This window comes from Nicotiana sylvestris, chromosome 11 (genome assembly GCF_000393655.2).
Source record: "Nicotiana sylvestris chromosome 11, ASM39365v2, whole genome shotgun sequence".
NCBI classification, from domain to species: Eukaryota; Viridiplantae; Streptophyta; class Magnoliopsida; order Solanales; family Solanaceae; genus Nicotiana; species Nicotiana sylvestris.
Genome location: NC_091067.1, coordinates 88997817 through 89069905, shown reverse-complemented (window position 1 = coordinate 89069905; position 72089 = coordinate 88997817). Strand labels below are relative to the sequence as shown.

The following is a 72089-nucleotide window of genomic DNA, read 5'->3' as shown; positions in this document are numbered from 1 at the left end:
TATCATCAACTCAAACACATTGTCCTTTTCTGAAACGTATACCGTCAAGCCACGCCAATTAGTAATATCATTTCTCTAATCATCTGTAACTAACCATGCTACCTAAGAATTTGTGACCTTTCTTTCAAAACTGAACCGTGACCTTACACATGCAAATCTCAATCCTACACAATATACCACATATCCCACACCATCCTAGGATAAACATGAGAACTTCATATCCATTCCGAGCTACAAGCAATTGCGTACTCAACTAGCCAAGAACTTTCCATTGATCCTATCTAGAAGAAAATCAATATACATACCATGCTCCTTATGCTCGTAGAAAATATACATCTCTAACCGTGGTAAAAACTATCAAGAACTCTCCAAATTCCATTTGCACAAAACTAAACCATCAGGACCGAATCCTTCTAACTCCACCAAGCTACACATGCCACTAAAACCCCAAGAGCATTACTACGAACACCTGTAGAAACTCATTACCATGTGAGCATCCAAAGAGCTAACCATAGCCCTTACCATAATTCCGCAATTCCTCAACCCAGACTCACCAAACGAGACCCAAGCATAAAACCACACTGTCTAAGGTTCATAAGCCACTAGATACTACCTTAAATATTCCCAAAAGCACCACATTCCAAAATACCTACCTGAAGAGATTTCCTGTGAATCCAAAGCCATTACCTTTACCTTCCTGATACTGATATATAGAATCCCATAATTGATATAGGCATGCCACAAGTCTTGACTCCCTTCAATGCAAACCTCAGTTTCTAGCTAAAAATACAACATGAAAATATCCAATTATTACATGTAAAATCTTGAACACATTAGAACCATTCTCGAGAGTCATACACTCTACTCAAACTGCAATTAGCCTGATCAAATGAACTAAACAACATGTGCCTCATTAGCACTCCGACACCGTAGAGTGTAACCTCACCTGGATGCAATCAAGCAACTTCCTATCCTATGCACCGAGCATCCTCTACCAATAACAATTCAAGATGTTCCATGATTCTCATACACCTATGAAGCATAATATAACCTTTGTCAAAGTTTTCCTCTACTCGAGCCATCCTTGGTCTCAATCTCCGCAAGCCATAACTGATTCACCAGTACGCCTCAAACTGGAACTAACATAGCACATAACCATGCAATTAACTAATCAATAGTAGACTCCCCCGCTTGGCTCAAAACCATAGATCAAAACACACCATAACTCATAATGCATATATATTCTATTACTGCCATAATACCATGGGAAATTCAACTAAATCCTTTCATAAGCTAATGCAACACACCCATCTTGTACTTTAAATCTCCTACAAATCTCGCATTTATCCTCGTAACAGACAGGCCCACTCTCTTAAGTAACTTAAACTCAATTGTAACACATATCTTTTGCTAGTAACAGAGATCTCCCAATGAATGACGTAAGGATCACACAAACTTTAGAACAACCTGCAGGAGATAATCTACCTACTTAACCTCAGACTAGTATCTCTCTATACTCTTCCATAGTCATAACTATTACACAATCACCTAATCTTCCTGAATCCGAACTCGTATCACAACATGAAATCTACTTCACTTCCCAACTAGACAACATGAAAGGGTCATTCAACACACCCATGACTCGGGGATACATATTAAATCAAGATGGAAATTAAGCACTATATAGTTCTTCTATCCTCAAGCCACTCTCATCTCGTTCAAATCATATGGACACATTTCGCAGTCACATCGCACTCGTCACATAGTCAACCAACCATCATCTCAACTAATAGGGACACTACCGAACATACAAGTTCAAAAACACGTGCTCACACAATCAGCACCTCGGTGTTCAAGCTACAGGAAAAACCCAGCCTCAAGTCCTCCAGACTGGCCTAACATCAATGCACAGAAATCACATATTGCCCCTCAATCAGGGAATCACAAGCCATCGATGCACATCTAACATTGAGCGCTCATGTGTGCATATGGAAGGAATTTTAAGAGTTACATTTCAAGCTGAATCAATAACGCACGATAAGAATTCAAGAATGTGGAAGTTTTCCTAAAGGTTCTACAGCCTCTCGAAGATAAGTGCAAATGTCTCCGTACCGATCCGCAAGACTCTACTAAACCCGCTCATGACTCATGAGACCTATGCAACCTAGGCTCTGATACCAACTTGTCATGATCTTAAACCCGGACCTGGTCGTGATGGCGCCTCTCGTGAAGACAAGGACAGTAGACACTTCCTATATCCAATTATTAACAATTAAACCATAAGAAATAAATCTATAGCATGATAAGATAATCCAAAGTTAACAGATAATAGCATAATTCGCGAAAAATAACCCAACATAGTCCGATACCGGGGTGTCACTTGTCATGAGCATCTAACAAAATAGAATACTCCAATATATATAACTACAAAGTTTATTACAGAAACTGAGAACATGTGGAAGTAAGATAGGGAAGAGCTCTAGGCTACAAACGCCAACAGCGACCTAGAGATTCCTCGTATTCGCCTGAGCCAGAAATGATCAGCACTCAGGAGCGGGACCAGATGCGCCTGAATATGCACACAGGGTGCAAGGAGTAAAGTGAGTACTTCAACTCAGGGAGTAATACTCATAAAAAAGACTGAAAGAAGGAAATCACGTAAGGCACAAAAACATGCTATAATGAAGTAGTAAAACCATTATAATAGTAAGCCAGTGAAAGATAAGTAAAAATCCTTTAACTCAAATTTAACTTCATAAAAAGCCTTTTTCAACAATTAAGCAGGTAATTTGACAGTCAATTATGAATATTAAACATATAAAAGTTTGCCCCTCAGGGACAGTATCAACAAATCTGCCCCTCGGGTAACATCTTAGAACAATACAAGCCCCTCGGGCAATCACATAGAACAATACCAGCCCCTCAGGCTCAATCTCACATCACAATGGGTACCTGCGCTGACTAGGGCTGTACAGACTCCTAGAGGGGCCCCTTACGACCCAAGCGCAATATCAAGCCACCTCGTGGCATCATCACTAGGCCCTTAGACTCATATCAATCAAGCCACCTCATGGCATACATATCTCAGGCCCTCGGCCTCATAATCAGTATCAAACGTTTCCTCACAACATAGGCCCTCGGCCTTACTCAGTTAGAATCCTCACAAGCCACTTTGGCAATAGTAAAACATGATTCTCAGCCCAAAAATATCATTTAAAAGATCATGTAAGTGTTAAAATAGAGTAAACATGGTTGAGTATGAAAACAGTGAAATATAACATGACTGAGTTCAAGTATAAAGTCAAAACAGTGAGGAAATACCAATAAAAATCCGCGAAGGGTTCAAATAGTTGGCACAAGGCCCAAATATGACATTCAACCCAAATCATGATGATAGCAAATAGATTTCAGTCTATACGATAAAATAGTCATTCGGAACAGACTAAGTCACAATCCCCAATAGTGCACGACCCCACGCTCGTCATCAATCGTGTGTGTCACCTCAATATAGCACCACGATGTGCAAGTCTGGGGTTTCATATCCTCAGAACATCATTTACAACCATTACTCACCTCTATCCGATCCGAACTCTATCCTGCGATGCCCTTGCCTCTCGAATCGGCTTCCGGATGCTCCAAATCTAACCAAAATCAGTACAAAACCATCAAAATGTGCTAAGGGAACAAAGCCCATTCGAAAATATCCAATTTACATAAAAAATTCCGAAATTTGTCAAACCCGACCCCGATCCCACGTCCCGGAATTTGACAAAATTTACAAAACTAGAATCCTCATACTCTCACGAGTCTAACTATACCAAAATTATCCAATTTCGATACCATTTGGTCCTTCAAATCTTCATTTTATATTTTTGAAAGGTTTCACAAATTTTCTTCCCAAATTTCATCCCAAATCATGGATCAAATGATGAATTCAATGATAGATTCATGTACTCTAGCCAAATCCGAGTTAGAATCACTTACCCCGATGAATGTCTTGAAAAACCTTTGAAACATCGCCAAAATCCGAGCTCTCTAGGTCAAAATATGAAATAAAATCCTAAACCTCGTATTTATAGAGTACCTCCCGGATTTCCAGCACTGCTAACCGCACAAAATCGAGTACAGACCACTATGGAGCACCGCTGACCAAACAAAATCCTTTTCTAATCGCACTGGTGTCTGCAACCTCTCTGAACCTGCAACAGCTATATTTTTTTTCCTAAAACATCCTGGAACCTACCTGAAAATCACCTGAGCCTCGGGATTTCAGACCAAATGTACCAACACATCCCATGACATCAATTAAACTTGTTCAAATCTTCAAAATGCTCACAACAACATCAAAACACCAATTTAACATAGGATTCAAGCCTAAGAACTCCAAAAACTCTTAAATTATGCTTTCGATCAAAAAGTCTATCAAACCTCATCCGAATGACTTGAAATTTTGCAAGCATGTCACATTCAATGCTACAGAGCCACTCTAACTTTCAGAATTTCATTCCGACCCTTAGATCAAAATCTCACTTTCGGACCAGAAACATCAAAAATTTAACTTTCGACATTTCAAGCCTAAATAAGTTACGGTCCTCCAAAACACAATTTGAACATGCTCCTAAGAACAAAATCACCTAACAGAGCTAACCAAATCATAAGAATTCAGATCTGAGATCATATACAAACAAGTCAAATCTTGGTCAAACCTTTCAAATTTCAAGCTTCAAACTGAGAACTATTCTTCCAAATTCATTCTGATTACCCTAAAAACCAAAACCAACGATTTACATAAGTCATAATACATCACACGGGGCAAGTCATGTCCAAGAACTAGCGAGCAAAGTGCAAAAGCTCAAAACGATCGGTCGGGTCGTTACAAAAATTAGACTAAACATTAGGGATTTGAAAGGCGATTTGAAGTCGAATTTGAGTAATTCTTGTATGGTTGTACTCGTTATCGAATGAGTTTTCATATTTTGTAATTTTGGTCGGGTTCTGAGACGTGAGCCTAAGGTTGACTTTTTGAGTTTACTTTTTCTTTCTCTTTAAAGATAATAACTTTATTGTTCGGAATAGTTTCCTGTAGCTTATATTTATGGTATGAAGTTGTTTTGGTTAGATTCGAGCCATTCAGAGTTGGATAATTGAGGGAAAGTCTTACCAGTGGATTGAGTAGCATTTTTGCGGTAAGTGTCTTGCCTAACTTTGTGTGGGGGAATTACCCCTTAGGATTGGTATTGTTTTGTGTTAATTGTGATATGTGGAAGCCGTGTATGCAAGGTGACAAGTGTGTACATGGGCTAATGTGGTAATTGACATGTTCTAGCTATGTAGATTCTTTTCATGCCTTTAATTGTGTTACCATAATATGTTATATTCATCATATTTCGCCTATCTGTACATGCTTTACTTGTCTTACCTCTTACTTGTTATTTGTCTTTACATGCCTAGTTGAAATTATTGTTTCCTCTATTCCTTATTCATTATTTAGATGTTGAGTTCCTTACTTGAAATTGTTATCTCTTGGAATATCTTGTTGTTGAAATTAGTATTGAGTTATAAAGGCCGTGATTCACATTGAGGCAAAGTTGTGAAATACTATTCTTTTTGAGTTATTCACTTCTGGTTGTTATTGTTGAGACTCTTGTGCATATTGTGGTTGAGCCATGGGCTATTTATTGTGGAAATACCATTATTATTGACTTCTTTGGCTAGTTGTGATATTAGACACTAGATGTGCGATTTGTGATACATTGTGATATTGATACGCATACAGTGGTATAAGGATTAGGGTTGAAAGGCATAAGGTGAAATCAGGTGGGCTTCATATTCTTGTTGCTAGTAGGGGAACTACTTGAAGCCACACAATGTGATAAGATGAGCTAAAATACGGGAAGCTATTTCAGAAAAAATAATTTTCAAAATTAAATGATAGGCTCCTGCAGTGATATAAAGAAAGATGGTGAATTATTTTGTGATTTGAGATTACGAGGCGGTACCTCTATAGTGATTCTTGTTGATAGTTTTCTATTACTTCACTTGTGTTTGGGTTGCTCTGTTTCCTTGGCATATATTCTTTATTTTCTTCCATGATGCATTATTTGCCTTAGTTCAGTGTAGCTAATTTTGGTATATTTATTCATTGTTGCATTTTTCTTATTTTTATTATTACATTGTTATACACCTATTCAATTTCTTATTTACTCCAGTAGGTCCTTGACCTGACTTTGTCATTACTCTACCGATGTTGGGTTTGACACTTACTAGGTACCATTATGGTGTACTAATGCTACGCTCCTACACATCTTATTGTGCAGATCCAGGTACCTCTTTCCAGTCCCGGCACTAGTGAGACGAGCTCAGCTTTGGAGACTTCAAGGTATACTTGCCGGTGTTCGCAGGCTTCAGAGTCACCCTCTATTGAGTCTACTTTATTTTCTTTCCCTTTTATAGACACTATTATATAGGGATGATCAGTACTTTCTTGTAAAGCTTGTGACTTGTTATCACCGGATTTTGGAAAGTTGTGTTCTATTGAGTGACAGAGTCTCTATATGATAGTTGTTGAGTTATTTGAGAGTTTTATATTTATTTCAGTTATATTCTGCATGTATGTTAGGCTTACCTAGGCTTAGAGACTAGGTTCCATCAGAATATCCTGCTAAGGAAAAATTAGGGTTGTGACAGAGAAACTTATATATACAAAAGAGGTAACATTTGATGAGGAAAATGGGTGGCGCTGGCAGCCAAGTCGATGACATTGGTATTGCATTGCTATTAAGTTTAGGCACTGACATATAAAAGGATTTGCACCAGCGATATCTTTTTATTATCATAATTTGACTTGTATAATTATATATTTCAAGCTGTAAAATCTAGACTCTACTTCTTATTGAATATTAAGTGATGGTAGGCTAGGAACCCGTATTTTAGCTACATTTTATACTCTAATTACTATATTTTGATTGTATTTGAGCCTAATTTCTAGTACGTTGTACCTATTATGTGTGGTACGCTATGTAGGATGTGATTTCGAGTTGAGAAGCAAGTTCAAAGCTAAAATGGATGATTTGGAGTTTTGAAGTCTGAGTAGAAGCCCTAGGAATTAAGCCTGGATCGTGTTATGGATTTGAGGACCAAATTCGGATGTTAAAAAATGAGAAAAATTCTTACTCTGAGAAAAATACACCACCGCGTCGCGTTGTGCCATGTCGTGCACCACGGGGCGTGCCGCACTAGTGCAAGTTTTATGCAGAGTGAAAAAATTTAACTCTCTAAAAAAGCCCACATGTGCGGCACATGGCGCTCTTCACTTCGACTTGCAAAGGGTAGTTCCTTCCAGACTCGTTCATACATGGTATAAATACACCAAAAATACGATTTTAGAGAACCTTTGACCTAAAGAGGTTTTGGAGAGCATTGGAGGCTTCAAGAGACAAGATTTCATCATCTTTCCACTAATTCAATACGAGCAATTGGATTGTAACATTGGGTTGATCTTTTATTATTCTTTACTTTTTTTGTGATGATTTCATCTATAATTATGGAGTAGTTTACCTTAGAATTTAACATCATTTGGTGACTTAATTGTTATCTCTGGATTTGATTGGTTGAATTTGTTGGAGGAGCTTTAAATCTAGTTGTGATTTTATTCATTTATCGTGTTTAATCTGAAAAGGAGCATAATTTTGACTATTGTTGCGACGTATGGCTTAATTTATGTTGATACTTCATTAAAATAATCGAAAGAACTTTGTGATCTACCCTTTGAATTAATACTAAGAAATATTTGCTAGAAGTTTCTCTTACACCATTCTTACTAACAGATTCTTGCAAGTTTCGCTGCACTTCATATTAGCTTTTTGAATGGTTTATGTTTAACTGAGAGAGGGATATGAATCAGAATAATAGGATAATAACCTGTTGAATTCATGAGAATCAATAGAACATTAAGAGTGCAATTTAACAATGTCAATTCTAGAATAACAATCTTGCACCTGTCATGTCACCTTACTTCTCATACTGATAACAAGCCAATTCTGCTAATCTCTAGTTCTTTGTGGTCAATTGTAATTTGATTTACTTTTAGTAGTTAATTTAATTCATAATCATTCCAATCAAAGTGTTAAAATTCTTGTATAGCAATTAATTAGATATTATTCGAACATTATCTAAATAATCCTCTTTGGAGACGATAATTAAACTATACTATCTTTGGCTAGCGAGCATTAATTTTTTGGTTGTGTTTTGTGTTCGTCAAATTTTGGCACCATTGCAGGAGATTAGCAATCAATAGTGTCAAAATAGTTGTTGGTGCGAATTCAGGAACCAATTCTATTTTCTTGTATTCATGTTTTTCATTTGTGCAGAACAGTTGATTTTTTTGGTGTATGATTCGATCTTCTTCAAAGGAAGTGATACCAAATGAATTGGAGTTGGAGAAAGACCTGCGACAATTGAGAAAAGAGAGAGAAATTACATGAAATTTCTTGGGGTATATTCGACCCAAAAACACATGGCTAATAACGGTGATGGTGGAGTTGATTTGGCTGTAAGAGAAGTAGCCCAACGACAAGAAATAGCTGCATGGGCAGCTGCTGAAGCATCTCTAGGAGATGATGAAAATGTTAATGGGGACATAGGACGTAGATTCAACCTGAGCCAGCCTCTTGCGGAAGATGAATTTGAGAATTTTTTACCTAGGCCTGGTCAATTATTAGGAGAATATGCTAGGCCAGTATACAATCAGGGATTGTCGGTTGTGAGGCCTCCGACTATTGTTGCGAACAATTTTGAACTGAAGCAAAGTCTTCTGCAAACCATACAAAATAATTGTTTCTTCATAGGCAAGGTGAATGAAGATCCGAACACTCACCTGATAGATTTTGAGAAAAACAAGAACACTTTCCAGTATAATGGAGTGTCAAAAGATGTAGTTTATTTAAGGGCATTCCCATTTTCGCTGAAGGATGACAAAAAGCACTAGCTGCGCCCAATAAGGTCTATCAGGACATGGGAAGACATGACTAAAATATTCCTCGACAAATACTTCTCATCAGCAAAAATGGAAAATTTAGAAGAGAACTCCATAACTTCTGCTAAAAGGACACATAAACAGTTTTTCAGGCATGTGAGAGGTTCAACAGAAAATGTCAAAAATAATAAAATTTAATTGTGGATGCATTTATAAGATTTTTGGGATGGATTGACACCTACCTCAAGGAGAACTCTAAGCAATGCAGCTACAGGCCCCTATATAAAGAAGACCCCTGAGAAGATTATTGTGATTCTTGATAAGCTATCTGAAGACCCAAACCAATGGCCCATTAAAAGAAACAAAAGAAGAAAAGTAGGTGGGATAAATCAAGTGGAATCCACTATCTCAATGCAGGCTCAACTATATTCAATAGCAAAAGAGATTAGAAAGTTGACCTTAGCTAAGGTCCAAAGCCACCATCAATTTGTGATTTTTGTGGGATGGACCATCCAACACATAAGTGTCTGGCCTCATCTGCAGATAAGGTGGTAAACATTGTGGGAAGTTTTGATAGAGGTAACTATCAAGGTAAAAACAATTTCAACCTTATTGGCCAAAGCCACCCCGAATTTTTGTGGAGTTCACCAGGTGGTAGTTTGAATTCATGATAATAAAATAATCCTAGTCCCCATACCTAGAAGCAAGGAGCTCCAAATTTTCTAAATCAATAGAGGCAGCAATACCAGCCTCAGTAGTCTAATCAACCTAGCACAGAAGATCTAATGAAGGCTTTTATTATTAAGACAGAGGAGAGACTTGAAACTCATGGAACAACCATTCAAAACTTCAAGAGGCAAGTGGGACAAATTGCTAATATTTTCTCTGAGAAGGCTAGGAACGCTTCCCCCCGATATTGAGAAGAATCCAAAAAAAATGCAGTGTCTTTGAGGAGTAACCAAGTATTGAACGACCCCATTGAAAAATAAAAGGGTGAGTTGATTAAAAGACAAATGGAGATTGTAGATGGGCAACAAAATAATATAAATCAAGAAGGTGAAGTAAGGGTAGACCTAGAGGATGGTCTAAAGAAGAAAAAGAAGTCTAGATCTTTGAAAAAGAAGAAGAAGAAGGGAAAATTAGTAAATGAGGAGACTGAGGAAAGTAAATATATGCATGCTTTACCTTTTCCTTAGAAGTAGCAAAGAGAGAAGCTGGAAAGACAATTTGGGCATTTTCTAGAAGTAGTCAAGCAAGTGCATATTAATCTACCTTTCATAGAGGTACCCTCACAAATGCCAGCATATGCCAAGTTCCTGAAGAAAATATTGTCAAACAAACGAAAAATGAAAGAGACAAAAGACATGGGTTATCAAGCTCATAAAGCATTGTAGTGTGATTTTGCAAAATAAGTTATCTTATAAATATGGAGATCCAGGAAGTTTTACTATACCATGTTCTTCAGGAAGTACTAAATTTGAAAAATCTTTGTGTGATTCAGGTGCTTCTATTGATCTTATGCCTTCGTCTATTTACACGATATTTGAGAGAGAGATTGGAGATTAGATCTATACATGTGTCTTTGCAGCTGGTGGATCAGACCATATTAATACTCAAAATAATAGTGAAAGATGAGCTAGTTAGAGTGAATAAATTTGCGTTCTCCGTGGATTTCATTACGATGAAGATGGAAGAGAATAAGGAGGTCCATCTGAGTTTAAGGAGACCTTTCTTGGCTAGTGGGATAGATATACTGAATATTCAGAAAAGGCAGCATATGCTAAGAGTGGGGAAAGAAAGAGTAGTGTTTAAGATAAAGGAAGCAATAGAGGCACCAAGAGAGGAGTCGGTTGCATACTCTGATTTTAAGGTGGATGTCATAAAGAAGCTAGCTGAAGAGGAAAAGCATGATACGTGTGGGGTGGTCCTGAAAACGTCATAGAAGAAATCTCGGCTTAGTTGTGTGCACTGGGTCGGGCGTGCAAAGTGGACCCCAACATTGTTTCAGACTCAAACTAACAATTCAAGGAAGTTTTTACCTCTTGATTTACTTATGTGTTATGAAGACATGCCAAAATTTAAAGTGTGGGGTAGAAGATGTAAATATGTATTTGTTTGTTTTTTTATCTTTGTGTTTGTTATCATCATTAATCTTTAAAAGAAAATTTAACTTTTTCTAACGATGAATTTCCTCGACCGTCTTCTTGAGGGTTAAAGTCGAACAAAAATACAAAAAAATAAAGTAAAAATTAAAAATTCTAAAATATTTCTTTTAGTTTATTTCTATTTTATTTTCTTAGAAAGTGTAATAATTTCCCTTTAATTTTTCTATATGCCGCGGTTATTTTCTAAGGGTTTTTACTTGAACTGGGTGCAATTAGTTTTTTAGTGGCACATGAATTATAATTAATAAAGAGAGCGAAATTTTGCTTGAGTTCCAAATTGTTCTCGAACTTCATTGTGTGTGGAACTACTGTCTATTTTTGGTGTGAGGACACATAATTTGCAAAGGAAATATAATATCTTTGGCGTTTATGTTACAGTCGCTAAGAAGGTTTTCAAAAAATACTTGGTGCTTTTGAGTTGACTCTTGAGGCTAGGATGCTATGGTATGCTGCTTAGTCTTATTTAAATATTATTGGCATGATGAGTTAGGAGAGTTGGTTAAAAAAAGACATCTCTATTTGAAGTGTAGTTTGAATACTAGATAACGAGCAATAGTTTAAGTATGGGGTGTTGATGGCAGGCTAAGAACCCGTATTTTAGCTACATTTTGTATCTAAGTACTATAAATTGATTGTATTTGAGCCTAATTTCTAGTACTTTATACTTATTATATGTGTTATGCTGTGTAGGATGAGATTTCGAGTTTAAGCAATTTTGGAGATAAAATGGATGATTTGGAGTTTTGAAATCTGAGTAGAAACCCATGGAATTGTCCGAGATCACGTTCGAATTGGAGGACCAAGTCAGGATGTTAAAAATTGAGAAAAATTCATACTCTGAGAAAAATACACTACGCGTGAGCATGTCAATATCAGGTCAAAACGAACTATTTTTGGTGTTTATAGTGCGTGAGCAGGTTCGTGGCGTGTTTTATGATTGAAATACGTATATGGTTTGTGTCTGCAAGGTTCCGAATGAGTTTTGGGTGCTAAAATGAAGATTTTGTGATTGCTGATTTTGTGGGGCAACAATTTCGAAAATACCGGTTATGTCCTTGAAATTTTCAGGATTCCTTTAAAACTTCAACACATCATATCTTTCTCATTTTAAGTCCACGTAGGGTGATTCAAAAGGCTATCTTGGGTGTAATCTCACATGAACTATATTGAGCATATCAAATATGAGTTTAGGGATCTCTAGCATCGTATTCAGGGTGGGACAACAACTGTATTTTTTACTTATTTCGGGATTCAAGCATTTTTTCTCAAAGAATTTAGGAGCTTGGGAAGAAACAAATTTTGAGGGATTTTTCATCTGCTTTATTGGAGTAAGTTAATGTAACTCGAATTTATGATTATAATATGAATCTATCATTGATTTTGGCTCTAAATAAAGAAATTATACGAAGAAAAGAAGGTTATGTCTTGAAAGATAAGAAAATGTATTTGGGAGGAGGGGAGGGTTGGAAAAACTTTTCTAAAGTGCAAAATGGAGATTCGCACCTCGATTGCAGTTGGTTTTGGATAAAACTTATATATTTGGACTCGTATTGGAATGGGTATTCGGTATTTGTGAGTTTTGTCAGGTTCCGAGGTATAAGTCCGGGTTGGCTTTTTGAGTTGACTTGAGTATTTGAATAAAGATTGACCTTTATCATTTGGATTTGATTCCTATGGCATTATTTGATGTTATTGAGTTATCTTTGGCTAGATTCGAGTCATTCATATGTCGATTCATGCGGGAAGGCCTTTTTAGAGTATTAATATGGCTTATTTGAGGTATGTGTCTTGTCTAACTTTGTTGAGGGAATTTTTTCTAATAAATAATATTGTTTGCTACATGCGGGAGTAATGCATATGCAAGGTGATGAACGTATATGCATGTACCAGGGTTATCCGTGCTCTGGATAAATTATATATTTTTTTATGCCTGTAAAACTTTGGGACCTTTTTAGCTACGCTTTATTTACTTTTCTGACTAAACGAGTTAATTTATCCATGCTAGAAATCCTGTTAAAACATATGACATCTTAAAGGAATTTAATGAGCTATTTTTGAGATTGTCAACGTACTTAACTTGGCCGTAGGAATTCTTGTATCATGAACACACATTTGTACCTGTTACTTTCATGTTACTTGAGCATTTTTATTCGTAATAATAGACTATGATTGGGGCATTCGAGCAATATTTGGTGCGATGGTTATTTCCATATGATTGATATGATGTTCGTATGATGGGAATTTCTGTGTGGTTTGAAATAAGATTGACATGTGGGTTATTTCCATACGGATAAGATGGGAGTTGAACCAAACGTTATGGTTACTCGTTCCTTAGACACATACATGTTCTCTACCTTGGTTTATATTTATGTTTTCTATCTTGTGTGTTACTTTCATGTCTATATTTCTGTGATGACCCGATAGGCCGTTTTGAGTACTAGCTTTTATTTTCATCTTTCGAGACCTATAATAGCTCTATTTGATGTTCCTCAATTTGCGTGCACAGTCTGAGTTTTTCCGAAAAGTTTTGACGTAAAAACTGAAGAAAATATGATTTTGGCTTTAAAAATAACTTGACTTGACCACGGTCAGCAATTTACGTAAACGACTCCAGATCAGTATTTTGACGATCCCGATGGGTATGTATCATCATTTTGGACTTGGGCATTTGTACGGAATTGAATTCGTAGGTCCCTAGATTATTTTACTTATTTTGTCGAAAGCTAGTAACTTGAATGTTTAAAAATTTCCTAAGTTTTACCATAGGTTAACTTTATGGTTATCAGGTTTGGATATTGGTTCCGGAACTTGGTATAGGTCTATTTTACTATTTAATACTTTTCTGCAAAATTTGGTGCAAATCGATGTTGGTTTGATAGGATTCAGACACTCGGTTGTGATTTTAGAATTTTTTGAGTTTTTCTTTAAAATTTCATGCATTTTGATGTCTGATTCGTAGTTTTAGGTGTTATTTTGGTGTTTTGATCGCGAACAAGTTTGTATGATATTATTACACTTGTGTGCATGTTTGCTTTAGATCCCGAGGGGCTCAGGTGAGTTTTGAATAGACTATAGACCATTTTGGACATAAAGAAGTTGTTAGTTTCAGCTGTTTTCTTATGTCTGGTGTTTTGTTCTTCGTGAAAGTGAAGCTACTCTCGCAATCGCGAAACTGGGGTGGAGTTACTCTTCGTGATTGCGAGGAACTGGTCACGAACATAAAGTGGTGGGGGCTTATCCTTCGAGAACACGACTGACTTTCCACGAACACGAAGCTTTGTGCGGACTTGGGGGAGGCTGGGCTGTTACTTCATTGGTTAGTAAATTTTAACTTGTTTTTATTATATTTTCATAAATACCCATTGATTTTAACCTTTAATCTATGATTTTTATGGTAGAAATTAGGGATTTAGGTAGAAATTGGGGATTTTGAGAAATTGGGATTTAGATCTCAAATTGAGGTTGAATTTTGAAACAAATCACATAACTGGGCTCGAGGCTAAATGGATAATTGTGTTTTAGTCCGAATCTCGAATTTTGACCAAGCGGTCCCGGGGTTGACTTTTGTTGACTTTTTCCGAAATCATTAAAGATTGAATCGTTTTCACTTGTGGGTAGTTTTTAAAGCTTAATTTGAATTATTTAAACTATATTCGGCTAGATTTGATTGGTTTGGAGGCTAATTCTACGGGAAAAGGCATGGTTATGCCTTGATTTAGTTGCGGGGTTAGGTAAGTGTCGTGGTTAACCTTGACTTGAGAGATTAGGACTTGTTGGTCTATTTTCTATATGTATTATGTGTGGGGACGGTATATTTGTGAAGGGACGAGTATATATGCATTGTCACTGGGTTAAGACTTACGAGTGAAAAATGTTTCCTTATACTAGATTGTTTCATTGACTATATTTTCCTTGCTTAGGTTAGCTTATTACTTCTTTAATTATTTATCTTATATTTATTGTTTATTTCGAAGATGTTGAGAATTTTGAAAGTTAAGTTTGTTATTATGGCACTGTAATTGAAGTAAAATTTGCTTCCCGCCTTACATTGTTAATTTGGATTTGTATTGTTTCTTGGTGAGTAAGAGAGAAAAGCACGAAGGGTATTGTCGTGCCTTATTTGCATGCATTATCATCTATTTGAGAGACTGTGAGGATTGAAGCACAAATGGTGATGTCATGCATTTGATTGTTTATCATCACTTTTCATATCATGCGAGGTTGAGAGTAAAAGTACGAAGGGTGATGCCATACCATTTTGTTTATGATATTACATGGTGTGGATGAGGGTAAAGGCACGAAGGGTGATGCCGTACCATTTTTACATCATTGCCTTATTTAATTCCCTGATTGGTGATTCACTTGGTTACAATGTTTTTCATTTTGGAAAGATATTATTTGGTGATTTCATACTTGCTGTTCTTATGCTATTTTCCCTTTCGCATGTCCCTCCCAGCTAATATTTTAATTGTTCTACCTATTATTTTGTTGCTCTATGTATATGTCTATACAGGATTTTACGTAGCTTTCTTGTCATAGCCTCGTCACTATCTTGTCGAGGTTAGACTCGACACTTACAGAGTACATTGTGTCGGTTGTACTCATACTACACTTCTGCACTTCTTATTCAGATACTGGTGTTGCTCCTAGCAGCGTCTAGAGGTGTTCTGCCCGGACTCAGCTACATTCGGAGACTTGAGGTATAGCTGCACGTCGTCCGCAACCCTGAAGTCTCCTTCTTTATCTATTATACTGTTTATCCAGTCTCAAAAAATTGTATTTGCTTCAAACCATATATGTAGTACTCTAGTTGCTCATATATTCGTAACTCTGGATTCTAGGAGATGTTTAGATATTGTTATTAGTATTGTACTATTCCATTTCTAGCTATTTGGAGTTATTTTTATTAATGTTTTATTTTGAATGGTTAAAATTGGTTAAGTAATATAGCTAACGTTGGCTACCTAGAAAATGAAATATTAGGCGTCATCACGGTCACGAGGGTGGGATTCTAGGTCGTGACAGTTTCCTTACTTAGTTTACCTCTATATTTCCTGTTTGGTTTATTACTATAGATCTATGTTCATACCCTATTTTTTACTGTTACATCTGCACTTTCTACTTGATTTATACTGTTACATGTACTTACCTATATCATGTCTTTACTTGTTACATGTTTTTACTTGCCTTTACATGTTACCAGACTTTGCTTATCACATGCTTTTACTTGCCACATGCCTTTATTAACTACATGCCTTCACGCTACTTGATACCTGTTTTTACTTGCCATACACATTTACTTGTTTCACGTCCTACTCTTCTATTCTTAGTCAGATTTGGTCACTATTAGATTGGTTGTGTGTTTATGCTTTTGTCACGACCCAAAATCACTCTACTCGTGATGACTGATAACTACGGATTCTAACCTATCTTATGCTCATTTTTGCTTAAGTTTCGGATAAAAAATGTGTATAATTATTCCAAAAACTAACTTATTGTGCTTGTTTGCTGTGTTTGGTCAAAATGAGGCAAGAACGTCCTAACCAGCTTATAAAGGAGTGACTCCTGCATAAGTCCAAAGCTGAGCTAAAAACGCTGACAACAAAAAAATAGAGCGGCTGCAGAAGTTGAACCGCTGAGGCAAACATTATTACGCTCTCAGCGGATTGAGGTTCAGAGAATGCAATTTTGGGATCAACAGACACCGCTGCTCGCAGTGATATTGCATGGCAGCGGAATCACTTGACGCGGCAGCGGTCCATATTCTGCTGAGGGAGAAAGTTAGGATCAGAGGACTGGAGATATAGGCTCAAATGAAAAGCACGGTCCGCGAACATATTTTGCGGCTGTGGTTGAAGACTACGTTGAGGCAGTTGATTTCCGCTCCCAGTGGAATCAAGTCCTGACCAAACTCTGTAGAGAAGAAACGCGGTCTGCACTTGCTTTTGCGCGGCCGCGGAAGTCCCAGCGTTGAGGCGCTCGCTTTTACGCTGTCAGCGGAACCTCCTAGGAGCATTTTTGTCCAGTAATTTCAGCTGTGTATAAATAGATCTTTTTCAGATTTTCAGGACATCTGTTGTTTTGTGGAGCACGTGTACAACAACGTTTTGATTTTTAGAGTAATTTTAGAACATCTTTAGCAATTAATCTTAGATTTTACTCTTGTAATTACTTTTATGGCTTATATTTCATCTCCATCTTTGATTTCTACCTTTATTATGAGTAGCTAAACCCATTAGCTAGGGTTGTGACCCAATCCTAGTGTGGGTATTTAATGAGTCTTATATTTTAAGGCTTAATTATTTATGGGTTAGTGATTTTAGCTTGTTTCATGCTTTAATTGTAGAATTGGTGATTGCAAACACTGATTCATGCCTTTATGACTTAGAGTCTACTTGAGAATGAGGGTCTAAGTCTAGAAAATTCAGACTAACAAAGAATTGGGGTTGTTTACCGTGAAAATGGTTACAACAATTAAATTTGTAAATAGGATTCTAAAAAGACGTGATCTATTTTTATGTTAGTTATTAGAGTAGTTGATACTAACAGTATGAAGTTTAATGGAGAGATACAAGCTAAAACGAGGCAGCATTAAACCCAGGGGTTTGCCGTCCGAGCTAGACCGTGCTGATGCTGGACCCTGCTGATGCTAGACCTTGCCGATGAAGGAGCCTCGGGGTCTATATCTGGCTCAATCTTGAGCTATCGCAGGTAGTCGGGGATGGGATAACAGTTGAGATATGATCAAACAAGTCTCTTTATGACCAATACCAAGCAATAAATGAAGAACAAGTATGAAGGCAATAAACGCTAAGAGTGGCCTCGAGCTAGTAGGAACGAGTAAGTTAGAGAGAAGAAAGAGAGAGAGATATTATTGATCTTGTGGAGAATAGTTGGAGCAACATCAGCTCTTTACAAAGTCGCATGGATTCCCTTTATATAGGAGAGGGAATACAATATAGTACAGAGTGCATTAAATGTTAAGATACAAGGATGGGACGTCTAGGCACGATGCTAGACCCTGCTGATGCTGGCTGCTTGCCCCGGGAATTCCCTACCCTCGGAACCTTTGTTGGGTCACGGGCAAACCTCAAGGGAGGGAGCTCGATCGTAGACCTGCAGCCTCAACAACAACAACAACAACCCCCTAGTATAATCCCACTTAGTGGGGTCTTGGGAGGGTAGTGTGTACACAGACTTTACCCCTACCCTGGGGTAGAGAGGCTGTTTCCAAATAGACCCTCGGCATCCTTCCCTCCAAGAACTTCCCACCTTGCTCTTGGGTAGACTCAAACTCACAACCTCTTGGTTGGAAATGGAGGTTGCTTACCATCAGAACAACCCCTCTTGTCTAGTCCTGCAGCCTCGATATACTGATATTACCCCCCGAATGCACCTTAGTGGTGAGAAATAGACTACTCAGATTTTACTGTATACAGATAGTCTCCGCATTTCCTAGAATGAAGTAATAGGAAAAGATTTGAACCGTCATCTCAAGGTCATCATTGCCGTGATGTCAACCATTTAAGAGCATTAAATGCCATGTTCCAGAGAACTGTGCAAAGCTATCGTCAGATGCGGTAATCGAGAAACCCACGAACTGCCATTGGCTCGTCCCTTCCGCTTCCCTAGCGGTTCCTATAAATGCATCGGTTGCTTGACACTTTCCACTTTCACCCCACTTCCAAGATCACGTGTCAGAATTTTTGTATTTGACTCCCTTTCATCTTTTCATTGAAGGATTTTTACCATTGAAATGGCTAGGACCTCTAGGACGGTTCCCTGACGGAATGACGCTGCATCATTATCCTGATCGCCTAAGGAAGAAACCTTAGCGATTCCCTCATTGGAACAATGTACCCTACCTAATCTCGATGTGTCAGAGGATTTTAATGTCTATGCCACTTCATCTACACTGGGCCAGTGCGAGCATGTGTCTCGATACATTAGAGTCGTGACCGATATTAGAAATGTAAGGAAGGACTGCCGATGGAGCGAGGCAGTGGATGTGGAGATTCCCGGTCCCGACAATAATATAACTGACTTTAAGGATGGCTTCCTTCACGTGCACACCTGCCCATTCACCTTGGGACCTGATAAATCTGTCGAGGCCCCTCCCTTAGAGATAGACCCGATTATCCTTGATTTCTGTGACCGTTATCAAGTGACGCTAGGTCAGATATACCCTTCTTTTTGGAGGATAGTATTGATGCTTCTTTATTTCACCGAAGGGGTTGAGGGTGATATTTTTACCCTCAATCATCTGATCACGATGTACAACCCTCGATTGTATCAAGGTTTAATAAGGCTCCGCCTTTCGGTGTAGAAAATATTTTCTCACGAGCATCGACGAGGGAAAGGATCGAGGATGGATGGGCAGGTTTGTCCGAGTAAGGACCTCAGATATCATCCCGGTCCATAGGATGCCTTTTCCGGAGAGGTGGAATACCCGACATAAGGAATTTTCCCCTAAGCCGCATTTCCACTATTCTTCCTTTTGAAATAATAATCTCTTTATGCTCCCTATAGCCGTCGTTGGCATCTGGAGGTGGTCCCAGATTTGTCGAGATGGATCGGGCAGTTGAACGAGAAGTTCCCATATCACGTTCAGTCTTGGACCGGCCTGGCTAAGAAGTGTTGGGTGGCCAATAATCATGGTGAGGTTCCTTTACCGCCTATGCTTCGTATTTTGTGTTTCTTTTTGAGCCTTTAGAGAAAGCGTATTGCGGTTACTGTGCTTGTGCAAGTCTTGGTGAGAATATGCAAATGAGGCCGCCCCCTGGTGGCAAAGTAGGGCCCTTGGAGCCCGACACGAGCAGGAAGAGGAAAACCAGGGCACTTGTTGTCCGTCCTTCGACAAAGAAAACCAGGTCACTCGAGCATCGATCCGCTGCTATGACTGCTATTTCAACCTCAGAGTGGAATCCTAATACCGAAGGAGAGGATGATGATGGAAGCATGCTAAGGAGGAGAACGAGGTTGAGTGCGAGAGACTTGCAGGCGCCTCGGTCGGAGGCTGCTGAGTCCGGAACGGCTGGCTCCGGTCGGGCTCGTGGGCCGGGAGTCTTTGAAAAGGATGTTGATGTAGCTTTAAATCGTGCAGCCAGATTTAATGCAGCTTCCGCCAGGGGGACCTCTAGCGTTGATCCTTAGGGGTCGGTGCTCAGAGCTTTCCAGGAACGTGGGTTTCCACTTGGAGAAATTGGCGACCTGAACGACTTTATTTTGAGCTTTCCGATATCGTTAGGAGAACTGCGGGATGCTCACGTGATAATCGGCGCCACAGCGGGGACTCCTCTAAAAGGGGGTGATTTATTGCCAACATCTTTGATGGTGTTATTGATAGAGCTGATCTCTGTATTCCTGGTGCCGTCAAAGTGGCGGAGAAGTTCATGCAGCAGTTGACAGCCATTTCTCGTGCATTTCTTTCATCCTCAAACATTATTTTTCGTCTTTCTAACTTTTTCGCTTTGCAGCAGTGTAAGGAGATGTACGATCATGCCATCCTCCAGCTCCGCGGGGAGCTTTCTTATCATGAGAAGGAGCGTAAGAAAGTTAATTTGAAGTTGTAGGATTCGGAGGCTCGCTCTGCCTGGGGAGATAAAGAGCTAGGAGAACTTTGGGCCGCTTTGGAAACGGTGCTCCTAGAGAAGACCAATCTTGTTGTTCAGGTACTTTGCCTTACTCGTGCCCGAATTTTTAACCCATATTCACATATATTCATTGGCTTCATTGGCTTACCCCTCTCATGTAGGTTGAGCAGAGTGGCTCGCAGATTAATCAATTGAATACAGAGATCTCCGGGCTGAGGGAGCGAAATGAAATAGCGGTCGCGGAGTTGGCAACATCCCAGGATCATCTCAACGATGCTCACAGGGAGATTGCTGCTCTGGTCGCGGCTAAGTCCAAGGTCGAACAAGATGCTGTTACTTATCAGGAGGACGCGGCCACAACGCATATAATAGCTCGTGATATATCCATAATAGCTGAGCAGAAACTAATCCGAGCTATTAAGCATGCTAAGGTGGAGGCGAGGAGAGAGACCTTGGAGGAACTCGAGGCCAGAGGTATCGACTTGTCAACTGATCCTAAGAAGGCCCGTGCAGTGGAGGAAAAATTGGTGCTTGTGATTGCTCCCGATAAGGGCAAAGATAATAGTGAAGATGAGTAGTCTCCGAGTCATTTTTGTATACCTTTCCTTTCACTATGTATGCGACCCCCTAGGGAATGGACAGTGTAAAGAAGTTTTTCTTTTTAACAATGTAGAAAAGGAGTTTTCATTTTGTCAGCCCTTCTCCTTGCCCCTTTGGTTTTGCATTTTTGCTTTTGCCTCTTGGCGTCAGCCCTTCGGGGTCTGCTCTCTGATCAACCGGGGCCTGAAACTGGCCATGTCCTGGGGTTAAATCGACAACTCCTCTCGAACCGATGTTTATGATGTCGGGGGGTCTCCCCGAGGTCCCATAGTTTTTTGAGTCATGTGGGAGCCGGTGTGATTCCGCCAATTTGCTCCCCTAGGAGAAGGTGACGTTAACACGGCCAGAATTAATTGGCCCTCTTGGGTAAATAGGCAATTGTTGCTTTGCCCCTATATATTTGTTAATCTGTCTCTTAAGTGGCGAATTTGCTGTTCTTGATAAGGCTATCTCTTCTGCGGATCCTGGTGCTTTGTGCTAGTCCTTCCTCTTCCCTGTTTCAGAAAATGTTTGCTCGGATCCTCACTTTCCCCCCTAATCTGCTATAGCCATGGCCGCTGCTTCGACGTCTGATCATCGGGTGGAGGGGAGTCTCTCCTGCGTTCCACATTCGGTCAGTGCCAGCGGCTCATCTCTGAAGTCGGGAGAGCGAGGCTTGGGGTGCCCTGCATCGAGGAGGGCTGTCACGCTGGGGAAACCTCCCAATGTTTCAGGCCATCGAGAGCATGTGTCGAGGATCATTTCATCTGTGAGGAGGAAAACCTCGAGATGATCAAAATAGATTACGGATGGGGGAAGGCGCAATTCTGCAAGTACCTTCCCCCGAGGAGAGTGTCATGACATATGTTGATGGATTTTTGAGCGTATACTCTCATGTTTTCACGCCGGGTTCCCCGGATCGGGTCGTGCTTGATTTTTGTCGAAGATATCAAGTAACGGTTGTGCAGGTTCATCCTTCTCTTTGGTGAATAGTGCAGGTGATGAGATATTTTGCCGACAAGGCCGTGATAGAAGTTTCCCTCATCCACCTCGTGAGGTTGTATCGGCCATTGCGCTACCGGGGCCTAATTGCTCTTCAGCGTCGATCCACCCGAGCTCCTGCAATTGGCACCAAGTAGGATAAGGACCGTGGATGGATGAATCGGTTCGTTCGGATACAAATGACCGATGTCATCCCTAGAAATTTTTTATCATTTCCTGAGAAATGGAACTTCACACGTAAGTGTTTCATATGAACTGTCTTTGTTTCAACCTGAGGTTGGCTCCGTAACGATATCTTTCTGTTCTTTATTTGTAGCAACTCATTAATTGCCCGATGAGGTCCCTAATTTAGCCGAGTGGTCTCGTAAGCTGGTAGCTTGCTCAATTTATGATATGCGCCGGTGGCGAGATCTGTCAAAAGGGAGTTGGGAGGCGAAATACCATGGTAGGTGCCCGGCGCTCTGCCTCCTAAGAAACAACATTTTTCTTGCCGGCTTATTTGATTTATCTGTAGCAGGTGCCGGGAGTCCTTTCGAGGCGAGGTCGTGTCCTCCGAGGGAGAAGGAAAGGTTGCTGGCCTCGGGATCAAGGAGTGCCGATAAAAGGAAAGATGTTCTGGGATGCAAAAAGTCTTGTAGTGAGGCGAATTCTTCGCAGCGGTTAAGGAGAAGTGATTCGGTCGGTCGGCAACCTTTTGGGAGTGCACGCCATCAGACGTTGCTTTGGCCTTCGGTGAGGCTCAGCGTTTTGGCCTTATGGTGAGTTTCAATTGTTGTAAGAATGTTCTGGCCCTACGCTCTTCTTCATTTTCTTTATCTGTCTTTCTTTCATAGGCTTTCGACAGGCTTAAAGTCGAGTTGCTTCGTTGTGAGGCCCCGTTGCTGGTGGCTCTGGATAGGGAGAAATCCCTCAAGCTTCTTTGTGCGGCAAAAGAAATCAAGCTCTTCTCCTTACAGCGTGAGGTGGACCGGAGCCAGGTCCGAGAGGTCCTCCTGGAGAAATAGGTACCCTGCATTTCATGCTGGCTTGCACTCCCATTCTATCTTGGCGTCTTGATGTTTTGCTATTTCAGTTGAAGGACAAGGCAGATGAGCTGGGACAACTCTAGGGCGAGGTTGGCCGAGTCAAATGCGATTTCACCAAGCTGCAGGCGCATGTGAGTGCCCATTTTGCAGCCAAAGAGAGGGCTCAAGCCGAGGCTTCTGCTCTTGAGGCGCAAATCCAGACCATCCGTGTGAACGATTCTGCTCGGGCGAAGATGATCGCAAGGATTTCATCCGAGCTTTCGAGGGCAAAAATCGAGGTGGTGAATGTCCGGGTTGAGGTTGTGATGAGCAATACCAGGGTGGGACAGAAAGTAACGGCCTATTCAAGGAGCCTTACCGTTGCTAAAGATGAGCTGAAGAGGGCCCTCGATCGTGCAAGCAGTAACAAGGAATATGTGAGGTATAGATCCCGGAGGGAAATCCTCAAGGAGATTCATGCCAGGGGCTTCGATATCTTGGGGGTGATCGAGCAAGCCAAAGGAGAGGAGTATGATGCTAAGTTCCTTCTGTCTGATGCTGAGCCGGTGAGGAAGAGGCTATCAGGCCATAGTTGTTAAAAGGGGGAACGTCTATTTCCTGCCTTCTTCTTTGCATATATACCTTTCATAATATGTCATAGGTTGAGATTGTGCTTCACCGCCAATCTGTAAAAATAAGAGGGGGAACCCCGTAATTTGTATCTTCTGTACTCTTGTTCGTCGGTATTCTAAGCGGGTTGATTCGACCTTTGGATTGACAGAAACCTCTGAACCTATAATATGGCCCCAATGTTTATTAGGCCGGCGATAGCAGCTTTTATTTTTGCCCTTAGGCCTACATACTTTAACCGTCTTCGGGTTCAGTTTCCGAGTCGGGACCCAACTCGAGCTCAATTTACCCTCGAGTTTTATGTTTGCATGGGCTAGCGACAATGTCTCTTACGCCTTGGATCGGAGCGACCTTTTATGTATGTGGCCCTTAGGCATGTATAGTTAACTATTTTGGATCCGGTCTCCGAATCGGGTTACGACTCAAGCTCATTTTAATTCTCAAGTTTACAATTTTTAAGCTGGCGACAATGGCTCTTACACTGTTGGTCGTTTTGACCTTTTAGTGTGTGGCCCGAAGGCTCGTTTGGCTGCCGACTATGGCTCTTACACTTTTGCCTATGGGCATATTTTAGGCTTTATTTTCCTCTCGTTAAGGTCTTTTTGAAATAATTTTGCCTGACCCGTCATCCATTCGGGAAGAACCTCGATTTCAAGTTGTTATCGATGATGTTTGAGCACCTCAGATGGTTTTTAACTCGTAGGCTGAGTAGCTCAAAGCCCTGTGATTTGGAGCTGACATGGTCGAAGCTCATTTGCCTGTTGAGGGAAGCCTGTTTTAACCGGTTTTTTTCAAAGTATATTCGAAGTATTGGCCTGCAATTTTTTTAGCGACAGTCGGGCGTCCCCGATTCGCGTTAATTTGGTTGGTGCAGCCATTTTGATCATAGTCATATGTGTTTGGCCGAAGCCATTTTTGATCCCCGAGTGATAGTTTAGGCATCTACACCGAGGGTATGCCCTTTCGGGATTTTTACAAATGCAACGTATGGCCTAAACTTCGGTATTGAGTTTTATGCCTGTAGTAAGGTCTTACAAAATTTTCATGCCTGTTGAGGTGTTATAGTTTGTCATGCCTGTTGAGGTCTTACAGCTTGTCATGCTTGTTGAGGTCTTACAGTTTGTCATGCTTGTTGAGGTTTTACAGTTTTTGTTGCTATGTAGAATAGATCTGGTTATATCGAGTCTGCCCGCTCGGGGTCTTACGGCCTCGGGTTTTCCAGTGTACGACGATTGGCGACAGTCATCGAGTTTTCTTAGGCTCGAAGGCTATCATTCGTGAGCTCGGAGTTACCTTGCTGGGGCTTCATGATTCCGGAGTTCCGACCCTAGGGTCGTGCGGGTGCCAAATTTTCTCCGAGTATTTCGGGACACATTTGTGGAGGGACTCCTACTGTGAGCATGCTGAAATTTCCTGTTCTGGAGTACGAGATGCTGAAAGATATTCTTTACTGCTTGGCGTAAATACATGATGTTTTATTGTTGTAATCTCGGCCCGTGTGGGTGCGGCTCCTTCGACCATTTGGTCTGGTACATCGTTTCCTATTGGAGCCTCGTTTGTCATTTCTCGGAGTGGGGCTAATTGCAAAGAAAGTCCCGTAGGCTCATTGAATCCATATTGGGAAGTGCGTTGGTGTTTCCTCGTTAAAAACCCCTGCAGGTAAAACCCCATTTCGGGATAAAAACCGATCAAAGGAAAAGAGTGCAACGGATGCTTTGAAACCTCAGGGTCTTCGAGCCGGAGTGGAATCCCGATTGCCTTGGTCGCTGGCCTGCATAAGAGTTATCGTGATATAGAAGATAGAAAGAGGGAGAAGTGACTATACCTTGGTGGTGATGGCACTTTCGAGTTCTGGAGCTTGTTTGGTAGTTGCTATGTAGTTCTCTATTTCAATGCATCTGGGGTGACCATCAAAAAATCATGTGGACGACGTGTTGGGCTCGTCTGCTTTGTTACTTTTAGCTGTTTCTCTTTCTCGGGATTGGTTTGTAGCCCAGTTGCTGAAAAATTCCCGAAGGTGCCCGTTAGCGGGTAGTCGAGTCACTTCCTCTTGGAGCTGCCTGCAATCCTCAGTTCGGTGCCCGTGCGAGTTGTGAAACTCGCAAATCAAACGGTAGTTCTTTTGGTAAGGATTCGAGTGTAATAGTACAGGCCATTTGGCATCCCTAATTTTGCTAATGGCGAACACGATGTTCGACACATCGACGTAGAAGTTCTACTCTTATAGGCGGGGCGCTCATGTTGGCCCCACATACCCGTCGAAGCCACCTCTGTTGAGGGGTCCCCGAGGGTTATATCCTTGGTTTACCAATCGGTCGTAACGGGGTGGAGTGCGCTTTGGAGCATTTCTTCTATCATCGGGGTATGGTTGATACCTCTCTTGATTTGATCTTGGCACCCTCGCCAAGAGCCTTCTCGGGTATACTGAGCCCGAAAGGGCTCCCAGCTGGTCGTTCTTGCCCCTGATCTTTGACTGGTATTGGTTGTGGACGTCCGACTAGGTTACAACGGGATACTCAATCAGATTTTCTTTCAGCTACCTTGATGTCACCGAGCTTTGTTCATTTAGGCCTTGAGTGAAGGCCTGCACTACCCAATCATCGGAGACTGGGGGTAGCTCCATTCGTTCTGTCGGAAAATGAGACACGAATTATCGCAACATTTCTTTCTCCCTCTACTTAATCTTGAATACGTCGGACTGCTTTGTTGCTACCTTGATGGCACCGGAGTGAACCCTTACGAAGGAGTCTGCTAGCATGGCGAATGAATCTATGGAGTTGGGATCTAGGTTGTGGTACCACATCATGGCCCCCTTAGAGAGCGTTCCTCCAAATTTCTTCAGTAGGACTGACTCGATCTCATCATTTTTTATGTTGTTTTCCTTCACCGCACACGTATTGGAAGTGACGTGTTCATTGGGATCCAAGGTCCCATTGTATTTTTTGAGTTCTGGCACTCTAAACTTCTTTGGAATGGGTTTCGAAGCCGCTTCCTCTGGGAACGACTGTTGCACGAACTTCGTCGAATCTACACCTTTCAGGACCAGGGGTGCGCCCGTGATTTGGTCAAGTCTAAAGTTATAACTTTCAACCTTCTTATCATTGGCTGCTATCATTTTCTCGCCTCACTCGATCCTTTTGGTGAGATCCTCCAGCATTTTCACAATGGCAGGATCGGCTACCGATCCGTCATTGCTTGACCTTTCCGGTACCCGTTCGGCTAGGGGAGTAAGTTCTGGCGCTACTGTGCTGAGAGTCTTCGGATGGCTTTGTAACTGAGCGATAGCCAACTGCTGTGCCTGCAATATTTCAAAAATATCGTAAAGACTAACTTCATGTGCTTCCCGAGCCGGGGTCTTTTGGGCTTCCAGTTGGTTGCCATGTTGTATGCTTCCGTCGGTGTGTGAGGTTTTGTCGACCTGTTATGCGTCCTGTAAATCTGCGTCCGCCATAATTGGTCCGGGCATGTTATCGAGATTCTGTGGTTATGTTCCAATAGCCGGAACATCCATGCCATTTTCCCCGTGGTTTTAGATGTTGTTGTTCTCGACTCTGTTTACCGAGCCAGGCATTTTGACCTAAAATCAAGAGATCTTGGGCAAGAAAAAGTGTGAAAGATAACTTGTGTTTGTGCAATGAAACCAGCAAGAAAAAAATCACTATTATTTTTAGCCCCACGGTGGGCACCAAACTGTTTACTGTGAAAATGATAAAAACAATTAAATTTGTAAATGGGATTCTAAATATACGTGGTCTATTTTTATGCTAGTTTTTAGATCAGTTGATGCTAAGAATATGAAGTTTAATGAGAGATACAAGCTAAAATTGGGAAGCAATCAAACCCAGGGGCTTGCCGTCCGAGCCTCGGACTAGTCGATGAAGGAGTCTCGGGGCCAATATCCAGCTCGATCTCGAGGTACCGGGGGTAGTAGGGATAGGATAACAGTTGAGATATGATCAAACAAGGCTCTTTATGGCCAATACCAAGCAATGAATAAAGAACAAGTATGAAGGCAGTAAACGCTAAGAGTGGCCTCGAGCTAGTAGGAACGAGCAAGTTAGAGAGAAGAAAGAGAGAGAGATATTATTGATCTTGTGGAGAATAGTTGGAGCAAAATCAGCCCTTTAAAAAGTGGCATGGATTCCTTTTATATAGGAGAGGGAATACAATATAGTACAGAGTGCATTAAATGCAAAGATACGGGGATGGGACGGCTAGGCACGATTCTAGACCCTGCTGATGCTGGCTGCTTGCCCCGTGAATTCCCCACCCTCGGAACCTTTGTTGGGTCGCGGGCGAACCTCAGTGGAAATAGCTCGATTGTAGTCATACAGCCTTGAGATACAGATATGACCCCCCGAATGCACCTTAGTGGCGAGAAATAGACTCCTTCGATTTCACCATATACAGGGTGCACTTAGAGATTGATAGCCTCAATTAAAGGGTTAAACCTAGAATAGTAATAACCGACTTGAGCCAATTTTACTTGTATAGTTTGAACACCCAACCAGGCTTGAGAAAGCTAATTAGGTCAAAGTCACTCAAACTAACGACAAGTATAGAGTGAGTAATTATGTGTAATGGTTATATCACGACCCCAAATATAACAAGCTTGTCCTATATTTTAGATCCCGTAAGATACTCACCTAGGTGTAAGTTACTCCCCTAGTGCCTTTTTACCAATTGAGAAAACCCTTACAAAAATATTGTACGTAGATTCTTTTCAGCATTCATTAGTATTAAATTAGAACAGTAACAAACCCAAACATGCTTAGAAGTGCAATTAAGAACAACACACATAGCTAGATCGTATAGAAACCCGATTCCAACCCAATATTAACTCTCTGTGATTCGATCCCGACCTTTCGGGTAAAAGTTGCATCAACCACTCTTGCCATTCTATATCGGTACACGGTTGGTGCCGTTGCCGGGGAGTTAAATGGTTTTTGGCTATCTATCTGACTAGTTATGTGTTTTGTTTTTCTTTCTTTCTATTTTACTAACTTGTATAAGTTAATCGATTCAGGTACAAAATGGCAAATAGTGATCCTATCGGAAATATTATCCCGGGGGAGGAGATAGATGATAATGGTGACGATGAGGTGCCTCTAGTACCTCAAGGTCAAAGAAGATGCCGCCAGGCCAATGAAAACATTCCAGACCCTCCCCTAGCTCCTCCATGAGTGGCTCTTCGGGTGCTTCCAAATGAAGGATATGCAAGTGCAATTGTCCCACTTCAGATCCGGGCGGACAATTTCCAAATTACAAATGTCATGCTGACCTTAATAGAGCAAAGAGGGTACTTCATAGGTGCTCCCCATCAGAATGCATATAACCATCTCAAGAGATTTGTGCTGGGGTAGCAAGCAAACAAATGTGTCTGAGGATTCATTGAGATTGAGATTTTACCCTTTATCACTTACAGGGAAAGCTTTGGACTAGCTCGAAGGACTCCCCAACCATCACTACGTGGGATGAGTTGGCCGACAAGTTTATAGCCAGGTTTTTCTCACCGGGACATATGGTTGCATTAAGAGATGAGATCTTAGCATTTAAAAAGGAACTAAATAAACCCCTTTATGAAATCTGGGATAGATATAAAACTATGGTCAAGGAATTCCCCAACAATGATATGACTAAAGCAATTATCCAACAGACGTTTCATCGGGGTATAAACACGACCAATCAATGTGTTGTTAACCAGTTAGCAGGGGTAATTTTATGAAGCTAGCTTATAGTGAGGCCTGCGAGATTCTTGATGAGATGCCTGACACTTCATCAGCCTGGTAGAGTCGGGCGAATGTTCCTCAGGGGGATCCTCATGTTATAAATCTTCACAAGGAATTTCAGGACCACGAACAAGCTATAGCTGAGTTGACAACAACCATGAACCAGTTAGCCAAAGCACAACTTCAGCAGATTCAGGGACCAAAGCAAGTAAACACAATGGAAGGAGTTAATCTATTGGTCAACAAGAGGAGACAGTCTGGTCAACAAGTGTAAAGCAATCAAGATTGGTTTGATCAAGGAGGTAGTGGTTACAACCAGGATGATGGGTATTGTGAGAAAAGTGAAGAGATTTTGTATGCCAACAACTATCAAGGACAATGAGGTAATGTTTCAAATCAACAATGGAGATCGCAAGGGAATAATCAAAATTGGGACAGCCAAGGCCAAGGAAATTGGAACAATAATTACAATAACTCTAACAATTGGGTGAACAACAATCAGAACTGGGGCAACAACAACAATTGGGGTGGCAAAAACAACCAAGGAGGTTGGAATAATGGTAATCAAGGTAATCAAGGCCTCCAATGTTTCAACAACCTAATAATCCACCTCCTTTTCCGTCCCAAGGTCTAAGTTCGTCAAACAATAAGATGGGAAGGATTGAGTCAATGTTTGAACAAATGACGAGAAAGAACGCCGACTCCGATGCCCAATTGGTGTCCCATAATACTTCTATACACAATCTAGAGGTCCAACTTAGCTAGATTTCGCAATCTTTGAACACTCAACCTAAGGGGGCACTACCTAGTAATACAGTAGTAAGCCCAAAGGGTGGGAACAATACCGGCCATGCAACAGTGGTGACCACTAAAAGCGGTAGAGGTGGTGAAGCAAGTACCTCCAAGCAAAAAGGAGTTGTGAGTGATGATGTTTAAGTGCAAATTGATGATGATACTATAGTTGTTGAGCAAGTGAGTGAAGAGAATTTTGATGCTGAGGTGAGAATTGATATTCAGGATATTGAGGAGGAGACTCAAAATGATGTGAACCCGTCTAGAGAACACGTGATAGACATGCTGGAAACTGTAATGCTTAAAGCCAAGGCTCCTTTTCCAAGGCCTCCTCCACCTTACCCTCAAAGACTTGCAAAGCAGAAAAGTGAAAACCAATTCAAGAAGTTTATTGAGAAGATGAAAAGTTTGTCGATCAATGTGCCCTTGGTGGAAGATCTTGAGCAAATGCCAGGATACGCCAAGTTTATGAAAGAATTGGTAACTAAAAAGAGATCTATGGATTGTGAGACCATCAAAATGACTCATCAAGTGTGTGCTATTGTGCACTTGATGGCTCGAAAGCTTGAAGATCTCGACGCATTTACCATTCCATGTACCATTGGGAGTGCGGATTTTGCAAAGGCATTGTGTTATTTGGGAGCTAGTACAAATTTGATGCCTTAATCCGTGTTTAAAATTTTGGGTATTGGTCAACCGAGAGCTACCTCCATGAGATTGCAAATGGCCGATAGAACAATGAAGAGGCCGCTTGGTATTATTGATGATGTTCTTGTCCGGGTGGACAAGTTTATTTTACCTGCCAATTTTGTGATTTTGGACTATGAAGTTGACTATGAGGTGCTGATAATATTAAGAAGAACTTTCCTTGCAATAGGGAAGGCATTGGTTGATGTGGAAGCAGGGGAGCTCACCTTCCAGGTGGGTGATAAAAACGTTGTCTTCCATGTATGCAAATCAATGAGGTAGCCGAATAGTACTGAGATTTGTTCTTTTGTGGATCTGGTCATGGAGGTGATAGTTGACGACACGAGTACCATGATCAATGTGGAGAATCCTTTGGAAGCGGTATTGCTGAACCATGATGTGACCTAGGATAAAGGCTGAGTAGAGTGTGTCAATGCCTTGCACGGAATGGGTTCTTACTCATATGATCCCCGTAAACTCTCCTTGGATCTTGAGAACAGAAAGACTCTACCAACAAAGACCTCTATCGAAGAATCTCCCGTGTTGGAGTTGAGGCCTTTACCTCCACACCTCAGGTATGAATTCTTGGGCCCTTGATCAACTTTACCTATTATTCTTTCTTCTTACCTTACTAACGTGCAAGTAGATGCCACCCTTGAGGTGCTTCAAAGAAGGAAAATGGCAATTGGATGGACTCTAGCTAATATTCGGGGGATAAGCCCCACCTTTTGCATGCACAACATTATACTTGAGGAAGATGCCAAACCCTCCGTGGAACATCAAATGAGGTTGAACGAGGCTATGCAAGAGGTTGTCAAAAAGGAAGTTATCAAGTGGCTAGATATAGGGGTCGTGTATCCCATCTCGGATAGTTCATGAACTTCACCTGTCCAATATGTGCCAAAGGGGAGGGGGGGTATGACTGTGTTAACAAATGAGTAAAATGAGTTGATCCCCATTAGGACTGTCACCGGATGGAGGGTATGCATGGACTACCGGAAGTTGAACAAAGTGACCCGCAAAGATCACTTTCCATTGCCCTTTCTTGACCAAATGCTTGATAAACTTGCTGGGCGTTCCTACTATTGCTTTCTGGATGGGTACGTATGTTACAAGCAGATTATGATTGCACCAGAAGACCAGAAGAAAACCACCTTTACATGTTTGTATGGCACCTTTGCATTTTCCAGGATGCCATTTGGTTTGTGTAATGCACCGGCTACCTTTCAGTTGTGTATGATGGCTATATTTACTGACATGGTGGAGGACTTCTTGGAAGTGTTCATGGATGATTTTAGTGTTATGGGTGACTCTTTTGAAGAATGCTTGGATAATCTTGACAAAGTGTTGGCCCAATGTGAGGGGACAAATCTAGTCTTAATTGGGAAAAGTGCTACTTTATGGTCGAGGAGGGCATTGTCCTCAGCCATAAGATCTCAAAGAACGGTATAGAAGTGGACAAAGCGAAGATTGAAGTGATTTCAAAACTCCCTCCTCCTACTTCCGTGAAAGGAATAGGGAGTTTTCTTGGGCATGCGAGGTTCTAACGAAGGTTTATCAAGGACTTCTCCAAGGTAGTGAATCCCTTGTGCAAATTGTTGGAGAAGGATGCAAAGTTTGTGTTTAATGATGAGTACATGAAAGCTTTTGAGATTGTCAAGTATAGATTGACGACCACTCTCATCATCACCGCACCCAATTGGAGCTTGCCATTTGAGCTCATGTTTGATGCTAGTGACGTTGCGGTAGGAGCGGTCTTGGGTCAAAGAGTAAACAAGATGTTTCACCCAGTGTATTATGCAAGCAAAACAATGAATGATGCTTAGGTAAATTACATGGTGACGGAAAAAGAGTTGCTAGCAATTGTGTTTGCCATGGAGAAGTTTAGGCCTTATCTCATGGGTGACATGGTGATAGTTCATACTGACCATGAAGCACTCTACTACTTGATGACAAAGAAGGATTCTAAGGCTCGGTTGATGAGATGAGTTCAATTGCTTCAAGAGTTTGACCTTGAGATTGTTGATCGAAAAGGGTGTGAAAACCAAGTGGCGGACCATTTGTCCCACTTGGAGGAGGAGGGGAGGCCCCGTGATGGCCTCGAAATTAATGATTCATTCCTTGATGAGCATCTCCTCTCCGTATCTGTAAATAGCATGCCTTGGTTCGCGGATGTTGCCAACTTTCTTGTGACCGACATTGTTCTGTGTGAACTCTCTTCTAACCAAAGGAAAAAGCTTAAACGGGATAGCTTGGACTACTATAGGGATGAGCCTTATCTCTTAAAGATATGAAATGATGGGGTGATCCATAGATGTGTTCCAGAAAAGGAGCAAATGAGTATTCTTGATGCTTTTCATTCTTCTCCCTACTGTGGACATCAAGGTGGGGCGAGGACGGCTTCAAAGGTGCTTAGCTGTGGTTTTTATTGGCCTACATTGTACAAGGATGCATGTTAGCTTGTGAAGAGATATGATGAGTGTCAGAGAGTTGGTGGAATTTCAAAGAAGGATGAAATGTCTCTCACCACTATTCTTGAGGTTGACATATTTGACGTGTGGGGCATTGACTTCAGGGGGCCTTTTGTGAGTTCATGTGGCAACACGTACATTCTAGTGGCCATTGATTATATTTACAAGTAGGTTAAGGCTGTGGCTTAGCCCAACAATGAAGCTCGGAGTGTGGTGGCTTTTCTCAAAAATAATATCTTTACACGGTTTGGCACCCTTTGGGCGATCATCAGTGATGGGGGTTCTCATTTGTGCAATAAGGCATTTGACACTTTTCTTGAAAAGTATGGTGTAAATCCAAAGGTATCAACCCCTTACCATCCTCAGGCTAGTGCGCAAGTTGAGGTCTCCAATAGGGAGATAAAGAACATATTGTCAAAAACTATAAATGCAAATAGGACTGACTGGTCTAAGAAACTGGATGATGCTTTGTGGGCTTACAAGATTGCTTACAAGACTCCAATTGTTATGTCTCCGTACTGGTTGGTATTTATGATTGGGTGCTAAAGAAGTTGAATCTTTAGTGGGATGTTGCAGCACATCTCTAGGTAGGGCAACTCAATGAGATTGATGAGTTCCGGTTTCATTCCTATTCCAGCTCGTCCTTGTATAAGGACAAGATGAATTACTTACATGACAAATATGCATAGAGCAAGGATTTCAAGGATCCATTTAAAATGATAGATGGTAACCTGCGTTGTGCCACGACGTTAAATCCGGCACTTCTTCGGAGGCAACCCATGCGTTTTTCTTCTTTTTTATTTTCTTCTTAGTGTAGGATTTGTTTTGGACTAAATGTTTGTGAGATGTGTGTAGGAATAATTGATGCAGTGTAGGACAATACTGGAAAATTTTGGCTAAGTCTGTAACTGGACCGCTGACCTCGCTCAAAATTTCACGGTCAGCGGAAGTATTTTGCGGAGGCGTAATTTGGTAAAAGACGCGGACTTGAAAAGTCTAAAATGAGACTTCTTTGAAGTTTCATCCGCGTCCATGGAGTCCTTTGTGTGGTCAGTGGAGCAGTTCCGCGGTCGTGCCTGTTTTTTCGCCCTCAGCCCTTCCGAAATTTGATGTTTATTTACCCTTTTCTTTTTGCTTAACTTTTTCCTCTTTTTCTTTTAGTTTCATTTAGGGTTAAGTAGTAGCTAATTAGTTGTTGCTAAAACACATGATGATACTTGTTGGGCATGCCTAGAAGGAATTAGAAACGTTCATAATACTTGTTAATGGCTGAAAAAGTGAAACCCTAGGATTGCCTAGTTGATTTTTTAGTTCCGCGATCGCCGATGAAATTCTGCGGTTAGCGTTCTTTTGAAAATTTTGCCGTTAGCGGTACAAGCCTTTATCCGTTCTAAAATGATGCTCTCTTGGCACCCGATCTTTCCTTAGCAAATTGGCAAAAGCATAAGTTTGGGGGAGAGAGAGGAGGAATGCAAAACTGATAAAAGGTACAAAAGGAAGAAAACGAAAGGAAAAAAGAAAAAGAAAGAAAAGCCAAAAGGCTTAAAAAAGTGAACAATATAGAAAAGGAAGGATTCAATAAAAGAAATGATGAAAGGCTTGAAATGATTAGAAAGGAGAAAGATGATTGTCATGAATAAGAAAGAGTGACAGTGTGTCTCTCTAGTCCCCTAAGGAAGAAGATACTGACTCAAATAGTCAAGAAAGTGTGAGCCGAAATGAGAAAATGAAGTGCTTAAGGAAAGATGAAACCTACATAGACCGATATATCCTACCTTGATACAAAAGCCTTCATTAAATTCCCGCAAAATCCCTATATGATTTTGAGTTAAGTGAGATTACATTAGTGGTGATTCATATGAGGGGCAAGCTTATGGTACTTAGAGCCGGACTTTGGACCTTTCTTTGAGAGAGATGAGTGTATTTGTCCACAATCCTTGTTCTGAGTTCTATAATCTAAAGTGAGATTTGCTTAAGGAGAGTAGAGGAGAAATAGTTTGGGTTCCACAGCCACCTACATATTAGAGCGAGCTTCCTCGATGAGTTAAGTCAACTGTTGAAGCTCTTGTTTGCACTAGAGTCATGGTGCTGAAAAGGTTGTGTGTTGTTGATAATACATTTGTGTTGAGGGTAATTGTTAGTCCCAATTGATGCTTGCTGAAGTCACCTTAGAACAGCTGAAATTCTTCTTTCTTTTACCTTGTGGATGTGGGAATTACTTTGTTTGCTTGAGGACAAGCAAAAGCTTAAGTTTGGGGGAGTTGATAACTACGAATTCTAACCTATCTTATGCTCATTTTTGCTTATGTTTTGGATAAAAAATGTGTATAAGTATCAAAACTAACTTATTGTGCTTGTTTGCAGTGTTTGGTCAAAATGAGGCAAGAAAGTCCTAACCAACTCATAAAGGAGTGAAACCTGCACAAATCCAAAGCTGAGCTAAAAGCATTGACAGCAAAGAAATAGTGCAGCCGCAGAAGTTGAACCACTGATACGAACATAATTATGCTCTCAGCGGATTGAGGTTCAGAGAATGCAATTTTGGGCTCAACAGACACCGCTGCCCGCGGTGAAATTGCGTGGCAGCGGAATCACTTGACGTGGCCGCAGTCCATATTCTGCTGAGGGAGAAAGTTAGAATCAGAGGACTGGAGATTTGGACACAAATGAAAAGTGCGATCCGCGAACATATTTCGCGGACATAATTCAATACTACGCTGAGGCTGTTGATTTTCTGCTCCCAGCAGAATCAAGTCCTGACCAAACTCAGTAGAGAAGAAATGCGGTCCGCGCTTGCTTTTGCACGGCCGCGAAAGTTCCAGCGTTGAGGCGCTCAGTTTTACAGTGTCTGCAGAACCTCCATAGGGGCATTTTTGTCCAGTAATTTCAGCTATATATAAATAGATCTTTTTTAGATTTTTAGGGCATCTGTTGTTTTGTGGAGCACGTGAACAACTACTTTTTGTTTTTTAGAGTAATATTAAAACATCTTTAGCAATTAATCTTAGATTTTACTCTTGTAATTTCATTTTATGACTTATATTTGATCTCCATCTTTGATTTCTACCTTTATTATGAGTAGCTAAACCCATTAGCTAGGGTTGTGACCCAACTCTAGTGAGGGTATTTAATGGGTCTTCAATTTTAGGATTTAATTGTTTATGGGTTAGTGATATTTAGCTGTTTCATGCATTAATTGTAGAATTGATAGTTGCAAATACTGATTCATGCTTTTATAACTTAGACTCTTCTTGAGAAAGAGGCTATATGTATGGGAAATTTAGGCTAACAAGGAATTGGGTTGCACTCAAAGATTGATAGCCCTAATTAAAGGGTTAAACTTAGAGATAATAATACCCGACTTGAGCCAATTTTACTTGTATTATTTGAACACCCAACTGGGCTTGAGAAAGCCAATTCGGGCAAAGTCACTCAAACTACCGAGAGGTATAGAGTGAGTAATTTTGTGTAATGGTTATATCATGACACCAAATATTAAAAGCTTGTCCTAAATTTTAGATCCCATTAGATACTCACCTAGGTGTAAGTCACTCCCTTACAAAACTATTTTACTTAGATTCATTTCACCATTCATTAGCATTAAATTAGAATAGTAATAGACCCAAACATGTTTAGAAGTGCAATTAAGAACAACACATATAGCTAGATCGAATAGAAACTCGATTCCAAACCAATATTAACTCTTTGTGGGTTCGATCCCGACCTTTCGAGTAAAAGCTACATCGATCTCTTGCTATTCTATAGTGATACGGGATTGGAACCGATCAATGATACCTAACCCAAACCGCTAGGTAAGCCAAATAACATCCAACCCAACTCAAATGAGAGTAATAAGAGTCAATGAGTAAAATAACTGAACTTCTATACAAAATCCCAGGGATTGTGTCACAACCCAAAAATCCGCCTTAGGCATCGTGATGATACCTAGTCTTTAAGACTAGATAAGCCAATTACTTGTAATAGTTAAACTAGTTAAGCATGATGTTTTAAAGCATGATTTAATACAAATACCGAAATAAAGGTGATACAAGCCTACGCGATAAAAATCACAATAATCCTCCCAAGACTAGGTAGTACAGAGTCATGAATTCTACTGAATACATAACATAACTCAAAATACAATACTCTTCGGATAAAGATTTGACAGTAGCTCTACTTTGAATCCTCGTGATCAAGAAGCTAATACTTCCTGAGTCTGTCATCCCCAATACCTGGATCTGTACAAAAATATACAGATGTTTAGTATGAGTATACCACGGTCAGTACCTAGTAAGTATCAAGACTAATCTTAGTGGATTAGTGACGAGGTACAAGTCAAGACACCTACTAGACATAATAACCTGTGCAGTATATAAATATAAAGCTAATAATGGAAGCAAGAATCAGTAAATGTCAACAAGGAATACACATGAAATAAAAATAGTAAAATTATTAGAACACCGTTAAAGTACTAGGGAAACCAAATAAGGTAAACAAATGATAGCCAAATAATCAAGCCACTCTAACACAAGGTTCAGAATAAAACCAACCCAAGGTATCACTCTTCAAAACCACAAGCCACGAGTCACAAATCATAAATCATATACATATGGCACCTTGTGCCCACATTACCAATCACAACCGCACCTACAACTCATGTGTTGTATGGATAACTCACGTGCCAATATCTAAATCTGCCTAGCATGGTCACATGCTCATTGTCATAATCCACCTGGCTTGGTCACATGCTCAATATCACAATCTACCTGGCATGATCATAGGCTCAATATCGCAATCTGCCTAACATGATTACAGGCTCAATATCACAATGAAAGCAGTTATACAAGAACACATGTGCATGATCAATTAATGTCAAGTTTCATACTCTTGAACTGATATAAATGACATGCTATGGTATTTGCATGTGCAAGTGTACGATTACAGTCCAAGTCAACAAGTAATATCAAAGACATCAAGTAGCTTATTGAAAATAAAACAACAAGTCACGTAGGGTGCATGGCACATACAAGAAAAATCACGACATCACACGAATATCATCAACATTATGTCCCTAGGCCGTCACATATCATCCCTGACATAGCCACCCTTATCTCACCATATTGACAATATTGTAATAGCCACTCCACCCAAACATTTAACACAATACCCACCCGTATCACTCCGCCTAAACAGTATATCAATAACCACCCGTATCTCTCCGCCCTTATAGTATATTATTAGCAAACTGTATCACTCCTCCTAGACAATATATTAATAGCCACCCGTATCACTCTGCCCTGATAATATATCAATAGCCACTCGTATCACTCCACCCTAACAATATATCAATAGCCACCCATATTAATCCGCACAATCAACAATACTGAGATGTCATCCTTATACTCGGCGTAGCAATAATTAATCCACACAACACACTCATATGAGCAAACATCAAAACAACACAACATATTAACTCGTACCAAAACATCCAACAAGTAGTCGGATCGAATCCATAGGGAACAAAGATGAGAGTTAGTAGTAGATATTTGGAGTGATCACGTGAAGTATGTAGGTTGCACTTCCATAACAGGGTTTTATCTTTACTTCTAAAATTAACTAAAGATTGCAAATCTGAAGGTATAAAACTAGAGATAATTGTTTTTGAGAGTTTTTCAAAGATATAAAATGGCCTAGGGTTGTGACCATGATCTAGGTGTTTGCCTAATGGGTTAAAGACTTTTATGCTCATTTTATTGACTATGGTGTATTATAGCTCACAACACTACATTTCCCACTCAATACCTCTCGGTAAGAGAGTGGTTTTGCCCAAATTTGCTTTCTTAAGGCCAAATGGGTATCTACAAATTTTTTTGATAAGATCTCAAGTCGGGTTGTTACTATATCTAGGTTGAACCCTTTAATTGGGTTAATCAATCTCTCAATTGACCCAATTCCTTTTTAGCTAAATTAACCTAGACTAGGTCTTTCTTTCTCAAGAAGAGACTAAGTGAAATAGGCATGAATCAATGTTTGCAACCATTAATTCCACAATTGAAGCATGAACCTAGAAAATAACAAACACCCATTCATAAACAAGCATAAAATTTGACACCCATAAGATTTACACACTAGGGTTGGGTCACAACCCTAGTAAAAATATAGCTACACATGCTTAAAATTGAAGAAATAGAAGAAGAGATGCTAATTAAACTCATATTGTATAATCAAAATGATAAAATATACGCTAAAATATCCCAAAATATAAATAAACTACTAAAAGAAGCAAAAAGCAACGACTACTGTAGTTGATGATGTCAAAAATTGACCTAATTTTGTGAAACTCGTCTATTTATATAGGGCTGAAAATTTCGGAAATAAATGCCTCTCGGGAGGTTCTGTGGCCGCACAATTCCATGTGCGGTCCGCAGAATTCTTCATCTTGCAGGAGCTGGGGATATGCGCCCGCACAATTCTCTACAGCAGGCACGAGGCAATATTTCTGCGGTCCACAGATTTATCACTGCGGCCACAATCTATTGTTCTGTAGTCCACATCTTTCTTTCTACAGCCACCAAGCACTTCTTCTGTGGCTGCACAATTCTTATGCGGTCGGCAATCTTGAGGGACTTGGACTTTGAAAAATTGCAGGCCCTCTGAAGTTGATTTCCAATTCTTCAATTGCGGCTGCACAATTCCTTTGCAGACCATATTGTGCTAGGAAGCCTGATGGATTTTTCTTCATTGTTTGCAGCTGTAGATGGAAATTTACGGTCCGCACTTTGCAAGTTCTCGTGCCTTTTATTGCATTGTGTTTTGATTACTTCTTTTTGAGTCAAATTTTATCTCGGGAGTCCAACTTCCAACATTCCTGCAATTTTTCATATTTTCTCAGTTTTGGGAATACAATTAAAATCTTTTAGACTAAATAAGAGCTAAAAGGCGCTAATAAATAGTCAAAATCCTCATTCATCACGAAGAACTAGCATCAGCTATATTCTTCAACACTAAAATGAGTATAACTCTATCATATGATTTCCAAATTCGATGATTCTTTTTTGCTACAGCTCCGTAATTATAATATGGATCTAATGCTTCAATTAAAACAGAATTTAGAGCTGATTTTCTTAATTATGTACCATTTAAGCTTGAAGAATAATGTTGAAAAATCAAATACGAGCGCAACACAATCCTAAACCTATCTGAAACTCACCTGAGCTCCTCGAGACCCCTTCCGAACATACCAATAAGTCCTAAAACATAATACGGACCTGATCGAGACCTCAAATCCCACATAAAAATATCAAAACAATGAATCTCATCTCAAATCAAGCTTAGTGAACTATTTAATATTTCCAAATGTGCGCCAAACATGTCTAAACAACTCGAAATCACCTCAATTTTTTCACACAAGTGCCAAATGACATAATGAACATATTCCAACTCTATAAACAACAACAACCCAAACCTGATAACATTGAAGTCTACTCCCAGCCAAATCTATGAATTTTCCAAACCTTTAAAATTGCCAACATTCGCCAATTAGGGCCAAAAAACTTCTAAAACATCCAAATGCAAATCCGAGTATACGTCCAAGTATAAAATCACCGTTTGGAGCTAACGGAACCATCAAAATTCCGATCCAAGGTCACTTACACAAATGTCAAACTTGATCAACTCTTCCAACTTAAAGTATTCAAATTGAGAATCATTCTTCCATATCAATTCCGAATCACCCAAAAACCAAAACCTCCATATAAGTAAGTCATAACACCTCATATGAAGATATTCAAGACCTCAAATCACCAAACTGAATGCAAATGCTCAAAAATAACTAGTTAGATCTTTACAGCTTTGTGGAAGCCTCATCATTATACATGGGAGACTAGCTCTTGGGTACTTGATTGCCCATCTTACTTTGTTTGAGTTTGTATTTCCTAGTTGAATTCCACGTGTTCGTTTTCTTGGTGTTATATTGTGAACTTTTTCGTGCTTGGTTGTTGTTGCACGTCACAATAATATTTATGGATCGGATTTCATGCTGCAACAATGTGTGTATATATATATATATATATATATATCACGTTACAACATTATTTATTAATATTGGGATCTGGACACTCTTATGTCAAGAAGATAAAAGTAGCTGAGATGAGGATGTTAAGATGGATGTGTGGGTATACATGTTTGGATAAGATTAGGAATGAAGCTATTCAGGATAAGGTAGGAGTGGCCCTTGTTAAGGATAAGATGCGGGAGGTAAGTTGAGATGGTTCAGGCATGTTAAGAGCCTATGTATAGAAGCCCAGTTAGAAGGTGCAAGAGGTTAATCTTAGTGGGTATCAGGAGAGATAGAGGTAGGCCTAAGAAGTTTTGGGAAGAGATTATTAAACAGGACATGACGCAACTAGAGCTGACTGAGGTCATGGCTCTAGATGGGGGGGGAGGTGTCACGACCTAATTCCCACAATAGGTTGGCACCAAGCATCGCCGTCAGGCAAGCCAACGGTGAATTACCAACTTAATTGTATTTTTTATTTTTTTTTGAAATCATGAATCTTATTAGATAAGGATATTAATGCATTAAAAATATAGATACATACAATTAAAATAAAACAAAAAGAAAAAGTGTGTCAATTTTAATCAAAACCATAAACAAATTCTAGAACATCCCCAAGACCTGATGTTACAAGTGCATGTGCGTCTGTTAAAGAGTACAATAATAATACAACATCTATTTATAATATTAATCAGTTAGGATAAAGTAAATAATTGATATGGAGACTCAGAGGGCTACGGTGCATAGCATAGAAAGAAGCTCACCATAAAGTCCCCTCAGTAGTTGCGCCTACGCGTCAGGATAACCACCAAATGAACATGTCAGATCCTGCACATTTAATGCAGAAGTGTAGCATGGCTGCTGTTGACGGCTAATTTTGATTCTCCCTTTTAAAATTAATTTATTTATACTTATTAATTTATAATGAATGTTTTAAAAGCATTTTCAATCAATAGTACCTATTTTTACAAATTTACGAAGTATTATTAGTTTTGAAATTAATAATTTTAATATTGGTATTATGTAATAACAAATATATTTATTATTTCAAGATCATAAAAATAATTATTATATATACATAACATATGATTTATAGTTAATTCAATGAATTGCTCTTTTATTGCTAATTAATTAGATTCTATGTTAATAATTTAGAAAAAAATATTTTATAAACAACTAATAACAATAATTAGTAGTACATTTGAAATTTATAATTTTACAATATTTTATTGGGAATAATTAAGTTTATATAATTTAATTTCAAACAAGGGGTTAAAAGTCTTTGCAATTCATAATCAAAACACAAATGGCTACCATTTAAATGAATTTTGGCCCAAATCACCGAGCCTAGTCCGAAAATACCCTGTCCAATAACCCCTCCTTCTCCACTTTGGCAATCCATGCTACTCCTTTTTGACTAATCGGACCTCGCCACATCATCCATCCCAAGCGCTCAGAAAAGAAACAAAAAATTATCTGGGCCGTCCATTCCATAGATCAACAACCCACAATTTAAACTCCATTTTTCTTATTTTTAATACACCTCCAAATCTAATCCTCACCGTCTAAATCCAACAATCCAACGACCGTTAAATTTCTATCCATAAATCATTTTTAAAATACCCAACTCTCAAAGTAATCGGAGCCGTTGATCAAATTATGCAACGGCTCTCGTCCAAAATCCTAAATCATTTCGTCAGCCGCCTCCTTTCTCTTTTCTCTCTTAAATATCTCTACGCCAGAACTAATCATCAAAGAAACATTGCACAAAGTTGTGCAAGGTCACAAATAAACCCCTGAATCATCCCTTCTATCTCCACTAGCCGTGATCCTCGCCGCTCCCTTTCCAGTTTTGTCACTAGGAATTCTAATGCCTAAATCTGAAACCCTAGATAAAGATGCAACAACAAATCGTTAGATTTCTCTTTTACGCTATTAAATTTATGGCATGCATGGCTATATCTTTAGCGTTATCATCATTATTCTTGGTCCAGAGGTCAAGCATAACAACCTCTGGACATTGGGGCCTTTACCCGATGGTCCTTTTCCTTTAAACGACCAGTCTTTACTCAGTAAAAATCTTAAAACGATTCTCCCTCTGCTCTTTTTGATTTTACCTCCTTTGCTATCATCATTCATCCTCCATCATCTTCCACTATCAATTTAAATCTGCGAACACTAGGGCTTCAACAACCATTATAAATAGGGGCTTTTAATATTTTCACCAAACACACAGAATAAACTCCAGCTACACCTAACATTTTTGAAGAAATTAAGATACACTAAAGTGTTGCTTAGGTATCTATCGTTTGAAATTTTGAGTTTTTACTCAACCTCTGCTTCTTTTTTTTTTCTTTTGGTTCTGAGTTTGTCACTAGTTAAAAGCTGAGCTTTTGCTTTCCTAAGCCGCTAACTTGAGTACTCGTTTGGTTTGCTGCCCTTGAGGAGGTAAGTAAAATCTCAACCATCCTTCTTTGTTTGTTTAAATTACTAAGTGTGAATTATTTTTTTTTACTAAATGATGTCGTTAATAATGTATTCATGGTTAATAGTTCTTTGTGCATATTAATGATATATGGTTGTTAAATAGGTTTTGAGATCATGAATTTCCTTGGGTCATTTAAATTAGAGTCCTGTACCAATTCCCATGAACATGTGATGACCTATCTCTATTGTTAAGTGTTAAAAACAACTTAGTGACTCTAAAAATATCTTGATGTTTGGTTTCTGTTGGATTTCCCTGATGTTCTGTTAAGTACTGTAGCTCACCTAATAAACTAGACTTAACCAAGTATGAATCTGTTTTAGTAATAATGTGAGGCTGTCATTTGGGCTTTAAGATGTTAGTTTATCCTCTCCTCTAGCATGCTTATGTTAATCTCGTGAATTCTCTAGAATGTCATTGATTCTCTAATGAGCTAATGGTTGTATAAACCTGATTTGAGCATATTGCACTTTTTGCATCATCTTTGTGTGCATTTTGATGTGCATCACATGCTTGACCTAAGTTATGAGTGTTTGTGTAAGTTCTGATATTCTATTTGTCAAGCTAAGATGCTAAAACCAAGCTCCACTATGCGTGAAATCCTATACGTGACCTACGTGGCAGATTTCCCCAATATGATAATATCCCTACCCTTTTTCTGAGATCCATGCAGTGATACTGTTAGCCTAATGATGATAACACTTTTGAAACAATATGATTCTATGTTATATATCTCATGTACATGTGACCCTGCATCTATTTGATTCTTCATTACTTTTTTCCTGCCTTCCATAACCATGTAGATATGTATATATTGTCTTCAAAACTTCACTGAGCCTATATGAATGTACTAGACCTAGTTTATGAGATTTGAATAAACCTGCCATTACTATTATTTGAGTATAACATCATGCTTTTCTTTCCACATGGATAGTATAAAGTTCAAATTTCTTAGAATGGAATAGTCATATTCTGAAACTTAGGGTAAGCATGACTGTTAGCTTAAGATTATGTTGGGGGTTTAATATGTTGTTATGAATCTGTAACCCTGTTAATATCCTTTAGGAATCCTAATTATGGTCCTTAGTTTGTATTTTTGTTGATGTGCTTGAGATGTTCTAATTGAGGCATGTTAATCTGCAATTTTCTTAACCTTCTTGGAAGTTCTGATTGAAGATATGAGTCTGTGACCTTGTTAATATCTTTTAGAGGTTATGACTGTAGTTGGTAATCTACAATTCAATTAACACTATTTCGGAATGATGATGGTTTGATAAGGATACCTCTGTCAGTGCTTTTTCTTAGGAACTCAATTGATGTGGTAAACTTACACCACTGTTAATAGTATCTAGATGTTTAGATTGGAGCTGTTAACTCATACATATATGTTAGAAATTGAGACTTAAGTTGTTAAAAGAATGTGTCCATGCCCAAAACTTCATATGTTTAAGTCATGCACTCACTTAATTCTTATGTAGGATACAAGTGTTTGAGATCCTAACAATGACCTGATGATGCCTTTGTCTCTATGTGTGAAACTAATTCTTTGAAGCATGTCAAACATATCATTTATATTACATCATAATACTTTGTTAGATTGTGATTACGTCAAGATGATTGGTTTTTTTATGATCTATAATTATTTTGTATTAACTGTTATAAAAGTGTACACATACTTATGTAGCATGGTGTCACAGTGACATTGAAATTCACATTGAAGTGCTTCATTGGCACTTAAACCTATAAGGAAGAGTAAATGTGAGTAGTTAGGGGTATTTGAGAGTAGAGTTTAGTCATTGGATGGGCTACTCTCCTTGGCACAATCATTGCCATGGGCCTCGAGACCCTTGGAAACTTTGAATTGTCAAGGTCCAAGAAGAGCTTTGGCCATGAAAGAAGCTCTATCCTTAGCCTAAAATCTATTGACCTATACTTCCTTAAAGTTTAGTGTTTAATGACAACGAAAGGTTTTAATGTAAAATGATTTGCCGCATGTGACCCCTACAATAATGCAATCCCTATAGTTTGAATTATCATTGATTGTTATAATTTTTTTAGATCCTTAATAGTGTGTTTCATGTATAATTACATGAATAAAGTAGCATATCTAATTACCTTTTTTTTTTTTTTTCGAACATGCATTATATTTGGGCCTTCTAAGTTTCCCAAAGAAACTCAGGCCCAAATCCTGCCCCGACGCATTCTAGGAAGTTTGAAGTCAGCCGTTATCATTTTCTACTATTTGTTGGGTCCAACACCAGAGTCCATCCTCTCCCTTTACTCCTCTACTATTTAGTGCTTTGCTACTTTATAGCTTTACTGTTTCATTTCCTTTGCTGCGTTTTTGTTGTTCTTATCTCTCCCATGTATGCAACAATTATCATATTGGATTAAATGCATTACTTTATCTCTTGAATCATGTAAGCAAATTAGGCAAGCCCTAAAATAACATAGGATTAAAAAAAATATTAGGCTTAATAATAATTAGTTTTCATATGCTATTCACGCTATTAATCTCTTATGTTTCACTAATATTTTATAAAGACTTTGAAGCCAAAAAATAGCTTAGCAAGGATGGCAGTCCCTCATTTCAAAAGCCAGATTTTGAATCCAAAATCGGCCTTCTAAAAAGAGCGAATCTTTCTAAAGCAAAGTGCTGCCACTAGCAAAGGGTTCTTAAATGTTTTCTTCAAAAAATGAGATTTGAAAGCTAAGGTACGTCTTGGAATCATTTTCTTATAACACCCTTATTTCATTAGAGTTACACAAATAGCCACATCCTTTAAACACAAAGCGTTTTATAACTTAGCCATTTTCCATATGTTTCATAAATACAAACATCATTCAACAACAATAACCACACAGTGTAATCCCACAAGTGAGGTTTAGGGAGGGTAAAATGTACGTAGCCTTACTCCTACCGTGGAAGGGCAGAGAGACTATTTCTGATTGACCCTCAGCTAAAGAATGTGAAAGAAGCCCTAATAGTAAGTAATAGCAAGACAAATAATTAGAAAACCAAATCGAAGATAGTAACAGAGAATATGAAAGAGGTACTGATACCAAGTATTAGCAAGATAATATATTTATAAAACTAAATCCAAGGCAGCAAATGAGAATATGAATGAAGTACTCCTAGCAAACTGTGGAATTACCGATGACAAGTAATAACAGAACAAGACATGCGAATACAGTATAGTAAGGAAAAAAGGGTACCGTACTTGTACTAATACTATCAAATTAGAGAAGACAAAGGAAAATACACGACTACCTACTAACCTTCTACCCTAATCTTCAACATCCACACCCTTCTATTTAGGGTCATGTCCTCGGTTAGCTCAAGCTGTGTCATGTCTCGCCTGATCACCTTTCCCCAAGACTTCTTTGGCCTACCTCTACCCCTCCTCTCACCTCCCTAGGCCAACCTCTCACATCTCTTGACTGAGCCATTTGTGCTTCTCCTCCTAACATGCCCAAACCATCTCAAGCTCGCCTCATGCATCTTTGCCTCCATAGGGGCCACTCCTACCTTGTCTCAAATAACTTCATTCCAAATTCTATCCAACCTAGTATGCCCACACATCCATCACAACATCCTATTTACGCTACTTTCATCTGCTGGACATGAGAGTTTTTGACTGGCCAACACCCTACCCCATACAACATAGTCGGGCTAAGTGCTGATCCCTGATGTAACCCCATCTCAACAAGAAAGTAGTTAGAGTCTCCTCCTGCTAACCTAACATGTGTCATACATGTTCTTAATCACTCAAATATATGCTACAAGTACTCGTCTAGCCTCCTAACATCTCCATAGAACCTCTCTCGGGAGTTTGTCATATGCTTTCTCCAGGTCAATGAACACCATATACAAATCTTTCTTTACTGCCCTATACTCCTCCACCAATCTCCTCATAATGTGAATGGCCTCAGTACTCGATCGCCCATGCATAAAACCAAACTAGTTCTCAGAAATGGACACACACCTCCTTAACCTCCCTTCAATCACCCTCTCCCACACTTTTATCGAGTGGCTTAACAACTTGATACCCCTATTTATAGTTGTTGCAGTTTTAGACATCCCTTTTGTTCTTGTACAACGGGATCATCATACTCTGCCTCCACTCTACGGGCATCTTCTTCATCCTAAGAATGACGTTAAATAAACTGGCAAGCCATTCTAAGCCCTCCTTCCCATGCTATTCTAGAATTCCACCGGGATCTTATCCGGCCCAGTCGCTCTACCCCTACTCATCCTACGCATAGCCCCTAAAACCTCCCCTACTCGTATATGTCTACAATATCCAAAATTTCGCTGTCGCTTCATGTACTCCAATTCCCCCAACACAATGCTCCCATCTCCCTCTTCATTCAAGAGTTTATGGAAGTAAGACTTCCATCTCTACCTAATTTGTGCCCCCTCTAATAAAACTTTACTGTCCTCGTCGTTTATGCACCTCACTTAGTCTAGATCCCGGTCTTTCTGCTCCCTCACCTTCGCCAGCCTGTACAACTTCTTGTCCCAACCTTTATCCCCAATTTTATCGTATAAACGACTAAACGCTGCGGTCTTAGCCGTGGTAACTGGCAACTTCTCTTCCTTTCTAGCCTTCTTATACCCCTCCCTGTTAGCACTTTTCTTCCCCTCGTCTATACTCTCTACTAGATTCAAATATGCCGCTTTCTTGGCTTCAACTTTCCCTTGAGCCTCTTAGTTCCACTACCAGTCCCCTTTATAGCCACCAGAAAAACCCTTCGAGACCCCTAACACCTATCTCACCACCTCTCTAATATAATCTGCTGTCATAGACCACATATAACTCGCGTCCCTGCTACTCCTCCATGCCCTCATAGCCAGTAACGTCTCCTCCAACTCCTAGGCCTTGTCCTTAGTCAATGCACCCCACCTAACCCTAGGTGTGCCAGACATATGCCTCTTCTTAATCGTCCACCTGACCTCTAATTCCATAATCAAAAACATATGTCGGGTCGTAAGATTCTCACTTGAGATGACCTTGCAATTCGTGCATAGACCTCTATCACATTTTCGGAGAAGTAGATAATCAATCTGGGTCTTGGCAACCATACTCCGAAACGTTATCAGGTGCTCCGCCTTCTTCGGGTAACACGAGTTAGCGATCACCAGCTCAAAATATTTAGCGTACTCCAACAGCGAAGTACCTCCTCCGTTTCTATCTTCAAAACCGAAGCAACTATGCACACCGTCATATCCCCCAGGCAACCTCCCAATGTGGCCGTTAAAATCATCCCTTATAATAAGCTTCTTGATGGACAGTATACCCTGCATCAACCCATCCAAATCTTCCTAAAAGTGTCTTTTAACCTCTTTGTCCAAACCTACCTAAGGCGCGTAAGCACTAATTACATTCAAAGTATACCCTCCCACGACTATCTTAATAGCCATCAACCTGTCATTCTTCCTCATAACCTCAACCACTAGCTCATTTAGATCCTTACAACTAAAATGCCTACCATGTTCTTCCCTCTCACCCTCCCTGAATACCATAACTTAAATCCATCATCCTCCCGAGCCCTGTTCCCCACCCATCTATTCTCCTGGACAAAAGCTATGTTAATCTTTCTCTTATGGAGAATATTTGCTAAATCTATAGACTTCCCTGTTAGAGTCCCATGTTCCATGACCCCGCTCTCAACCTAGAAGGTGCCTTATCCCCTACCACCCTTACCCTCTACCCTCCGCTCCCCCCGAGGATATGCCCTCACTATATTATAGCTCGGCGCGGCCACTAGACCAGCACAAAGCTATAAAAAGAATAGACTAAACAAAAACCTACAAATACAAACATCATGCACATATTTTAAACTCTTTTAATTATATATACTAACAATATTTTCTAAGACTCCTTTACAAACTCAAATCCTTTTAAAATACATATCCTTTTTGTAAATATCATGTTCTAATATATAGTAAGCCGTACTCCCTTAGTACTAGTTTTAAGCATGATACAACCAACTAATCCTTTAAATATAGTCTAAGTTCTATGGAGCTACCTTAGGTAAATTTTAAGGGGTGTCAAACACCTTCCCCTTTCATTAACAATCGAGAAACCACAAGTTAAATCTTTTTTTGACTAGTGCAAAATAGGGTACAACAACATGACGACTCTGTTGGAGATTTCACACTTAGGTTCTAACCTTAGCAGACTTAGACTGAGCTTGGAACATAGATTTGTTTGTATATTGCTCTAACTGTAATTAATTTGAAATTACGTGCTTACCGGCTTTACTTGCTCATTATGCCTGCTTATTATCATGACTGGTATTATTCCACCCTTACCGCTCTATATACACTGTGATCACATGTCTTACTATCGAGCCTTGGCCGTACACTATCACACACAATGACACGCGAGGGTTGTCTTTTACACCCTTCCGAACCTTCTTTTCAAAACTCTTTAGTTTCAGAGAATGACTTTGTTAGGTCAACTGACATAACTTCTCGCAGTGTTCCCTACAATTGAAAAGTAGGACACACTCTACTCTAGCAAACATAGGTCATATTGCATAACCTTAGGTGAGTTGGTCCTTAGCATCGACACACAATTAGGAAAGCCACCGTAATGCCAACGGGTCATGCACCCAATGACATGACTTTTGTGGAAAAATGAACAAATCTGATAAGACACCGAAAGATCCGAAGCAAACACTTATCAAGCCTTTCTTTACCCACTTTAGAAATGGAAATCAACCAAAACATCCCCAAGATCAATATGGTGATGGGAACACTACACAAGATTAAGCAGTGGTGGAAGAATATTTTTCGATAGCACGGAGATGAAATACGGACACACCTAGGGGCGCTGACCACCGTTCTAAACATTCGAGCTGACCATGTGCTTACTCGCCTGTTGATAGAGTTCTGGGACCCGGCCAAAGTGGTCTTCAATTTTGCTGATTGTGAGTTAGTGCCAACATAGGAAGAAGTTACTAGTTTCACGGAGCTGCCATTTATAGGAAGGAAACCGATATTGCTAGTCACCATGCATGGTTATATGTTTCTTGATGCTATGGGTTAGGGAAACAGTCGAGGTTTGAGAATCATCGAGGACGGATGGGTGAGACTAGATAAACTGTTCGAAAGATTCGGACATCGTGAAAGCTATGAATGGTATTTGGGAGAATGTCAGTGCGATCAAGCAATGTTGGAGAGTCTCCGGCCCATAACTTTCTAATTGGCACTGTTTAGGATTGTTGGTTTTCCCATAAAGAAGAGGTTGAATCAATATCAACTTGTTATACGTGGTTCTGGCGATATTCCATGGAAACCTTCAAGCTACTCTAAAACCGATGGTGTTACCTGAGATTCATAGGGCTTTATCTGCGTGTGTATGAGGGTATGATTTCATTAAAGGATGTAACCAGCTATTTCGAATATGTGCCACAGAGCATTTCTCCAAGCAAGAGGCCACAATTTACTACTTTTTGGGAGTCATCAACATGATCCGCTACCACAACAAGAGGATGAGACATCAGGTCTCCCCACATGGACAAGAAGAGTGGAGAGAAATGCTGACTAATCTAAGTGGAGAATGGGTCAATTGGAAGCTGTCATGGTTAGGTGGGAGGGCAATCCTAAGGACTCCTCATAAATACTTCATTGAGCTGATAGGACTTAAGGGCATCCAGCCATACTCTGTTCTCATACAGCTTGGGTTGATCCAGGATGTGTCTCTATGGATGAGGACAACACTATATAAGGATGAGTACAACTGGCAAATTCCAATACCGAGGATAAAAAGGCTCCAAGAAGAGTGGAACGATTTGGTCACAATACCATGGGTCAAAACTCGTGGTGCACTTCGGAGTATTATGTTTGGATCAACAAGGAAGACAAGCTAGCCCCATCAAGTGGGATGCAATGACTGCTTCGCAAATTTACCATGAGATCCTGCCACATTGCCTTGGACTACTTCCATGCACCGTCAAGTGGTCTCGGGATCCATCGATCACATGTTGCAACCGACTGAATATGATGACCAAGTAGTGGAGTGCATCTACATAGAATCCTAGATATAGCTGGAGGAAGATCCAGAGGAAGAATCTAAGTTCAATGATTATGGAGAGGAATTTGAAGAAGATCTAGAGGAAGAGCCGGAAGAGGAAGAGGAGATAGGGAATGATCCTAGGGATGGTTACTAGAAGTTGGTTAATGTCCCCTTCTTTCCCACTTTGTATCTTTATGCCTATTTATCTTATTTTCCCCAAGGGCAAGTTGTTCAAGCCCATGCAGTTTTATGAATGCTAGAAACAGCGATGTAGCCTCTGCTCCCACTTATCTTAAATCCAAACACTATCAATGAAAACAAAATTTGCTTCGGATTTGAATGTGTCAAAACAGTTTGTTTGTCAAATAATTCACGATTTAGGCCTACCTCCGACAATGATAAGTCCCACGAATTCTAGGAAAATGTGCTTGCCTAAATACGTGAACTAATTTCTTTGTGTGACCTTTCACTCGTATAAATGAAGAAATTGACTCTTGTTTCTTTTTCATTTTCTTTCATTTCTTAGTTTATTAATACACCCAAAAGAAAAGTTGTTTTGTGTCTACCCAAAGCCGGGATAACCACCGTACAATCTAAGATCAAAGAAGAAGATGTCTGCTTTAGAAAACCTGACCGAACCTACTCTGGTCATAGCCGATAGCTCGGGGCGATCAAGAGAGAAGGACGATACAAGGAATGATGAACATGTGGCTAGGATCGCCCAGTAGATGGAATCTTTTAGGGAGAAAGTACAACACATCAGGGAACTAGCACATCTAGCTATGACAACGTTTCCATAACTACCTCGTTTTCCCTCTCTAGATTCAATCCCCGACCACTTTCCTTCTACCTCTCACCAGGGTAACAACACCCTGACTTCGGTCCCCACCACTCAAATCATACCTCCAGTAATCCTTGCAAACCTACCAAATCATCCTATACGCACTCCCTGTGTACAACAATACGTTTGAATGCCGCAAAACCTACCCATTACCACTAACACAATTTACACCCCTCCTCGTGACGGAGTCACTTTTACCACTCAGCCCACATCATGGAAACACTACTTATTCCCCAAACACTACTTCACCATGACCCCCTATTCTCCAGTCTACAACACTGTTAACCCCTTCCTGATTATCCCCGATAGCTCGAACCCCAGCCCAGGCATCGACCTCAAGGCCAATCATCGGTTAGTCCGAGGCCCGGACAACTAACCCCTTGGTTTGATTATAACTCTATTTTAGCTCGTATTTCATATTTTATCTTCACATATCTAGTGTCAACTTCTTAACAACTAGCATAAAAATAGATCATGTATTTTTAGAGTCCCATCAACAAATTTAATTGTTATTACCATTTTCACGGTAAATAATTTGGCGCTCACCGTGGGGCTAAAAATAATAAAGATTATTTTCTTGCTGTTTTTTGTCACACAATGCAAGTTAACCTTCACACTTTTTCTTGTCCAAGATCTTCGATTTCAGGTCAAAATGTCTGGCTCACTGATCAGAGTTGAGAACGACAACCTTGAAGACTATGGAGAACGGTGTGGCTGTTCCAATTATTGGCGTGCCACCACAGAACCCCGACAACATGCCTGGACCGATTCCAGCGGACGTGGGTTTGGAAGACACACTGTAATCAACGAAACCTCACACACCGACATGAGCATACAACATGGTGACCAACAGGAAGCCCAAAAAACCCCAGCTCGAGAAGAACGGGAATTAGCCTTCATGTTATTTTGGAAATGTTGCAGACACAAAGTTGGCTATCGCTCAGCTACAAAGCCACCCGAAGACTCCCAGCACAGTAGCACCGAGGACTGCTCCCACAACCAAACAGATACTTGAGATATCGAGCAACAACAGATCGATAGCTGACCCTGCCATCATGAAAATGCTCGAAGACCTCACCAAAATGATTGAATCGGTCGAGAAAATGATAGCAGCCAACGATAAGAAGGTCGAGACCTACAACTCCAGGGTCGACCAGATTCCGAGCGCACCCTCAGTCCTGAAGGGTGTGGATTCGAAAAAGTTCATACAAAGGCCGTTCCCCGAAGAAGCGGCCCCGAAACCCATTTCAAAGAAGTTTAGAAAGCCAGAACTCCCAAAGCAAAACGGGACCTCAGACCCTAATGAACACGTTACTGCTTACACTTGCGCGGTAAAAAGCAACGATATAAAAAACGATGAGATCGAGTTCGTATTACTGAAAAAGTTGGGGGAAACACTCTCAAGGGGGTCATGATGTGGTATCACAACTTGGCTCCAAACTCCATAGATTCATTCGCCATGATGGAAGACTCCTTTGTAAAGGCACATGCCGGTGCCATCAAAGTAGCGACGAGAAAGTCCGACGTTTTCAAAATTAAGCAAAGGGAGAACGAGATGCTGTGGGAATTCGTGTCTCGCTTTCAAATGGAACGGATAGAGCTACTGCCAGTCTTCGATGACGGGGCAGTGCAGGCTTTTACTCAAGGTCTGAACGAATGAATCTCGATGGCTTTGAAATAGTTGAAATAGAATTTGATCGAGTATCCAGCTATGACCTAGTCGAACATCCACAACTGATACCAGTCGAAAATCAAGGCTGAGGATGACCATTTGGGAGCTCCCTCGGGCTCAGTATACCCAAGCAAGCTCGTGGAAGAGGAACCAAAACCAAACAAAGAAAGATATCAGCCGTATATCGAATATAGGAGGAATGCCTCTAGGAGCAACCTGCCTCGCAATGATCGGAGAATGGATCGAGGACAGGATCCTCGAGGACTCATCAACAGAACTAGATTCGATAGGAACACAGGGCCAACGGGTGCACCTTATTTGTCAGAATACAACTATCGGACATCATGTTCGCCATCAGTAAAATCAGAGACACCAAGTGACCCAGGCCTATACAAGCGGATCCCTCACAAAGGAATCACAACTTAGTGTGCGAGTTTTACAACACACACGGCCAGATGACCGAGGATTGCCACCAACTCTGAGAAGAGGTAGCCCGACTACTTAGCAAAGGGCATCTCCGGGAATTCCTTAGCGATCGAGAAAAAAAATCAGTTCTGGGAAAGAGAGGTGACCAAGAAGAATAAGGCAAATGAGCCACAACATGTCATCCACATGATCGTGGGAGGCGTCGATGCCTCGCAGGAACCCGTAATGAGAAGGACAAAAATATCCATCACCAGAGAAAAGCAGACCCGAGGATATATTTTCGAGGATGCCCTCTTATTCAGCGAAGAGGATACCGAGACCTTGTCTCAACCTCAAAAAGACGCACTGGTAATCTCTTTCCTTGTAAATTCTTTTCAAATAAAACATGCGTTTGTGAATCTAGGTAGCTTGACCAACATTAGCAGGTCAGGACTAATAGAGCAACTCGGACTGCTAGACCAAATTGTGCTCGCCTCTCGAATCCTTAATGGATTCAACATGGCGATCTAAACAATGAAAGGAGAGACCATTCTCCCAGTCAGCATGGCTGGCACGGCCCAAAATGCTGAATTCCATGTCGTCGAAAGAGACATGAGGTATAATGCCTTATTCAGACGGCCGTGGATACACTGCATGAGAGCGGTACCATCCACCCTCCACCGAATGATGAAATTCCAAGCAAAGGACGAAATTAAAACCGCCTACGGAGAACAACATGCGGCAAGGGAAGTGTTCGCAGTACGTAATATAGCGCCCACACCAATATCTCCACTCTCGAAAGCATCGAAGGATAGTCAAACTACATCTTTGGCTAAGCCAGATTAAACACAACGGAGGACCGTATCGAGTCCTTGCTCTAAATAATAGGGACACATCAGACCTCGAAACATCACTGTTGCATCCCACGATAAGGTAATACCACCTCCCTTTTTCATTATTTTACACTAAACCCATATGCAGGCGCCCGGTCAGGGCAGTCAAAAGTACTAACCTAACCCGAAGATCTCAAGGCCCTAATTGTATCTGTTGCACATTTTCCTTTGGCCGAGCTTCTACCCCAAAGGGGGTTTCAGCGGAAGGTTTTTAATGAGGCAACGTCCACGTGCTACCTAAGGAGGATCCGACAAGCGTACAAGGCTTCTTTTGCAGTCAACCACGAACACTGGAGGGCACCCCTTTGAGAGGCCATCTACTCGGAAGAATCAGGGAACGACAAAAAAGGTTCCAATAGGAAATGATGTACAGGGCCAAACGGTCAAATGAACCGTGTCCGCATATGCCGGGCTCACAACAACAAAACATGTACTTATGCCAAACCATCAAAGAGTATCTTCTGCCAAAACATCTCTTACTCCAAAGAAAATTTAGCATTTTCACAGCAAGGATCCCTCCACCGAGAACGCCCCGAAATACTCGGAGACTAGCATCAATAACTCGGCACCTGCATGACCCCAGGGTCGGAACTCCATACTCATAAACCCTCAACAAGGTAGCACAGAAATCACGAAACATCTCCAAAAGGGAAAAATGTCTCGAACACTCGGAGTCTGGTATCGCAAACTCAAAAAGCATACGACCTCAGGGTCGGGATCTCCAAAATCGTAATCCCCCGACGAGGAAATGTGAAGTTAACAAAAAATGGCTCCCGAGTCAGGAAATTCTCGACGACTCGGGGACTGCCGTCAAAATGCCACTGCCAGTGACTCATCAAAACACGAGGCCATAAGACCCTAAGCGGGCATACTCGACCCCGTAAGAGCTACATAAGGCATCAACTATATTTGTAAGACCTCAATGGCATGATAAAACTGTAAGACCTCAGCGGCATGAAAAAACTGTAAGACCTCAACGACATGAAAAATCTGTAAGACCTAAATGGCATGAAAAAACTATAAGACCTCAACGACATGAAAAAACTGTAAGACCGCAACGGTATGAAAAACCTGTAAGACCTCGACGACATGAAAATTTTGTAAGACCTTACTATAGGCATAAACTCGATCTCGAAGTTTAGGATATATATCAAATTTGTAACACCCCTAAAAAGGCATACCCTCGATATAGACGCCCAAACTACAACACTCGGGACCAAAAATGGCTCTGGCCAAACACAAATGACTATGGTCATACGGTTGTACCAGCTGAATTAATGCGACTCAGGGACGCCTGATCGTCACTACAAAATCATAGGCCATTACTTCAAATCTACTTCGAAAAGAACCGGTTAAACAGGCTACCCTCAACAGGCAAAAGAGCTTCGACCATATCAGCTCCAAATCACAAGGCTTCAAGCTACTCAGCCTACGAGCTAAACCTCTCGAGGTGCTCGAACATCGCCGCAAACAACTTGAAATCGAGGTTCTTCCTGAACCGACGACGGGTCAGGCAAAATCATTTCAAAAAGTCCTTAACGAGAGGAAAACAAAGCCTACATATGCCTAAGGGTAAAGCGTAAGAGCCATTGTTGCCAGCCTAACGAGCCTCAAGGCCACACACTAAAAGGTCGCAATGACCAAAAACGTAAGAGCCACTGTCGCCAGATTAAAATTTGAAAGCTTGAGGGTCAAAATGATCTCGAGTCATAACCCGATTCGGAGACCGTACCCAAAATACTTAACTATACATACCTAAAGGCAAGACAAAAGAGCCACTGTTGCCAGCCCATGCAAATACAGAACTTCAGGGTCAATTGTGCTCGAGTCGAAACCCGACTCGGAGACTGAACCCAAAATAGTTAAAATACAAATGCCCAAGGGCAAGGCGTAAGAGCCATTGTCGCCCACCCATGCAGACACAAAATCTTGAGGGTCGAATAAGCTTGAGTCGAAGCCCGACTCGGAGACTAAACCCAAAATAGTTGAGCAAAAGCGTAAGAGTTCTAAAGCCAGCTTACACTAAAGGTCGCATAGACCGAGCGCGTAGGAGCCTCCGGGCCTACCTAATAATCCCCAGGGCCATATCACGAACCTAAGGATTCTCACCAACTCTGAAACCAGTCCGCCTGGTTAGAAGCAAAGTAGAAAGGGGTATAGAAGAAATAAAACTTCAAGTTATTTCTTTTATTTACAAATGTGAAAAAATGCATTCTCCATCTACAAGTGCGCTCTGAAGATATGACATACAAAATGGAAAAGTCTACTCCCCGCCCCTAAGGCTACGACCTACTAGCCTCATCTTCATTATCCTCAACATCGGATAGGAATGACCGAGCATCACGCTCGTCCGCCCTCGCTCGTGCCCCCTCTTCCGGTAGAACAAAAGCCTTGGCACCGATCTCCTTGAGAATCCCTCTTTGGGATCTGCAACGAGCATATTCTTTGATACTCTCTTTACGATCGAGGACCCTCTTCAACTCGGCTTGGGCATTGGTAGCATGCTTCAAATAAATGGACATCTCTTTATCTGCCTTAGACCGGCTCAGTGTTGCTTCAGTCCGAGCATCAATAATCTCAGCCCTAACCTTCAAAAGTTCAGATTCGAGCTCCATGATCATATTCGTTTAAACTGAAGCGTTATCACGAGCTAAGCGGAGTTGGACCTCGAAGGCAGGAACTTTAGCCAAGACACATTTCTCCCTGAAGCTTGAGCCTGCACCTGAGCTCTTAGCTCGCCACAGTCATTCCTAACATAGTCGGCTTTACCCCTAAGGCGCTCCAGGGCCTCATTCTTTTTCTGCAGCTGGGATAGACGAATAGTTAACTTGAGAAGTTAAAAAGCTAAATGCATACCCGCCCGGGACGGGAAGTTACCTGCTCCATCAAATAACTCTCGTAATTCGAGCTCTGGTAGCCTCATATCGCCAGTGTGCCAACTCAACTTCCTTCTCCTTGCAAAGGAGCCCAAAGGACCTACCCTCATCCAGAGCTTTAATGAGCCTAGCCTTATGATGGAGTAGCTTAGACCTAAGCCTGTCAAAGGCCTGCAAAAGAAAAACTCGATAAGGAAGGGAAGACGCGAGATTGGGAAGGCCTATGCCAAAGCTCACCGCAAAGTGAAATCGGCAGACTTCCTCGAAGGTCAAGCACACCTCTGCTAATCTAGTCCCCTCGGCCCTGGAAGAACCAACCTCGGTCGAAGCACAATCGCTCAGCGGAATCACCTCTCCAAAACCATAAACTTCGGGTGCAATAGGCTCGGGTGACGTTTCCTCCTCAAAGACTCGGCCCCGTTTCGCCCTGCTGTGAGCGCCATCACACTGCTAATGCATATCCCGTTTATTATCATCATCGTTCAGCTCGGAAGCTGTCAACCTGTCATGCCCCAACCTCGGGAGGCGCGACCGACGCTCAATCGAGTGAACCCAACTGATCAAGCCTTATCAAACACTTCCTACCCAACTCAATATAAATAAGGAAACCATGCTTTCATTTATCTAGACGAGGAAAGATAGTACATTCAACGTTGTTAGTTCATTTTATATCATAACGTTAAGCCGTAGTTAAGTTCCAAGATTCCATACAATTACACTTTAGAGAAGCAAGAGTTAGAATTACAACATAGTTCGTAGAACCATCCAACACCCATACATAACACACACATACGTCTCTGGAGCCTCTAAGGATACAAAAGACAAGTATGACAATGCCGGCAACAAGGCTCCGTCTATACCTCAAAAGTGGGAGTCCACAACAAAAGATGTACAATATAACCCCTTGAAGGAGAAAGGAGATCACCAATACTTTGAGAAGAAGTTACCCCGCTACACCCGATCGGCACTTCCGCAATGGAGCCACCTACATTCATTTAAAAATGTAGCGCCCCCGGCAAAAGGGACGTTAGTACCATGGAATAGTACTAATATGTATAACTAAACACCATCTAGTTAGAAAGAACTTTCATACCAAACATAAGGAAATCACAAGTATAACTCAAAAGCTTTAAACGATCACAACATTATCAAGGTAAGAGAATCATACAATTTTCACATTTGTTTCTATAACCTTTAGTTTGGGGCATTTCATACTATTCATCGTTGTTCACTATACCACCGCTAGCTTGAGCGTAGTCCGATGTCGACCCGATCCGCTAGGTTTCCTCATTTGAGACATGTACCTCAATCACATTCTCATTCTTACTTTCCGGAATTCAATATCAGCACAATACCACCATGTGTGCGGCATGGCATCCGATCACGGCCCGATCGGCTAGGCCGCCTTACCCAATGCATTTACCTTTTCCATCAATCATCTCAATTCAATCTTTGTTTCACATATATCATTTCATATGCACTTGGGGCCACAACTATCACGTCATATATTTGGCATTAGGACACATTTCACATCATTTCCAATTTTAGTGTTAGATTTGTAATTTAGAGTAATAGGTGCACACAAGAGCAAATGACACTGTAAGCATAAAGGATACTTTTACATAGATGGTACAACATATGCACCTTCAATCTCAATTTAAGGTCTAAGCATTTCATTACGTGATTCATATTCCTTGCCCCTTTTCAAGTTATCAAGAATAGCACATGGATCATATCAAGACACATCTTTCACGCATATAAGGTCGCAACCCCAAATTCATGTGAAACTACAATCAATACAACAATTAAACTTTAATCTTATTGTATTTACACAAACGCCGATGGAGCTCAATTTCTAAAAAGACGGGGTTTTAGCCATACATTTCTCAATAGAGCCTCCCTTAAATCCTTATAATAAATTCCGGAATTTTCTAGCAACTTCAATCTATTTTATGAAAATTACAAGTTGAACCAAGAATTAGAGGCATGAATAAGATTCTAGCTCATTTAAGTAAATTATGGAACACTAAGAGTGCACAGTGATTTTAGGACCCTTTTGTGAGAGATTTTCATCATCCCATACCACAATTGTTCTCTATCTTGGTTCACAACTTCCCCATACCCCATTATCTTTTACACATGCAAGATTATCAGCCCCTATACCCATGAACCCTACTTGCTAATCACTTAATTTAAAGGAAATTTCGAAATTATAGAAGAGGGTACAAGTTCTTACCTCTTAGAGTGAAGACCTAGCAATTTTACTTGACAATCTTCAAAGATTTGGGGCAAGAATTAGGTGGAGACTTGATGAGATCACTCCCTCTCTCTCTCTAGAACCTCATCTCTCACTCTAAATGCAATGAAATAGCAGAAACAATGGTCTAATGGGTGTTTTTAATGGGATGGGGTCAGGTTTTAAAAATTAGAAAATAGGGGCCCCGACATGATTTGCAATTGCTTAACGAACATGCGGCCCGAAAAGACGGTCCCAAAATCTTGACAAACTGCCTGGGGATGCGACAGAAATGCGTTCCGCAGAACTACTCCCTACAAAAATCCCAAGGGGTTTATGCGACGACTATGCGGCCCGCATACCGATTATGCAATCACATAGTTGACCTCAAATTGACCAACACACTGACTGGTTCTGCGGCAACTATGCGGTCCGCATACCTATTATGCGACCGCATAATGGACTGCAGAATCACACATTTTCTATAAAACCTAATTTCTTAACTTCTTAATGCACAGATCAATCCAAAGGGTCCGAACCGCGACTCACAAGCTCGCCGTGAAAAATTGTATGATTTCCAACACATGATCCCAACTTGGCACCACATGGCTCGAGTTTTTGAGTAGAAATTTCACGGGCCTTACATAACCTCTCCCCCTATCCGGAGGAGCACAACCTCACCCTTAGAGACCCTCCGATACCTACGATAGCAAGGTTAATGCATGAGAAGGGGGCAATGTCCTCCCAAATGTACGAGGGACAAGGAAAAATTAGTATACACACATACCATGATGTTTTGCTTATCATTTGCCCCGAGATACAGCTCGCCACCTGCGCTCGTCGCAACTTGAATGGGTTGCCAGCTTCCGGACCCAATTAGCAGATCAGGAACTTCGCCCGGCGCCCATGCAATTGCTGCAGAAAAAGAGGAAAACATGATTACTAAACTAGCATCCACCACAAGCAAATCTGAGAAAGCACGAGACGCTCCACTCACGCGTATAATTCCATTCCTCGGGGAATGACATGAGTTCCATGGGGATAATATCAGCCTTACGGACCCTAACGAACCGACTAATCCACTCTCGATCTCCATCTCCCTCATCATCACCAACAAAGGGTGTAGACGAACGGCACCACAAGGTTAGCAGACCTCGATGATGAAAGGGCTGGTACAGCTTGACAAGATGAGTGAGCGTAAATTCAAGCCCTGCCTTCTCCGCAAAGAACCTCATCGTCAGCACTATTCGCCAAAACGACGAATGTATCTGTGCCAAAGTAACTTGATACTTTAAACATAAATTGAGCACGAACCTATCAAAGGGGCCTAGTGCGGAAGGGTACAAGTACACATTCAGGAACCCATCGGCAAAGTCCATGATACCCTCATTTGGGGGAAGCACCTGCAATGCTACCCCCTCGCCCCATTCGCATTCTCTCCTCACTAGCTCAAGGTGCTCCTCTCTTATTGAAGACATAGTCTTCAAAAGTGAACTCCCATGCATCCTAAGCATTGGGAGTGGAACTCTCCCATCTCTGCCAAGCAGACCCTAAAGTAGCAGTCATGGTTATGGCAGAACTAGCAAGCTGAAGCGAGAACCTACACAAACGCTTTGATGCTAAGGTAGTGAAGGACTCGATGCCGGAATTGAAGGATAGCAATCTAAAATATTGGGATCTCCCAAGAAGTGGGAGCATCTCCATATATATGTGGGGAAACAGGAACGGTTCGCCTACCCAAGTTAGGCCCCGGGAGGCCAATAGATTCGATACGAGTTTCGAGATGGTACCCGACCTCGAGAACATCCATCGAAGAGAAGTTAGGCTTCAAAAAACCATCCACATCGTCTTCAGTCCCGAGGTGGTACTCGACCTCGAAGGTTCCTCTCAAGAAGAAAAGTAAGCACCTCGAGCTCCGTCCATGAGGGCTCGGCCTCAAGACGTCGCCTAAATATGGTAACCCCTCCTCAGGGATTTACTTACAACGCCTTAAAAGGTTATCTACATCAATTTCAAAGTAAATCTCCAGGTGCCTGAAGCTGACCCTCACTCAGAGACCACTCTCAAAAATTTTCAAGGTTTGATGCACTATCTTCATGTGACTCGAGGGTCCCGATGACCTGAGTCTATGGGACCGTTTCAGGCTTGGTCCAAGGAACAACGGTGGGATTAGAAAGGATCCATTTCTATCAACCAAAGACCGAAAGGAATACTCGAATCCGAGTTAGATATTGACAGTCGTCAGTAGTAGCATATATTCGGAATTCCCACAAATATAAATGAATATGATAAGCATCAAAGGCAAAAGTCAAGAAAATAGTTTCACATTCATATTCGTAAACATTTGCTTACAACGGCCTTCGAGGGGTCCTTACATATGATTACAAAAGCCCGCAAGGGATCCTTACACGGAAACAAAAAAGCAAAGGGGTGCTCACCCATGGTGATAGCCTAAGGACCTAGTCTACCCTCGAAGGTTCATCTCCGGTAGCAGCATATCTGAGCACCACCTCCTCTAGGTTCCCCACTCGATCCCACTGAATAACATCGCCGAGGGAGAATATAAAGAAGAGGAAAGGGGAAGGATGCTGAAGAGGCAGAACAAAGAGACATAACCCTCCGAAGCCAAATGCTGAAGATTCGGTGGGCCCTAGCCTCAACGGCCGATTGTGCCATTTTATCCCTTGGGAGAAAAAACCCAAGGGATGAAGTGCCACATCAGGCCAGGGTAGGAGAGTGAGCAGTGTGTATAGTCCGAATACTCTCTCGAGCAACAGTGTAGAGTCCAAACGCCCTTCTAGATCGGAGGATGCCAATCGCCCCCGTATCATCATCTCGAGCCAATAAAGACAGCAGTAGCAGGAGTAACAACAACAACATTAACGACGAGATGGTATGATCTCGCTCGGCAAGGGGAAAATCAGGCAGGAGGCCATCACACAGCCGATGGGAATGCTCCAAACAGCCTTAAAGCCATGAACTCCAAACATAGTGATTAGCAATAAAGAAAGATGGCGAGAAGAAAGGAATGAATAAATAAAGGGAGGCACTTGGATAGAGAGATAACACCACAATACCCCCATTTATAGAAGATAATGACACGACCATCAATGCCTTTGGAAGACCGACCGACAGGTAAAATTAATGCATTCTTGAAGAACCAAATCAATGGCGGTACTGTCACTTCGAAGAACGAGAATCGACGATGCATTGATTGGCGTCGAAAACACAAGTCAATGAGATGTTCTGGTTATCGAGAAAACTCATGCCATAGGTTGCGTCATCGGCATGACATCGTCACAGGAAGACCAAGGAGCCAGGTATCAGAATCGTTCCCATCGCTTTGTTCTAGGAAATACAAAGACTATCTGTATGCGGCGAAATCAAAGGGTCCAATTTCTTGCTATTAAGTCACTTCAGAAGAACACCTCGAGGCCTCGAGGACGCGAAGCTATGACCGAGTTCCCTCCCTCAAAGCTCGTCAAGGCCTGACCTAAAGAGAATATTGATCAAGGCTAGAGTAAAATAGGGGCTTCCCCTACAAGAACTCTTTCTTTCCTCTCTAACATATTCTTTCGATATTATTGCTCTTATTTGTTGGCTTCATACTTGTTCTTCAATTATTGCTTGTTATTGGCTATAAAGAGCCTTTAATTATATCCTAACTGTTAACCCCTTCCCGTTTATCCCCAATAGCTCAAGCCCGAGCCCATGCATCAACCTCGAGGCTCCTCATCGGTTAGTCCAAGGCCCGGACAACTAACCCCTTTGTTTGATTATAAATCTATTGTAGCTCGCATTTCATATTTTATCTTCACATATCTAGCGTCAACTACTTAACAACTAGCATAAAAATAGATCACGTATTTTTCGAGTCCCATTAACAAATTTAATTTTTATTACCATTTTCATGGTAAACAGCTACCCTGTCAACCAATACCTGAACACCCATAATCCGATTGCCTTTCTTTCGCTGGAAGTAAATGCCGAACCTTTATATCATGAACCGATTAATCCTCTTTTTGAGTCATTGACTACCGTGACACATATATAAGCATTCTACTATTTACACCAATAATGTGTGGTAACAACATATGAACATCATAATACACTGTGCATGGGTTCAAAACTGTAGGCAACACTAACACTAGGCTAAAATGACTGAACACCCTTCCAGAAGGCAATGATAATAGCCTGCCCGAGTACGCATGGAGAGACATCCTATACAACATCTGTAGTACAACTACAACTCGTCGATGCCCGATTGATAACAAGCACTCAACATCGTACAAGAATGAGTAGGAAGGAAATAAAGGCATAAGCTTCAATAAATCAAATAGCACGGGAAAGAATCAAAAAGGAAAATGCTCCTAACGAGAAACATCTTGTACCACATTTGTAGTACTACTACAACTCCTCGATGCCTGACTGGTAACAAGTGCTCAACATCGTACAAGAATGAGTAGGATGGAAATGAAGGCATAAGCTTTAATAAATCAAATCGCACGACGTGGAATCCAGAAGGAAAATGATCCTAACAACCATATATCCTCTTGAAGATAAGTACAGACATCTCCGTACCGATCCGCAAGACTCTATAGACTCGCTCATGACTCGTGAGACCCAAGTGAAATTAGAGCTCTGATACCAAGCGGTCACAACGCAATTCCCATAATAGATCGTGATGGCGCCCAACGTCACTGTCAGGCAAGCCAACGGTGAACTACCAACACAATTATTTATTTTATTATTTTTGAAATCGTGAATCTTATTAGATAAGGATATTACTGCATTAAAAATCGTAGATACATACAATTTATATAAAACATAAAGAAAAAATTTGTCAGTAATAAGCGAAACCTTAAATGAATTATAGAACATCCCCAAGAGCCGGTGTCACAAGCGCATGAGCGTTTACTAATGAGTGCAATAATAAAACAACTACCTAGAATATAAAATAGATAGGATAAAGTAAATAATTAAGATGGAGACTCTAAGGGTTGCGGTGCGTAGCATAGAAAGCAGCTCACCATAAAGTCCCCTTAGCAATTGTGCTATTTGCTAGGATGACCACCAAATGAACTAGTCAGATCCTGCACATTTAGTGTAGAAGTATAGCATGAGTATGTAAATTAACGCATACCAGTAAGTATCTAGCCTATTCGGGAGAAGTAGCAATGAGTGGTCGATATCGACACTTACTAATGGTCCAATAAATGAAATGTAGAAAAATAAGCACACATGAAATACGACAAGATCAAAAGAATAAGGATCAGTAGATAACAAAATCCGTTAGCAAAATATCATCAGTTTACACATCTCCAAGTGCCACATGCCATCTCAACAAGTAAGAACAATCAACTAAATATCCAATCTCATGTCCTAAAGAGAATATCATGAAATTTCCAAGCTTAATCAAGAGGGTAAGCTCGTGGGTATTTGGACTCCTAGCGATTTATGCATGAATTTTGCCGAGGTTATTCGGCCCGATCCATAGTCGTGTCATACACTGCCGAGGTCGTACGACCCGATCCTTGGGAAATAGAGAAGACTTGACAGGTCACTGTCCCCACTCACGGATATATGTGAGTTGTGAGATTCGGGAAACTTTTGGACAATTACGTACAACACAGAAGAAATCTTTTAAACGAAGTGTAATCCTTACTGCCACTCCAGTAGCAAACCATATATGACAATTCGTATGTCCGGTACTTTAAACAAGTCTAGTCTCAAACAAGGGCATAAATTAAAGCAATCAAACAGGAAATGCTAATGCAAATATTACATTTAAAACATGGCGTGAGTCTAAGCCTACCCGGACCTAATCATGAATTCTAGCATACGTACAGATACTCGTCACCTCATACATGCGTAGCCCCCAAAATATATAGCACATAGAAAATACAACACCTACGGGGTAAATTCCCCCTCACAAGGTTAGACAGGAGACTTACCTCGCTCCGAAGTTCTAGAACCGGCTCCAACACCCCTCTAATAACACCTCAAACCAATCTTCATCGATCCAAATCTCAAGATTGATGATGAAAATGGATCCCCCCAAATCGCTCAAAAATCTCCCAAGCGACAGACAAATGAGTTGGTAATGAGAAAATCCCGACCTTGCAAGCTTATAATTTGCCTAGACGTCATTATTCACGAATGCGGCCTTACCCTCACGTTGGCGAAGCACAATCAGCTTCTGCTCCCAAAATCCTTCTCCGCGATCGTGATGGCAAGCTCGTGAACATGATGCGTTACTATGTCTGACCATTACCAATGCAACCCCATTCTCGCAAACGCGTAGGCCAAGACTCCTGGGCCTAGCTTCTCTTATGTGAACGCGACCAAGCCATCCCGAACGATGAGCACCACTACCCAGACCTTTACAAACGCTACTGCCTTATCACGAATGCATTGGAGAAAATGTCCCCCAGCTCAAATTCTTCTTCACAAACGCGACTTTCCCCCGATTTTGCGAGGAACAAAACAAGCACCAACAAAACAACAACAAATCATCCAAACTTGGTCCGAAACCATCATGAAACACACCCGAGGCCCCTAGGACCCCGTCCAATCAAACCAATCAATCCCAAGACATTACAAAGACTTGTTGGAGGACTCAAATCACACCAAACAACATCCAAACTATGAATCGACAATCAAAATCCTTTTTTAAACTTTAAAACCATTAAATTTCGACCAACGCATCCGATCCATATCTAAACATTCCGGAATAATGCCAAACTTTATATACAAGTCTAAAATCATTATACGAACCTATTACAAGACTCGAAATTCAAAACGGACAACAATAACTTCAAACCAAACTTAGGAAATTCTAAAACCTTCAAACAACTTTCCACATTAAGAACCGAAAAACTCCCTGAGAATCCGATACTTAATCCAAACATACGCCCAAGTCCAAAATCATAATACAAACCTATTGGAACCTTCAAATCCTAATTCCAAGGTTGTTTTCTTAAAAGTCAAAACTTGGTCAACTCTTCACACTTAATGCTTTTGTGAGAATTTTCCTTCTGAATCATCTCCGAACTTCCCGAAATTCAATTCCGATTATGCGTACAAGTCATTAAACATGAAGTGAAGATACTCAAGGCCTCAAACCACCGAGCGACATGCTAGTTCTCAAATTGATTGGTCGGTCATTACAGAGGGAGTGGAGATCGAAGATAGTCAAGTGTTTCTCTTTGTCTTACTGAGTTCGCTAGCATTATTGTTAGTACGATAGACTTTTATTCGTAGATTTCTATTACTACCTAGAGTTTAACTGCATTTTAGCTTCGTTCTTATTTTATTTTGTTGTTATTCCTACTTATTTCCATTATTTTTTTCATCCATTCTCCAGCTGAGGATCTATCGGAAACAACCTCTCTGCCTTTCCAGGTTAGGGGTATGGATGCATACATCTTACTCTCCCTAAACCCCACTTGTGGGAAATTACTAGGCTTGTTATTGTTGTTGTTATTGGATTGCACGTCACAATGGTATTTGTTAGTAATATATGGTTTTGATCCTTGTATGTACTTCATGATTTTTGTTTCCTGCGTATAAATAGTTTATAAAGTTATGTCTTATTTTTGATGTCTGTATCTCTTGCCTTGTTTTCCTACTTATTATCAGCACTAGTAAATAGCAAGTATCTTTTAACATAAAAACTCGTCACTACATTACCAAGGTTTGTCAAGATAATTAATGATTACATACGGTCAGTTCTACTCATACTGCACTTTTGCACCTTGCGTGTAGATCTTGGAGATGAGTAGCTATGGAGGATGAAGCCTTGCATTGAATATTTACTTGCATTACGGATATAATCTACCACTTGTTCTTGGTAGTTTAGGATTATACTTCTATTTAGGTATCCTTAAAGCAGATGTTGTCTTTATTTTTGCACCAGCTTTGTAAATCTAATTCTTAGTAGCTCATGACTTGTACTACCAATCCTTGGGATGTTGTATAGAATTCAGTTGTTTTTATTCCTAATTATTAATGATTATTCACTTGATTTGTTTATTCTATGTTTGGCTGACCTAGAACCAGGGTTAGGTGTCATCACGATTAGGTGGATTTTGGGTTGTGATAATACTATCTTTGGCTAGCGAGCATTAGTTTTCCAGTTGTTTTTGCGCTCGTCATGAAGTGGGTTATATTTGTATAGGGGTACATGTTGCACACTATTTTTGCATGAGTCAAAACAAGATTCAACCTTGTTTATGATTAAATAGAGTCGCCACCTAATATTAAACGGTGTACTAAGGTACATGTTTAATTACTAAGATCATTTGTCTCTTAGTTTGCTAACCGATGAGAATTTTGGTAAGGGTTCTTGTTCATCTAAGGGGAAGATGTTAGGCACCCCATAAAATCTACCTGAGGTAGCTTCATAGGACTTAGACTAGGTTTCAAGAATTAGTTGTCTATAGTCTACTTAATTAAAGCTTGAAATGTATAGCTTACCTATGTCTTGTTTAAAGCCTTATCATTTGAAGAAAAATTGTATATGGATTTTAAAAGAGAAGACAAGTTTAACTTATGAAAAATACCTTTGAGAAGAGTCTACATAGTTAAAAGAGGTTAGGGGGTATATCTATGGTTTTTTTGTCGTTGTAAAAGATGGCCAAGTTTGAAAATACTTTGTCTTTTGGAAAAGAATATGGTTACTTGTATAATTATAGTAAAATAATGATTGTTTGAAGAAACGGTCTTGGGTATACTTTGAGGATCTCTCAAACTTATACTTCAAATTCAAACTATTTAAAAGCTCTTATTTGCACTCGTGTTTTTTTTTTTGCAAAAATAGCCATCTTTGGAAATCGTTTCTGGTTCTCTCCTGATTTTTCTTGTTTTTTAAAAGAGAGATGATGTCTTTTGAAATCTGTCTTAGTTCCAAAACCTGATGAAACCGTTAGTGAATGTTAAGACATGAATAACATAAGTGATTATCATACCAGAATTAATTACTACCAAGTCTTAATGCTTCTTTTTTTTTTCTTGTGTCTTTAAGGCTTGCCTAGGTTGTTAACATAATTCAAAGGGATAAAGCAAAGTATTCAATCAAATATCATTAGCGTTATACATGTGACAACAATCGATAAACTTAAAGTAGTAAGGGAAAAGAGGTCGAATCTGAGTTTGGGCCTGAAGGAAGGTAAGCCCAACAGATAGTGAAGATGGACAACAGGCAGCTTTATAGTCCAAAAGGTTCGGGCAAAGAACTTGGGCCTGAGTTCTTTGAGAACTCGGCAAGCTCAATTTAAATACATTTACAAAGACGAAGAGAAATTCATTAGATATGTGGCCCAATATAAATAATTATACACAAATAAGATAAATTATAACAATCAACAATAACCTAGAATGTAAAATTAGTATGAAGTCACATATAGTAAAGCAATTTACAGTGAAAGGCTTTGTTTTTATTGAACACTAAACCTAAAGGGATTAAAAGATGTCAATAGATTAGAGGCTTAGGGTAGAAATCCATTCATGGCTAACGAATTCTTTGGGTCCCTAGCACTTCAAAGTTCACAAGGATCTCAACGACCCCCAGCAGTGGTTGTGTCTGGGAGAGAAACTCAGCAAAGAACTAAATTCTACTCCCAAATACCCCTAACTACTCACACTTACTCTTCTCTATAGGTTTAGGTGCTAATGAGACTCTCAATGTAAACCCCAATACCACAATGATAACTATACACACAGAGAGGATGTATTTCTTGAAAATAACTATCCATAACACTATTAATAACATCAAAGAGATCATGATTTGCACAAAAGCATGTAATATATTGTCATATGCTTCAATAGGCTTAAAAGTACTAAACGAAACCAATTGCAGGAACATATAAGGGAAAAGAGCATTGGCATAACACCTTGTAAACCCAAGTATCTAGATCATATAACCTAGGAATATGGAGGTACACAATTTAGGAATCTCAAGCCATGATCTCATTATCCTAACAGCTTATGTTTTAGGATGTATCCCTACACTAAGTCTCAGACTTCTATCAGTTGTTCAAGTTAATATCTTCAGTTGTGATCCTTGGAGGGTGCTGATAGGGGTGCAAATGAAAAGATTTTTTTTTAAATCCCTTACTCCATACTTAAGCTAATCTCACTAAGGATTAAAGCATATCACTATAAACAGGTAGTAGTGCAGTGTTCATTTCTAAGTTTACAGGTCAAGCCTTATTCATTTCAGAGACAATGAAAGAGTATACATAATTTATGAGAGGCAGGCAGTAATGCTTAAGAAAGAAGATAAGTACAAAATACTCAAAAGAGAGAAAGCCTAAGATATTCCAATCGGGATTACAACATCATAAACTTGGTTAAGTCAAACCAACAGTATTACTATGGACAAATCTCAGGAAAAGACATCAAAGCATGGAATTTTAAGTCTATTATATAGGTTAAATGTAAGACTTAGTCATGATAGAACTTAGTCTAACATTTCAGCACAACAAATGGATTTAAACACCTCAGAAAAATATTTTGATCAGGCTTTATAACTCAAGTTGAATGTAGGGAAGCTTCAGAGTATACAAAGAGCAAGGTCAGGGGTCCATGTAGTTTAGGACATGTTTATATCATAAGAGAAAGACATGTTTATACAGTCATGAGGTTTAACAAAATCACCGAAGCATGTTAGAAAATTTAATCATTGTAATATGCCCAAATTAGGAATGGTAGCTCTGTCTTTTCTCTTAAAGATTCATATTCATTTAAGCTCGTCTAACATTACGAAGTTTAGCAACACCTAATTTAACAAATGCTATTCATTCATAAGAGATGCAAGCTTTAGTCAAGTTTCTGGCATGGCTTTAAGCAGTATTCATTATAATTACACAATAAACGATTGGTATTCCACTTGAATAATACAATGTCTGGGTATAACAGTTTATTATGGACACATCATAAATAAAGGTAACCTATTGCAAACTAACAAAAA

General features: G+C 40.4%; 1 long non-coding RNA gene across 1 annotated transcript; it reads left to right on the top strand.

The window, feature by feature from the left end:
* The first annotated feature begins 43391 nt into the window (after nt 1-43391).
* Nucleotides 43392-46583, top strand: LOC138882276 (uncharacterized). The gene is made up of 2 exons (XR_011403756.1): nt 43392-44130; nt 46329-46583. It is a non-coding gene; the product is annotated as an uncharacterized lncRNA (long non-coding RNA).
* The last annotated feature ends 25506 nt before the right edge of the window (nt 46584-72089 follow it).